Source organism: Zalophus californianus, chromosome 4, assembly GCF_009762305.2.
Source record: "Zalophus californianus isolate mZalCal1 chromosome 4, mZalCal1.pri.v2, whole genome shotgun sequence".
In the NCBI taxonomy this organism is placed as follows: domain Eukaryota; kingdom Metazoa; phylum Chordata; class Mammalia; order Carnivora; family Otariidae; genus Zalophus; species Zalophus californianus.
This window is the reverse complement of record NC_045598.1, coordinates 80392409-80464497: the sequence shown is the minus strand read 5'-3', so window position 1 is coordinate 80464497 and position 72089 is coordinate 80392409. Positions and strand designations below refer to the sequence as shown.

General features: G+C 41.2%; 1 long non-coding RNA gene across 1 annotated transcript; it reads right to left on the bottom strand.

The window, feature by feature from the left end:
- Window positions 1–17398: 17398 nt before the first annotated feature.
- LOC113916330 lies at window positions 17399–62786 on the bottom strand. The gene is made up of 5 exons (XR_003517910.1): window positions 62550–62786; window positions 52286–52507; window positions 51920–51994; window positions 45055–45420; window positions 17399–17594 (listed from the first exon to the last, which is right to left on the bottom strand). It is a non-coding gene; the product is annotated as an uncharacterized LOC113916330 (long non-coding RNA).
- Window positions 62787–72089: the final 9303 nt, after the last annotated feature.

The following is a 72089-nucleotide window of genomic DNA, read 5'->3' as shown; positions in this document are numbered from 1 at the left end:
GTGTCTTTCTGGCTCACTGTATGTCCTCAGCTTCTAGCATACCTTGTAAAAGTAGTAGTCATTTAATAAATACTGGTTGTATGAGTGAATGGCTTCTATGTGTAGGAAAGACTATGAATAACAATAAATCAGGATCGACCACAGTATGTAGTAAGAAAAGGTGAGATGAGAAGGCAGTCAGATGACCGGATGGGCAGGCAACGGGGAGAGATGGCCAGCAAGGAAAAAGTGAAGTAGATGTTGGGGATTCTTGAATGTCAAATAGAATATGGGGAATGTGGATCCGTCTGGGGGTGTGTGTGCAGGGGTGTTAAATGCAGACCTGGAAAAGGGCGGGAAACTAGGACATCAGGTCAGGCTCAGGAGGTGATGAGGCTTGGGCTGAGTAGTGGCGGAGAGAGTACTACACTTGATCTTAGCCAAAAGGCCAAGAAGCGATGTGGCAGAGAGAATAGAAAGGAATGACCAATAGGCTCAGTGGCTGATGGGATAGGAAGGCTGGCGGAAAGTCCAGCAAGACTTTAATGTGTGACCCTCTCACCCTGAGAGGGTGGTGGTGCCCTGGAAATGCAGGATATGAAAAGTTGTGTTGATGTGCGCGGAGGTATGATGTGTCCTTTTTTGCATGTTGCCTCTGAGCTGATACAGGAGCCTCTACAATATTTGTTGTCTTACTCACCCACTATTTTTCAAGTGTAAATATGTTTGGGGGTGTCATGGGGATACACCCTTAACATTCACAGGAAAAAAAATTATTTTTGATCACTGAAAATTAGTCTCTAAAGAGCAAAGGCAAAGAAAGAAAAAATAAAAATCTTATTTCCAACTTCATTATTCTAACTTTTCTGCCACAATTCTATGATCCCCACTTATAACCCCTTACTGCAAATATACGTCAAAATCCCAAATATTAAAAACAATCAGGAATGAAGTTTTCCCTACTATTGCTGGTTCCTCCTCTAGAATTGCCAGGTAGGCCCATAACATGACTACAATGTTGATATGATAAAATAAATGTCATTGTCCTGTAAAATGTAGACAAAGGGTCCAGTGAGAGTCAGGCAGTGCTTGTTCTAAAGGGGCAAGCTATCATGTAAACTCTCTGGCCTGCACCCTAGAAGTTTAGTCCTGCTTATCAAATAGAGCCAGCTCCCAACTAGTTTGGAAGGACCAGAGCTAATGCATTATATGTGTGCTGAGATCGCAGGAGTCCCCAGGGCGGGCAGGCAGGACTTAGAGTAGCTGAAGAGGGGGGCGGCAGCGGGGGGAGTGATGAAAAGGAAAAAAAAAAGTTTTTGTTAAGTGCCCATATCCATCAGGTACCTCTAAAGCTCTTAAACATCAAGACCTTCCTCAGATATCTTTAAATAAATTAACTATTTTTCACATAGTCTAACATCACCAGTATTTCAGGACCTACTGAAAAGGATGAGCCAAATGCCTTTTTTCCTCAGTAAAAACATAGTGATTGAAAAACTTCTCATTCAGACAGAAAAGATCAGGAAGAGAATACGACTCAGATATGAAATGCAGTTTAGTTAACATTTCCCTTATCCACATGTGTGTATTTAAGATAGCCTCTCTAATCTTATATAAATGATCTTTTAAGATTTAATTTCCTTTTTCTTGTTTAAATATGTATCAAACCCTACAATGGACTTACCATAAAAATAAATCAAGCTACATAATGTCAGAAAATAACACTTTATGCATATGAAGTTCTAGTGCCATGAAAATCGTAATATAAACCCTCAGTGTAATGCCTGTTTTATCAGCCCAGTGAGATTTAAAATCATGACCTTCTTTTACCTGAAGCACTCAGAATTATTTTGAATAAATACTGAGCCAGTGGGCTGGCATTGTTATCTGTCCTGACTCTGGGTAAACCACCAAAAATCTCTGAGCCCTAGTTTCTACATCAATATGAGATGGAGAAGTACACATTTGGGTGGCTCCTTGAGAGGGTGAAATGCAACAGTGTTAATAAATTTCTCGACACAAGGCCTGGAAGCATGATGGAAACACTCAAAAAGAGGAGCATTCACTAATTAATTTGAAAAGTCCTTTTCATCTATTAAAACCTGTTATACTTGAATAGAGGGGGCAGTCGAATTTTAATTTTAAAAAATTCCCCTCACATTTTAAAATTTAGCAAAACACATCAGTGTGAAAATTCCATCCTTCTTTGGCGTTCAGTGAATGAGAAACAAATTTGCCACCATGAAGTTGTCCATAAAACGACCTTTCAGTGATTACTAAAGCATCCACACATGTCACAACAAAGCATATTTCCACTGGGAAATAAACTGCCATCGGAGGTACTTGGACTTCGGCCTTCATAGGAACTGGGTTGTTTTGTTTTGTTTTGTTTGGATTTGTATAGACTTCTGTCTACAATAGTAGATGTGAGTTTGCTGCAAAAGAAGTCAAAATAGACCACGTTACAAGAACCCTAATGGGAAGCGTAAGTGTTGGTAACACTATGTGATCTATATCTCAGAAAACAAATTAACACCACACACTTTCAGGACATATAGACAGAGATCAATGAAAAGATGTTCTTGCAAATGGAATATTGAAAGGCAAGCAATTGTACACTTCTGCCTTCAGCATCTTTCCAGTGAAAAGCAAGTTTCAATAGACCAGAGGCTGCTTTTTCTTTCTTTTTTCCTCTTAACGTAGAGCTGGTTTGACTTGTAGGTACCACAAACCATCCTCTCTTGAAAAACTCACCCTTAGGAATTACACCTGTGAATACAGTGATTACAAATGGGAATTTGTCTACACTGTCCATTCCAAAATCGGAAGAGAACACTTACTTTCAATCTAAAAGACCCCCTTCCACTTCTCTTGTGTGCGTGTGTGCCGTGCGTGCATGCGCACGTGTGCTCACGTGCATCTCAAGTTCCCTACGTGAGGAAAACTGTTTCGACACCTGAGTGTATTTATATACTCATACATGTAGATACACCTACACACACATGCATCCCTACAGCACACACTGGGGGCTCGGGGGCGGCGGCTGCTCTTCCATCTGCCGACAAACGAGATGCGCTGTTGAGCTTAGGTGGATGGGGGTGGGGGAGCGAGCGCTGAGGGGAGGACACAGGCTTGTGCTTCACATACTTTTTTTTGAAGCACCATCATGCTACGAAGGGGGCTAATTTATGCCTCAAATCAGTTCATTATATGTATTTGTATCCTTTTCCTGTCATTTGAAGCAACATGATGAAATTTAGAAAATTCATAGAGATGTTATTTTTTCATCAGAACGCAGTGCTGCACCCCACGCCTGCTCTGTGGTTGGAAACAGGTCTCCTCACAGCAGTTTCTGGCGATGCTGCAGGTGCAGCAGCTGATAGTATTAGCGAATCTGGGAAGCGGCAAGAGTCAGGGGATGGATGGGTCCGGTGACGGGGATGGTCTCTCCCACACTGATATCAGGTCTGGCTTCTCGGGCTACTCTATTAGTAAAAATTTGTGTTCCTGTGAAATGAATTTTTTTAAACCACCATCCAATTAGCTGAAAAAGAAAAAAAAGAAAGAAAGAAAAACTCTATTGGATAAATTGATGTCGCGCTTTTCTAAAAATCCAATTGCCTTTTGACTGGTTTTCTGTTAATTGCTATTAGGTAATGGGAGGCTTCCAGCACATTTTTTTTCTCTCTTGTCAAACACAAAACAAAACTAGAGAATGAAAGCAGCCATTACAAGCAGCTTCAGGTTTTGTTTTTTGTTTTTAAGTCAATTATAACTGAAAGGTTTGTAGCTGCTATTATTTTGTTCGGGTCATTACCAACGTGATCAATTCTGTGGGTCCCCCAGATGTTTGCCCTGATCATCAGGATAAAAGTTCATTTGTGGTGCCTCTAAGTGATATGTCTTCAGAAGACAAAAAGTTTATGAATCAAATGAAACTCAATCTGTATTGTGCTCAGCATGAAAACTGACCCTTTTCTTATCACATTTCTCCTTGGACACATTGTCCTTGGGGCATTGTCCTGTTTTGTCTCGCTCTCCACATCAGCCAACATCAAAAGTATCTTTAATTACAGAAGATAATTATAGAAACTATTTATTTTCTGGTTCTAGACATCATTCACATTTTCTAACTTATGCGGCCTCTTATTTGAAAGTCCCCCGGTGACACTTTATTCTTTGAGTCAAGAGATGGTGCCTTTATATATTCCCTGACTACGGAAGAGTGACTCATCTTTCCATTTTACTGAGGCATGCACTTTTGACTCCATTGATATCAACCTAGACGGGGTCTGTAAATGTACTATTAGGGTTTTTTTTGTCCCCAGAAAAATAATAAGCATGAGCAGAGAAATTAGTTAATTGCTTCTATCCCCCAGCAGGATGTTAGACATGAGGCAATGGCGTTTCCAACTTCTGAGTTAAGTTCTGCACTTTCCAATGATGAGTTTGAAGTGATAATGGAAGATGAAAAGAGGATTTGTGATTACCGGGATAAAGTGCTAATCTTCACCACAGAACCTGCTGCAGCCATCCCTAACATTTACTCGGAAATGCTTTCAGCTTTTAAATCCACCCTCCAAAATTAGTAGGGGGTTAAAGCAGAACCCATTGGGAGGTTACATTTATTTAATATTCCGTTCCTTCTTGGATGAAATATTGCAGTCTATCCTCATAGGTATTTGTCAAACCATTAGAGTAATGGTTTATAGCTATTAAACGAAATTGCAGTTCTGTTTGTAAGTTCCATTTACACAGGATAAGCAAAGTGCCTTCATTTAGATTTAAAATACCTGAAATCTTAGCTGCAACATGTGAAGATTATGTAGACTGTTAACTAATTCATCACCGGGGTGTGGACACGGCCCGGATGAACCTGCTCGAGGTGCCCACACCCAGAGTCTCGCCGGCATAGACTGTGCCGTTCACTTCCTCCGGGTTGGGAGACCCGGCACGGGCTTGATTTTTTTTTTTTTTTTTTTTTTTTTTTTTTTTTTTTTTGGTAACAGCTTACATTCTTTTGTTTTTCAGAATCAAATGAAAAGGGTGCTTTTAATCATTGTTTCCAGCTCGAGAATATTTGATGTAGTTCCCTCTGATAATAAATGGAGAAAGTGCCTGGAGTTAAAACCAAGCTTACCTCAGAACCCTTCCACGGGCCTTTTCCCCCATGCCTTTCACTTTATAAGCAATTTGCACAGACACTGCTGAGTACAAAGGAGCTGCGATAAATGAAGTCTTTAGAACTTGACCCCTTTCGCTAGGTGATGAGTTTGATTGCTTTCAATAGCAGAGACACTCTTATATTCAAATGATTAATTACCAAAACTCACATTTTTGGTTGTAAGGGATCCTCCCCTTTCCTCCAGAGAGTAAGTTAATGCGATGCTAGCGGCTTCCTGGTTAACCGGGCCAGTTACCCACCGAGTCTCATCGCAGTGCCCCACTGCCGCTCGATACTCGACGCACACGTATGCACACATATATGCTAGTATCCTTAAACGGTCTCTGTCGCAAGGTGCATAAAGCGCCCAGCCCAGACCCTCCTGCCCAGATACGCCGGTGTGGGCATTCGATAAAGGTGCCCCTTCCGGGCGTATCTGTCCCACAGGTGCAGGTCCGCGGCTTAGCGACCGGAGCAGGGACTGGACTGCAGCTCTCTCTTCCCCACCCGTGACCCCTTCTTTCCTGCAGGGCCCAGTATGCGTGGTTGTTTGAGGCCGTTCTCACCTCTCCTAAATAACAACCAAAACAACTGTGGTGGCCATGAGAATATACTGTTCCGATCTCACCCTTCAGAAAACATAGTTGCTTGATAGCCTCAGGTACCACCCCTTTAGATCCACTATCACCTTTGTGCCAAGGCCACGCTCCCCCGGCCGCTTTCTTCAACAACTAAGCATGGCAGGGTACTAGTCTTGACCTCTTCCCCTATGAAGCAGCACCCCTCCAAAGAGTTAAGTGTGGTTTGAAGACTTGCCATTAGCCTGGCCCAAACTCCCTTGGAACTGTGCTGTAGTCTGAGATTCTCCTGCCCAGTCCTTCCTTCCCTGCCTTCCTCAGGGGTCAGATGAGCTCTCCCTGCCTTCGCTGGCTTCCTCCTCTGTATCCCTCACAGCTGTATCTCCCACTTAATCTCTCATTCATTTAATCCTATCTTGATATCTGCTTCTCAGAAGACCCAACGCAACAATTAAAACATGAGAGTCTCTCCATATACCAGACATCAATCTGCACGCTTTACTTTTGATTTCTCATATAACCCTCCGACGACAATGAAGGAGATGCCCTTCGCAATCTCTTCACTTTATAGAAGATGCAACGGAGGCTCACAGAGGGTGAACGGCTTTCCCACACCAAACGCGTTGCATGAGGCAGAGCTAGGATTTGATGATAGGTGTTTTCAACCCATTGTTCTGAATTACTCTACCAGCTTGTTATCTTTCTTAACTTTGATGGGACTGATAGAAACTAGACTCATTTTAAAGTTGGAGGCAATTTTTTTTCTCACACAGAAAAGCTGAATACTTTCTTTGTCAGGAGAAAATCACCTAAATGGCCCATTTAGTAACCCAAATGCAATGCAATTTATACTTCTTATTCTAGGAGGGAACTCTGTAATAATTAACTAGAATGCAGATGCTTTTAGACTGAGAAAGTAAGTGTTTTGTTTGGTAATACTTATTATTAGAAAATTAGCCAATTTGGGGATGGCCTGTCCCCAAAGTCTAGCAGGGGATTGTGTCTCTAACATTCACGGCTGCTGGGAAGGGCAAGAAGCTGCTCAGTTTCTATTTTCAGATACCTCACTGAGGCTGGCTTCCACTCAGTCTCTCTCTCTCTCTCTCTCTCTCTCTCTCTCTCTCACACACACACACACACACACACACACACACACACACACACACACACTAACTACAGAAGAAAATTGCATCAACTTCTGAATGAAGATCCTCATGGGTTCTGGAAAACTCTGAGACAGTTAGGGGACTTCTGGACCTCTTGGAGAGTGGCGGATCTGTGGCAAGCCTTCTTTCCTGGAGATAGAATTAGGACACCTGAGGTGCCTCCCAAGTGGCGCGGAGGATATCTCAGTTATAGTAAAGACTGCTGCCATCTATCGAAAGCTTATTCTGCATCAGGTACTGAATTCAGTGCTTTGCTCACATTAAATATACAGCAGAGCATTTAATCCTTTCAACCGTCCTTATAGGGTTAGTACTTTTATTGGCGACCCAGTGTCAACATTTATGGAACCGAGGCTTAAAAACTTTGAATAATTTACTCAAGGTCCTCCAACTAGAAGGAAGCAAATAATGGGACTTATCAAAACCAGGTCTTGCTGATGCCGGGCTCCCACTGAATCATTGGGAGATACTTCAGCTAGAATTCAGAGTTCCAGAGACTCCCCTCTGCTCAAGCAACATGTTTCAGAAATTCTGTACTCAAGGAGCCCATGGTATTTTAATAACCTCGTCCAAAATGAGAAAGGAGTCACATGCAGTAGTTTTCCCAAATGGTTTATACTGTGCCAAACAATATCCTGCAGTTTTTAAAAGTGTAAAAAAAAAAAAATTAGAAATACTGACATTATAATACAGGTTAATAAAATGAGGTTCTGTTGAGAATCTACGGCACTCAGACTTTAGTGTGTTAGGGGAACTACCTAATAGGCTTTTTAAACTACAGATTGCTGGGTCTCAGGCATGGCTTTTCTTATCCAGTCAATCACAGAATTTGCAGTCATGACAAGTTCCCAGGTAATGCTGATGCTGCCGGTCCAGGGAACTTACTTTAAAAACCACTGAAGGTCCCCTTTTCCTTCCCTCATACCTTGGGTTTAATGTTAGAAAAGGGACGAATTAGTTCAGGTTCCTGAACTAATGAGAAAGATAAAGCACCAGGTAATAGAACAAAAATTCAGAGCTGGGACAACAGGATGTGGTGGGAGGAGGACCCCAGATTATCATGCCCTCAACTCTGTCCAAGAAAATTCCACCCGAGAGAGATCAGATGGGTTTGCGGCAGAGTAACGCTAACCCTGGGGCAGGGCGGGGTTTGCGTCTGTAATAGTGCCGCTTTGAACAAGTAAGACATTGAGATAACAAGAAGGGTGCCCTCATAAAGCAACGTGTGGTCCTTTTATTCTCTTTGCCTCAAGGAAATTTCAGTCAGGTCCCAAAGATTCTCTGGACACTCTTGGCCATTAAGATGTCCTCTGGACGCGTGAATCTCCAGGATGTCTACTGATGAGTAAATTACCAAGTAGCATGTAATATTCCAAGCTCTGCCCTACATTTAGATTTCAAGCTTCTCCCCATTTCCCCAGCTTACATCTGTGTCAGGTTAGAAACCTATAGTGGAGAAAGGGATCACAAGTGACTTTGCTATTTCTCTGTCTAAAATTCTATTCTACTTGCCGCACTGGGTGGGTAGCCAGTGGCATCCTCAAGGGTAAAAGGGTCATGGAGGAAGGAGAAAAGATGCTGTGTAGGAAATCTCACTTTACCAGCACCAGTGTAATCTGTGTTGCTTTCCTCGGACCCTTGATTTAAAATCTAAGGGGCCTGGGTAGCTCAGCTGGTTGGGCGTCTGGCTCTTGGTTTCGGCTCACATCGTGATCTCAGGGTTGTGAGATGGAGCCCCACCGCCGGCTCCATGTTCAGTGGGGAGCCTGCTTGAGACTCTCCCCCTCCCCCTGATCATGCTCTCTCTCTCTCTCTCTCTCTCTCTCTCTCCCCTCCTCTAAAATAAATAAATAAATCTTAAAAAAAAAAAAAGGTCCTCTCTCCTGCAGGCTCGGGCGGCACATATGATGTGGGCAGCATCCCCCATTTGGCTTGCAGCCCATGGCTCCCCTCAGCTTCTGCACCCGAACAGAACGTGGCAGCCTGTGTTGGCTGAGGTTCCTTGAGTCCTTGCAGAAGCCCTCTCGGGCTTTGTTTTTAAATGACCCGAAACAGACATTTTTATTACAGATTGTTTATCTGGTCCCTGGGAAACAGAAACTCATGAACTGTTGTCAGGAGAAAGCGGTCCCTTCTCAAATGCAGCCCCCTGCTCTGCTGCCACAGGTCACTTCAGCTAGTCTCCAATCTATAGATTTTTTTTTTCAGGTTTGAATCAAATGTACCAGGCTCCCTGATTCCAAGAACCACTTATAAAGCTCTCTAAGTAATGTCTTTGAATTTTTTTTTCATCTGGACTTAGACAGAAAAAAAGGATATTTAAACGTAGTGTTACACAGCCATAGAAATCGAAGTCGTCTCATAGACTACTACAAAAGCCCTCCCTTTGCTAAACTGACAAAATTACCTTTAAGTCACGGCCAGTGAAGCTATCCTTGAAGTAGCTCACTAAGACGGCAGGTGTGGGAGGACATAGCAGTTTAGCAGATGGAATCTCTAAGACAAAGGGACAGTGATATTCTAGAGTTTACTCCTGAGGGATTAGTGCTTTCCTGAAATATCAAGTAAGTATAGAGAAAACAACAGATCCCTATTCTCCGGTACTTAAAGCAATTTTACTTTTCTTCAGTGGCTGGGGAGCAACCTTAATAAATAATATAGTTTCCTTGGGTTTTAAAGAATCAGGGATATGAGCTAGACAACAGGGAGAACAGATAGGTGTCTTCCTCACGGAAGCCAGCCAAACACCCAGTTTACCCCCCTCGCCCCGCCAAAACCTTGCAAAATTCCAGTGAAATCACAGAATAAGTGTGAAAATAAATCCAAAACAGCACTGGAAAGCTAAGAAATGAGTGGAGTGGAGCAAGTGAAGTTGTGAGAAAAACAGATAGTGAGGAATTCGTAGAAGACGTAAGAAATCAAGGAAGCGGGAACCGACAATAGAAGCGGCTTAGACAAAGAGAGGGTGTGAAGAGTCTGCCAGAGAACTGTGTGGATATTTCAAAGTGGAACTGGCAGAAGAGTGGCTACCTCGAAAGGGTACAAGAGTCCTGCCCCTAGCCCCACCGATTCTCAGAACATCAGAGCCTGTCCAGTTTTCTAAAGTAAGACCTCTGACACTGAGGACTGTCAGAGAACATTCATTCTGTGACTGGAAACCATTGTCTCCATTATGGCAATCACAAAGAATAAATAGGGTGCCCCTGCACCCAGAAAACAAATTCCCACCACACTCCACAGGAAAGCCCACCCAGGAGCATGGCAGCTCTTTTCCTAAACAAATTGTGGGTTAAGGAGGAAATCAAAACCAAAAATATCGATAATTTAGAAAGCAATGGCAATAATAGCACTACATGGTAACATCTATGGGATGCTGCTATACCTTATCCCAACATCAGTACATGAAATTTCTCCTGACCTTACGCTGGAGCCCAGTGTGTGTGTTTGTTTCTTTGACGTAGAACGGACTTACTCCCAGCTGCAGCCCTTCAGATGAGCCACCTTTACAGATCATGGCACTTCAAGATGCCTTCACCACCGTGGGGTTTGTTTTCACCCCTAGCACTAGAGATTTCCTTTCTTGTTACGGTGAGCAGAAAGGTACTTTTACAAACGCTCCTTTAATTTAGCTTGGACTGGGAACTTCCCACACAGCAGCTCATTCTGCCTCCTTGAAGAGAATCTCTGAATTTATTTCTACTCAAAAATGTGCCTAGATGAGATTTGATTATTTCCTTCTTTATGCCTTATTTATCACCGCAAGCTCTCTAACTCTACTAAGTTATCTGCTGTTTCCCAAAGCATGCTTTTATTTCTTTATTTTTTGTTATTTCTCTATTATTTTCATATGGGAAACATGTATTCACCTTTCACAATACTGTTGGAGCATCATCTTTCCTGTGAAGCCTCTCTGGGATCCCTCAGAAGAAGTTAGTCGCTCCCTCCCCTGTGCTTCCACGTCTTTGTTCATCACAAACGTATGGCAGCATTTTTGCTTTTGTATTCACTCATGTGCCTATGTTCTTTTTAGGCTATGGGCTCCTCTTTGAGACTGACAGACTCTAAATCAATATTTTGGTAATCCTAGCACCCAGGCTGGCATGGTACAAAAAGTAAGTAGCCACAAACTTGTGTAGAATGAATGAGTGACTCTCCAGGTAGAAGGGGTCAGTGGCTATGGAAAGGAAAGACATGCCCTGTCTACCTGACAGGAGTAGAAATTACTAGCAAGTAATAAAAATTGGTTGGAAAAAAACTCAGATGCCTAGGGTCAAATCCACAGTGTATTGGGAAGTCATTTCAATATTTTAGTCAAAGTAGAAGCTTGGTAATATGATTTCTTGTAGAAATACTTAAAATTAATTGGAAGAAAGAAAAGGCTAAACGTTAAAGGGGTCAGTGAAGAGTAAAAGATGAAATTCAGAGTCCTTAAGAAAGGTGGGTAGGACATCCCTCAGGATGGTTAATAAACTCCAATAATCTTTCCTACTTCTTCCCACAAGCTCCACAGGATACAATTACCTTTCTGCTGGTTTTACCTGGAATCTTTGAAATACCCAGTTTGCCCAGGGGTTGTCAGGTTTTGAAGTGTAGCAATGGCTAATAAAATAGTCCAAGAACACTTACTAAGTGTGAGTCTCCTCCTTGTTTTCAAGGTGTGTTTGCTTTCTACGTGATTTGTCCCAGACTGCTCTTGACTCACCATCGGAATGACATTTATTGGGAACTCCCAATAAATAGGGATGTTTCCCCCATCAACACAAATAATATTGCTTTACTTTTCTAGAAAGATAATTACCTACCTGCCGCTCAATTTGTAGCAATGAGTTCATTGTTCTTTACCTAAATTCTAGATGCTGACATTTGCAAAACACCTCTGGCTAACATAGTTATTAAAAAACTTGTAGGTGTTCAATAAATGTCTGTTGAATGAGTGATTCATTAATATGTTTTAATGGTGTTGGATTGTCTCAAATTTCAGTTTAAAGTATTCTGAATGACATACCCTATTTATTCTTTTTTTTTTAAACTTTTTTTTAAGATTTTATTTGCTTATGTATTTAATCGACAGAGAGAGACACAGCGAGAGAGGGAACACAAGCAGGGGGAGCAGCAGAGGAAGGAGAAGCAGGCCTCCCGCGGAGCGGGGAGCCCGATGCGGGACTCGATCCCAGGACCCCGGGACCATGACCTGAGCCGAAGGCAGACGCTTAACGACTGAGCCACCCAGGCGCCCCACCCTATTTATTCTTAATATAATTTATATACAATAAATACCCAATCTTGCTTCCAGCTATAATCAACCAGTTCAGTCAATGATTTTAAATTCTATTTTTTAAATACTCAAAAATCATTTATCTTACTCCACATTCAAGTGAATTAGCAAGATCAGAAGTATCAGATGCAGAGTCTCTGAGTGGCTAAAAATAGATTATAAAAACATATATTAAATGATTTTATGGGCAAAATAATTCAATAATCTTCATCATCACCAAAGATATAAATAATATGCCTTAACCTATAAAATACTACTACACTAAAAACTTGCATTTCTAGATACTTTGAAAACCAGAATTTATGAAATATGAGAATTTCTCATTCACTGGTTCACTAATTAGTGAAAAAATTATACTCACACCATAACCAATGGTAATAACCATAACCACAACCACACCAGATCACCAATTTCCAAAGAAAGAGAATAAAATACACTTATGCTTGGTTTAAAATAATTTGATTTGTGGATTCAGATTTTGCTTGAGGATATCGTGGTACCTCAAATCTGTCAACAAGAACTTTAGTTTTTGAAGAACTGTATTAAAGAAAAACCTTGTTGTCTTAGCTTTCAGGATGAATGATACTTTATCAACTATTTATTAGACCAAGTAAGACTTCCCAAATACAATCTGAGCAGCCAGTCTAAAATTTGAGAGCCAGAAGCACGCATATTTGGGAACTTAAAAGAAAATGAAGTGATTGGGGATTTTTTTTCACATAACAATCTAAAATGGCAGTGCATGTTCGCAAACAGAGTGATTTTAGAAGATGTACCCCATCTCCAACAACCTACACAATAAAGTGATTTAACATGTGCATTCGGCAGGCTTCCCAGGGTCACCATCTTGCTAAAGTCAACTCCACTTGAGTCTGGTATTTCTAATCTTATTTTCTTGGTATTTTTCTGCCTGGTTCTGTCTTTCTACTTCCCTGATTGGCTTTTATTTTCTTGACTCTTCTCCTACCAGGTGGTAAACAAATCCCTGCTGAGTGGTAAACAAACCTTGGGGCTAGGCAGGACCTCTGGGAGTTGCAGCTGCCACAGTTATAAAAAGAAGCCTAAACTCTTAAAGGGATGAAGAACCTTTAAAGGAAGTAGAGAGCAAAGCCTTGAAGTTTTTCTTCAAGGTTTTCACCGTTTGTACTAAAGGTGGCTGAAAAGAAGTCAATAAGAGAGAAAGATAGCTCCAGGCAATGGAACATGGAGAAGAGCCATTCAAAGCATGATCTTCAAAAATGTTTTCTTTGAAAGAAATAACAAAGCCCTAAGTCAAATATTATTTTACTGGCAACCACCACATTTTCTGCTATTGTAATAATACTTTTACATGTTTCTATGGCGCCTTGAAGTTTACAAAGCTCTTTCTCATATATTATCTCATTTGATGATCTCAACATGCCCCAAACGCCTTTGCAGTCTTCTCTCCATTTTCTCCTCTACCCAGCTCAGGGTCCCTACCAGACCCTACGTACTACTGGCTTTGAAATTTTTGCTATGCTACTTGTCTTCATACAGTTCAAATTTCCTCCTCAGGTTGGCATATCCAAATCCTATGCGACATCTAAGACCAAACTCAAAATATTGCTTCCCCTGAAAAGCTTTCCCTGGTGACCCATCTGCTGAAATCTTACCTTCCTTTGTACACTGTGACAATAATGTCCATGCACGTCACTCAGTAATAGCCATGTTCTTTGTCTCATTAGATCCATTCTATTATTGTAGTTGAAGTCCCCTATTATTTAATTTTTTTTCCCACTTGGTCTTGCCTCTTTAACATTTTATAAATGTCATGAAATCAGGTATGAGAACCTGAGCAATTAATTTTGAACAAACTGGGCCTGATGGGTTATGTTTAGTTGATTGTAGTTAGTCAGTCAAGATTTCTCCCCTAGTGCCTAAGGAACAGAAAATGGAGTGGACTCATGGACAGTTGGTCTCTACAGGGAGTAGGGATCAAAATGGAGAGTTTGTGCATTCCTCTGTCACATCTGGTGCTCTGCTTAATTATAAGTTTCTTAAAGGTAGAGACCTTGTCCTATTAATAGAATGCATTTCAATAAATTAAAACAGAAATAAGAGAACAAAGAAGGAAGGAGGTCAACCAGTAATTAAGAAACCAGAATGGTGGTGGAGAATGCCAACAGTAAATACTAGGAAGGTAGGACTAAGTGACCAAGGGTGAGAAATTTTGGAAACAAAAAATGTAGTCCTATGGCAGGACAACTCATGAATTCTTACATCAAATCTCCAAACAGATGGCTTCAGACCTAAGTGGGAAGAACTCCGAGATCTAAGAGCAAATTGAATGACAGAGGGTTAGGGTAGGAGGGACTGTAGGGCTTCCATCCAAGATTACTTGTGATAATCTTAAAGGTCATGGAACAGAATGGGCCAGGAATCAGGTTCTGTGTCTTCTTTTAATTGGAATTCACAGCAGAGAACTGCATACAGCAAGGGCTCAATAAATACACACTCAATTGGGATATTGAGACATACATGTTAGTTGTGTGTGTGTGTGTGCATGCATGTGCGTGTGTGCAAGCACGTGTACGTGTGTGTGTGTGTGTGTGTGTGTGTGTGTGTGTGTGTAGTGTCTTGTAGATTTTCTGTTTATTCTAAGATCGACATGTCAACTTCATCCAGTCAGGAAAATCTCTTGTCAATGTGAGGAGAGTTGAATTTGGAAGTAAACACTATTCAACACATCCTACCCTCCCTGTATCACAACTCTTGGGAGGCTATCATTGGTGGTTCCTCCTTCTCTTACTCACAAGTGAGGAGGAATTCACCACACAGTTCAACACTCATTTGTCTTTTTAATGACTGCTGGAGACCTCATCACACTCTGATGGTTGTTAAAATGTTGAGGCAAATATACTTGCATAAACTAAGTGGCAGGTACGTGTCAGCCGACCCATGAAGGATACTGATCCTGGCAATTAAGGCACTAAAAGCAGTGAATACATTTGCAAATTACCCCCAACAATTAGCAGTTTGGAACAACAGCATATATATGTGTATTTTTTTTCTCTCTCGAGGTTTCTATGGGACAGGAATCTGAGTGTGGCTCGGCTGAGGGGTCCTAGGTCCAGGTCTTCCAGGAGGTTATACTCATGTTATTGTCCAGGGTGGCAGTTACCAGAGGGTTTGCTGGAGCCGGAGGATCCGCTTCTAAGATGCCTCACTCTCATGGCTGGCACATTGGTGCTAGTTGCTGTAAGAGGCCTCACTAAGTTCGTAGTCACACCAACCTTTCCATCAAGATTCTGAGTGTCCTCAGGACATGGTAAGTGATCCAAGAGAACAAGGCAGAAGAGGTAATGTCTTACATGTTCTAGCCTCAGAAGACACACACTGCCACTTCTGCCACATCCTGTTCATCTCAAAGGCCAACTCTGATGCAGTACCAGGAGGGGAAGATCACTGGGGTCCATCTTGGAGGCTGGTTACCACAAATGTGATATAAACTGACAACCCAAACAACATCACCCTTTGGCATGGTACAATTTTCAGAAACACCGAACAAAAACTAGCACCACTTATATCCATAAATAACCAATATAGTACCATTATTATCTAAGATTCAGGAGTGAAGAACTTCAAACAAGTAAATTTTTTAAAAGATTTATTTATTTGAGAGAAAGCAAGTGAGCATGGGGGCAGTGTGGTGTGCAGAGGGAGAGGGAAAGGGAATCTTAAGCAGACTCTCTGCTGAGCACAGAGCCTGAGGCGGGGCTTGATCCCAGGACCCTGAGATCACCAGCTGAGAACTGAGCCCAAACCAAGAGTCAGACACTGAACTGACTTCACCACCCAGGCACCCCAAAACAAGTATTTTTTAAGTCATATACTTCCTTAAAAAATTGTTTGAGAACAAATGGAACTGGACAATGAGGTTTCACCATGAATTGTGGTGGGAAAATGCCAGCATTTTCATTTGCTGAATGAAATGAATGAATCCCATTCATTTCTGCATGGGAGCACCAAGACCTACAGAGACCATCACAAATGATGGTTAAAACCAACACCAGTCCATCACAAAGTAGAGCAAAACAGTATTCTGGGCTTCATGTGTCCTCATTGGAAGAAAAGCGAATCTTCCTCCTTTCCTTCCTTTCTAAAAATGGTAATTTGAGATTCTTTAAGATAAATCCATAACCATTCACAGAAAAAGATAACTCAAATTGACTAAACTTTCAACAAAATTCTCCTCCATTATATAAGCTATAATATTATAGCTGGGGTAGATTGAACCCAGAGTAAACCGGAATCTCAAGGGTTAAAAATATTTAGCATTCAATTGCTAGTTCACTTCTTGCCCTCTGATAACCAGGAACAAAATTGCTTTTCTGTTGCATAAAGTATCTTTCAAATTCAATTGCTTATCTCCTCATTCATTCAAGAAAGAGAGACCTCAGATTTACAGGAACCAGAGCCCATAATACAAATATAGTATATTCAACATACAGCAGACATCTTCTGAAAAATAACCAAAACACAGTCTATTGATTTTAACCTTCTATATCAAGGTATTCTCCAGTGGTCTCAACTGGATGCTGGCTATGAGAAATTCCAATTATTTGAATTTCTATATATAGGATAAGCATTTAGTTATCAACACACACCATAAAACATATTTTCATCTGTTATTAAAGCACTATTACTATGTGGAATTGAATGTATTTCTACTGTGAACTCAACTGGCAGTGAAGCGGGCCAGGCAGCATTTTTTGTAGGAGATTCTCTTTGCAGACCTGTTTTATGAGCACTGTCCTATAGCAACCTTTGGATTTGCTTTTGGATAAATAAAACCTCATGGGAAGATTTTTGATATTCCTTCCTCTTCCTTCAGTCCCTTTTCACCTCCTCTTAGATGCAATTATTCATCGCCTTGGTTTTAATGAACTGATTTGTTGTCGAAAATTGTTTTTTCTAGTAATCACCGTGCCCAGTGTCTGCAAGCTTGTACAGACGCTTCTAGCACAGGACGATCTCTTCCAGAATCCCGAGCTTACTTAATTTCAGCAAAATACCAAACAGTGGGCCTGAGATGTACATGACTTCTTATCGCACTGATTCCAATTTTGATTAAAACAAGTTTGCAGACTAGGAAATGGAGCCAAATTAAATGTATTTCCAGAATGGCATGGAAGTTGGTGATATCAGTGTTTGCTAGAATCTTCTAAAGAGCATCACTGCTCTTCATGGTTCAGAGACTAGCAGAATTGGAGCCGAATGGAGAGGAGAGATGAGGGAGAGAGCCAGAGGAGAGCCGGTTTCATCAGGAAGGTTTTAAAAAAATCTAATTCAGCATCCTCTTTATGCAAGAACTGAGCAGCTGGTTTCTGAGAAAGCGTGGTGGGTTTTCTGAGAAAGCGTGGTGGGTTTTCCCATGTGCTTCTATAGATGATTTACCCATTTCTGGATGCCTGCAGAAGAGCAAAGAAGAAGGGGAAGAAAAAATAAAAAGCTCTGGGCTTTATTAGGTTTTACTTTTGTTTTACTGTTTAAACTTTCTAATGCTTGTGATTCATTGCAGAATAGAAAAGGGTAAGTAGAAATGCAGATAATCAAGTTGAAAAAGAATAAAATAAAAGCCTTCCACAAGCCCAGAATAACCATTATTATTAATCTGGTGCATGTTCGTCTAGGAGTTTCCACTCATCTCTTATTTGTACGGATGAAATCATGCTACCTATTCAGTTCTATATTCTAGGTTGTTCCCTGTTAATTTACTATTACCTCCTCATTATATAACAGTTACAGGTGTCCCCCGCTGTCTGAAAGCAGAGCATTCCTGTGAAAACTTTTGTAAGCTGAAACGGTGAAAGCAAAAACAGTATATGGAAAAAAATTTTGAGAGTTTCCCAGACCCAAAAAATAACCTCTCTTAGGCTTTTCTAATACCTCAGGACTGTTAGCTCTGCTAACAGATGCAAAAAATAAATCCAGATAAAGCACAGATGCTCACAGACACAGTTCAAAGATACTGTGGCTTGATGCCCCGATGCTGAGTGTAGTTCAGGGAAGGAGGTTGGCGGGGCTGCTCTGCGGCTGGGGGTGCGCGCGGCCTCTGGGAGGGCTTGCTGCAGAACAAACGCCCAATGTCTTTTTTCTTTCTGCTTCTTTTTCTTCTTCTTCTTCTTCTTCTTTTTTTTTTTTTTTTGTAAGAGTAAAAAAATTCTCTTTGGATAGCTTTTGGTTAGCGGAAACAGATACCAATGTAGATCTTTGGTAAAAGTGAAATGGTGTAAGTGAACTTCTGAAAAATGGAGAATACCTGTATTTAATATTTTTAGCTATGAAATAATTCATCCTACAAATGTGCCATAATTTTTTGACCATTTTGGTTTCATTAAATACTTTATCTCTAAATATATTATCAAACATCTCAATAAACAACTTTACATTATACAGTTTGGTCCATACTTCTAATTGTATTCCCAGAAAGGATTTCTAGGTTAGGAATTTGTGACAGCAATTTATTTATGTAAAAACACTCTCCCTCATGATCATTCCCTCAACAAATAATTTAAAGGGAGAGAATATGAAACTTAATCAAGCCCAAAATAGCCTGTATCCAAAGTTTTGGTAAAATCCTAGCGTACTTGCTTTTATATTTTATCCCTTTCTTTTTTTCTTTTTTTTATTATTATTATGTTATGTTAATCACCATACATTACATCATTAGTTTTTGATGTAGTGTTCCATGATTCATTGTTTGCGCATAACGCCCAGTGCTCCATGCAGAACGTGCCCTCTTTAATACCCATCACCAGGCTAACCCCTCCTCCACCCCCGCCCCTCTAGAACATTTTCTTTTACACAAGTATATTTTATACACAGTGAAATACTCTGCTTTTAAGTGTTATCGTTTGATGAGTTTTGACAAATGAATATACCCGAACACCATACTCCTATCAATATATAAAATATTGACATCACCTTAGAAAGTTCCTAAGGGCCCCTTCTCAGTCAGTTTCTATGCCCAAGAGAAACTACTATTGTGATCTTTTCCACTATAGGTTCGTTTTGCATATTCTGGATGCTCATACACAATGTATTCTCATGCGTTTTGCTTCTTTCCTTCGGCATGTTTTTGAGACTCATTCATGCTACCGCATATGTTTGTATTTAGCTCCTTTTTACTGTTGAGTAGCATTGTATGAATAAACTAAAACTGGTCTATCCATTCTCCTGTTGGTAGAAACTTGGGTTTGACTTTTGTAAATAAAGCTGCTCTGAAATTCCAGTTAAGTCTTTTCTGACATACTATTTCCTTTTTCTTGGGTAAATACTTAGGAATATAATTTCTGTGTCATAGGGTAGGTTATGTTTAACTTTATAAGAAACTGCCAAACTCTATTCTAGGTCCTTGTACCACTTTATACTCCCTCTAGCAGTTTGTATGAGTTTCAGATTCTCTAGTTCCTCGCCAACATTTAGTGTTTATAGTCTTTTTAATTTTAGCCATTCTAGTGGGTGTGAAGTGGTAATTAATTCCGACCGTATTTACATTTCCCTTGTGACTAATAATGTCAAGCAGTTTTTCTGGTATTTATTGACCATATTTCCTTGTAAAATGTCTGAACTGTTCAAATCTTTTGCCAGTTGTTTTATTATTGAGTGGAAGGAATTTTTTGTGTATCTGTATTTGAGGACCTTATTAAAGATACTTATTTTATTAAATTAAGTGTTTAATATATAATACACATTTTAATGTGTAATATATATAATATTTTACTATAGTCTCTGGCTTGTCTAATATTTTTCTTGCTGATGTCTTTTTATGAGCAGAAGTTTTTCATTTTAATAAAGTATAACTTACTATTTTTAAAAATTATTATTCCTGTTTATCCTGCTTACAAAATCTTTGCCTACCATTATTCTTCTGTATTATCTTCTAGAAGCTTTGTAGTTTGGGATTTTACATTAAAGTCTAAGACTCATATTGGATTAATTTTTGTGTGTGTTATGAAATAGGACCAAAGTACGTGGTTATCCACCTGGAATCCAGGTGTTCCAGAAGCTGTTGTCATGACCACTTTTTTTTTTACTCGTCACTTTGGCATCTTTGTTGAAAATCTAATGACTTATAAATGTAGGTCTAGGGTGCCTGGGTGGCTCAGTTGGTTAAGCGACTGCCTTCGGCTCAGGTCATGATCCTGGAGTCCCGGGATCGAGTCCCGCATCGGGCTCCCTGCTCAGCGGGGAGTCTGCTTCTCCCTTGACCCTCTTCCCTCTCATGCTCTCTATCTCTCATTCTCTCTCTCTCTCTCTCTCTCAAATAAATAAATAAATAAAATCTTTAAAAAAAAATGTAGGTCTATTTCTGGAGTCTGTGTTCTGTTCCATTCACTAAATCAGGAACAATTCAAAGCAACAGCTATGGGACTCTGCAGTCTGCAGTGACCACTTCCCCTGCACCTCTCAAATCTCTGAGATATCACACCTGCCAAGGCATTCTCTGCCACTGGTGTCCCGTCACAGTTCATTACCACTTACACCAACTGCACCACAATAGCAAGTCAAGGGCAATCAGTAACCCCCTTCCTCTCTGTGATGGAGTCCTCATTGTCTGTTGGCCAGTGGCTGCTCCAGCTCAACATCCCATTTTAGAGTCTACATCCCAGGACCACTCCTGGCACCAAGTAGACCCTGAAAGAGCGATTTGCAAGCAGGAGGTTGACTGGAAAGTGCTCTTGGGAATGACAGCTAAGGGAAAGAAAGAAAAGCAGGAATGGATGGAATGAGAAGTTGAGTTGTAATGCAGTTGTAAGAGGCCCTAGTCATCCCAGCTGTATGGGTGGCTGGGAGGGTAAGAATCCCCTTCAGAGATGTATCAAATTGAGGAGAGCAACCTTGGGTGAAGCAGCTTTCTTCCACTGAGGTAACAACCCTACCCATATAAAAACACCAGCTTCCATTAGCTGCAGAATTAAAGAGAAGATACTTAAAAAATTAATTACTGATTTATCAACATAAGTGTAGATGTCTGCCATGGTCCTTCTGGCCCACGAACAGACAGGATAAATAAAAGGAGGAAAGATGGGTTAATTCACTGCCTGAGTGGGTTACCCATAAAAAAAGCACATTCTGAGAAAAAGACTTGAGTTCAGGCAGTTTTTTTGGGGATTGTAATCCATAGAAGTGCAAGTGAGGGAGGAGGGCAGCGAGACAGGAAAGGGAAAAAGAAAACCCGGTAAATGGTATGCCAGTGAACAGGTTACCATTTTTGGAAACTGGGGCTCAATTCTGCTGGAATCTAGTAAAATATTACTCAAAACGTCTCATAGAGGAACAGGAACACTCGAGAACTCCTTAGCCCAACTGCCGTCTCTCGTGGCTTAAAGATTGCCCCAGAGGCACTTCTTGGCTACCCTGCTAACCAAGCTGCCATGGCAGCAGAGAAAGCTCTCAGGCTGAGAAGTCGAGATATACAAGTGTCTGAGATAGAAAGCTTTCAGTGTGTATGCAACTCAGACATGGGCCTAGGGAATGTCAGCTGGGCCTCAACGGTGCCTACTTCAGTCCTCAATACATTCTTAATCTGCTCTGCAGGTCGTAGACACAGGCACAAGTGCTAAGGTATTTTGTAGAATGAAGAGACCCACTACCCATCAAGGGGCTCATGTTGCCCATTATCTAAGCAAGGATTCAGGGAGTTGATGAGTTCAGCTCTCTCATAGTGTTTGCTTGGACTCCTTTATTGGCAGGTGTTACTCTGTTATATCAAGGTGATATAAGCATAGTAACATATATTTACTGATGTACTTACTTGGGGGTGAGCATAGTTCACTAAATAACGTATAATAGTGGAGGTACTTCTACAATGTGACAATGTTCTAAACATGTTACATATATATCATCTCAATGAATCTTCAAACATTAAAGAATTAAATATAGTATGAATATTATTCCACATTATAGATCAGGAATTTGAGACAGAGAAATTGTGTTAGTCAGCTATTACTATGATAATGCTGCATAACAAACAACCCAAAATGTCCATGACTTACAAAAACAAACATTTAGTTTTCTTATCAGTAAGTTTATGGGTTGGCTAGGATGGCTCTGTGGGCTAAACTGGGATTAGCAAACTAGGCCCCGGCTACAGGCAGCAGTTTGGGTTTAAATCTGCTCAAGACTTCTTTCTTCTGGGACCAACAGCTACTCAGAGCATGCTCTTTTCATGGCTGATGGCAGAAGTAAAAGAGAGCAAACCAAATCATTAAGTACATTTATGATACTCTATGTTGGTTACATTCAATCAAAGCTTCTTCTTGATGACATGGCTGAACAAAGTAAATGACACAGCCAAAAGTTATATCATTCTTGTGGAAGAACACAGATCCCATGGAAGAAGTGGAAGAAAGTGAAGCTTTGCAGAGCACCAATGCAATCTACCATAATATTAAATAACTTGCTCTGGTTACGAATAAATGGTAACCAAAACCCAGTTCTTTTTTTACTCCTGCTCTAAATCTTTACAATATTCTGATTCATCAGGAAGTGCTAAAGGGAGCTGGTGAAAATTCGGTGAAACTTAAAAGCTAACCTTTTAGAAATACTTTCCAAAATTCATGTATATTTGAAGACTGACTGATGGGCAAGTAGGAGAATGGGGAAAATAAGGTTCTACTCTTAGTACTGGGGAGGGCATGGTTTGCCAAATAAACTAGAAAGTGGTTAGGAAATTAAAGACGAACAATCCAAGAATGTCCAATAAAAATAAGTCGAGAGCTGGTTTTAAGTCCTCATATTGCTACCGTTCATACTGTTTCAAAGTGGTTTCTGGACCATTCCATGCCTCAGCTTCCTCCACTGAATATGAAGGATAGTACTTAGTGCACTTGAACACTATGCTTTAAATATACCCTTTAAGCTGATCTGAGAGAACTTATGAAAGAGGCCTACACACACTATGCCTCCATAGCATATAGGTAGCCAGAAATGCAAAATTGGGGTGAGCATCATGTAATCCAAATCAATAATAATTTAAAAATCAGTTTGGATGTTCACGATCCATAAAGAATTCATACAACTCAATAACAAAAAACCAAAACATGAAAAACAAAACCAAAAAAACTAATCCAATTTAAAAATGAAAAAGGACCTGAACAGACATTTTTCCAAAGAAGATATTCAAATGATTAACAGGTGCATGAAAAGGTGTACAACATCACTAATCAATAGGGAAATGCAAATCAAAACTACAATGAGATATCACCTCAGGCCTGTTAGAATGTCTAGCATCAAAAAGATAAAAGATAAATACTGCTAAAAATGTGAAGAAAAGGGAACCCTTGTACACTAGTGGTAGGAGTGTAAATCAGTACAACCATCAATAGAAAACAGAATGGAGGTTCCCCAAAAAATTAAAAATAGAACTACTATATGATCCAACAATTCCGTTGCTGAGTATATATTTGAAAGAAACAAAATCACTCTTTCAAAGACATATCTGTAGTCTCATGTTCACTGCCGCATGACCAAGACATGGAAACAACCTAAGTAGTCACTGATGAATGTATAAAGAAAATGAAGATAATATATATATGTATGTGTGTGTATATATATATATATATACACACACACACACACACATATATATGGAATACTATTTAGCCATGAAAAAGAAGGATATCTTGACATTTGCAACAACATAGATGGATCTTGAGGGTATTACGCTAAGCAAAATAAGTCAGACAGAAAAAGACAAATACTATATGATATCACTTATATGTGGAATCAATCAAACAAAAAAACTCATAGAAAAAAATATCAGGGCGCCTGGGTGGCTCAGTCGTTAAGTGTCTGCCTTCGGCTCAGGTCATGATCCCAGGGTCCTGGGATCGAGTCCCTCATCGGGCTTCCTGCTCAGCGGGAAGCCTGCTTCTCCCTCTCCTACTCCCCCTGCTTGTGTTCCCTCTCTCGCTGTGTCTCTCTCTCTGACAAATAAATAAATAAAGTCTTTAAAAATAAAAAAGTTTATAAAAAAAAAGAAAGAAAAAAATATCAGATTTGTGATTGCCAGAAGCAGGGGGTGAGAGGTGGGGAAATTGGGTGGTCAAAACATACAAATTTCCAGTTATAAGACAAATAAGGATTGGAGATGTAATGTACAATAAGATGACTAGTTAACAGTGTTGTAAGGCATATTTGAAAGTTGCTAAGAGAGTAAAATGTTAAAAGTTCTCATCACAAGGGAAAAAAATTTATAACTATATGAGGTGATAGATGTTAGCTAAACTTACTATGACAATCATTTCACAATATAGATGTACGTTTTCATTATGCTGCACACTTTAAACTTATACAGTGTTGCATGCTAATTATATCTTAATAAAACGACAAAAATCAGTTTGGGGGATACATTTAATAAAACAAAGCTCCCACTAGCTTGTTGACCCTAATGAATTTTCTTTAATTCTTTCTTAATTTGTTAGAATTCTCTACAAATGCTCAAATTCCTTCCTGATATTGGGTGTTTAACTTGACAGAAAGTTAGCTGAGTCAAAAATTTCAAACACACTCTTTCAGGGAAGTCTGTAGTTTACACAAAGTATTATTTGGCTTTTGTAAGCTATTCCACCAAAGGGCAATGAAATACCATTCCAAGAATATCTCAAATATCAAAGAAGGGAAAGGCCCAGTTGACTTTTTTTTCCCTCTCAAGCTGATTAAGAAAAGAACTATTTAGATTGTTCCACATACACTGCAGAGCCCAGTGTGAAGGGAAAAACACTCTCCCGTTGTTGTACAAGGCCTAATATCTCACAGCCAGTAAGCTAGACTGTCAGGTCCTTAAGGCCTTGGAACGTGTATTCTTCTCATGTGTATTTATCAGAGCACCTAGTCATGCTTTGTATATACAAAGTTTCAAATAAAGTTTTGTTGAATGAATGAATGAAAAATCAATAAATGAATCTCAATGATTGTTGTTCTCTTTGCATCCACATCAGTCACCCTGTGCAAATACAGAATGGATGTAATGTACCGAAGTTATTTTAAGATTTATTTATTTATTTTAAAGAGCAAGCTAGTGTGTGTTGGGGGTGGTATGGAGGGGGGCAGAGAGAGAGGGAGAGAGAGAGAGAAGCAGACTTCCCACTGAGTGCAGAGCCTAACTTGGGGCTCGATCCCACAGCCCTGAGATGACGACCCAAGCCAAAATCAAGAGTCAGATGTTCAACCAACTGAGTCCCGCAGGCACCCCAAGTACCAAAAGATTTTTAACAAGAAGATATGGCTCATGCTTCTTAAGCATGGGAGTCAGATATTCATAAGGTCAAGGAGGATAAAAGGATGGTTGGATACTTGTGGGGCACCATCAGGCCACTGGATACAAAATAGTAGCCGTTCCCCCAAGCAGAGCCAAGGTGGACCAACAGATGGAGACCCAGGCAATGCAAGACGACCCAACGTCAATTACGCAATAGATCCTCCCAATACCAGCACATCTAATACGACATTCCACAATTTAAAGAGAACTTGGATGATGTTTATATTATAAATACATTAAATGAAACTTAGGTTGCTTGAAGAAGGAATAAAATAACTCAGGCTAGTTAATCTTGTTTGCAGACAGTCCAATTTTGACTTCTCAGGTCAAACCAGAACTCAGGGTTTTATTCTTTACTTACCTCAGAGTAAAACAAAGTTTTTTAAGGGCAAAGCATCCTAAAACTTGCCATTATTATGACAAGCTACCTATTTCCTATCCGTGAATGGTAGGCTCGCTCTCTCTCTCTCTCATATATATATATATATATATATATATATATATATATATATATATACACATATATAATTATCTCCATTTTATAGATGAGAAAAGTCACACTCAGATCAATATCTTGCCCGTGTATACAAGCAGCAAATAACAGAGCAGCATTCAGACCAAGGTCTAACTGATTCGGAAGTCCATGTTCTTTGTAACTGTGCAAATCATCAGGCGGTCAAAACACACTTCTGTGCATCAAAGCTTTTCGATGTCCTTACCTGGAAAAAGACCTGGCTTGTGTCAGATTATCTGACGTCTCTCAGTCAGAGGGGATTTCTCAGGGGGAGAGAGAGAGAGAGAGAGAAGCCGACTTCCCACTGAGCACAGAGCCCAACTTGGAGCTTTGTCCTTACTCAGATGAGTATGAGTTGTCCTGCACTTTGCTTCCATTTCTTGATTACCACTCTCCTTCCTCAGCAGCTCCCCGAACTCCAATCACTTACTCATAGTACTTCTACCCGTTAAGCATTGAAATTTTCTTGCTCTTAGCGGCCCCCTTCCGTTCAGCCTCTCCAGTTTCACGTATCTGCAGCCAGCTTGCAGTAGGCCTGCCATCAAAACACACCCTTCTACCTCCCTCAGCGTTGACCAAGCTGTGCCTGCCAGTTCATCCTCGAGGATTAGAGTCTACCACAGAGCCAAGCCCATGGCACTCTCCCTGTGAGAAAGTACCATGACTTGGTCATTTAAAATGTCCACTGTTTCTACTTTTGTGTTGTCATCAGGCAAGAGAGTGCTTCCTGAAATAACCCCTAACTTGAATCACCAGCTCCAACTACAATTTGGCTTTTCCATTACTTGGCAAGTCTATTTCCACCTGTCACTGAGTCCTGGTTCATAACCTGAAGTGGTATTCCAAACCCTCTCCTCTAACAGCTCACAGCTAAACTAATCACACTCTCTCCCCACCCCCCAGATTTTCCCACCTCTCCCTTCATCAACACTGCCTACCGATTCAAGTTGATTTGTAGTTGTGTTTAATATCCCAAAGGAGAGATTTTCATGTGTTCTTCCCTTTTCATTTCTGCATCTATCTGCTGTACATCAACTATTCTCTTCAAAAGGGTGAGGCTTTGGAACAAAGGGACATGAATTCAAATCTCAGCTTTACAATTTTATTTGTAGCTATACACCCTTAGGCAAATTTCTTAGCTTTTCCAGGATCTGGTCTCCACATCTTTAAAATGGAAAGAACAAAGCCTCTTGGAGAAAGCTTATGAGATTCCAACACAACAGCTTGTAGTGGGCACATTTGGGGGGGTTTCTTCTGGTCCTTTTTCCATCTTCAGTAATAAAACCACACTCTCCTTTTGGCTTGAATGAGGCTGACTGTGCCCGTGGGATGGGACAAAAGGCTCTGGCCTGGCCAAGAAGAGAACAAACACCTTTAACCACAGGAGTTGGCTCATGGACATGACCCAAGTGAAGCTGATCAGAGTCCACCTGGCAGCTCATCTGATAATGACTGGGACAGAAACTTCTCATAATTTCTGGGATTGCTAACTACCAGGAACATGCAAATCTAGAGTTGTTAGTGGTTATTTTTGCCATAGAAAGAGGAGAGCCAGCCTAAGAATGTCGTTAAAACAGAGGAAAGTAGAGCTGAAAGATTTAAATAGGCAGAATTCTCACACTGCTTAAGCACCCAATTCCTGGACTTTCTAATATTGTGAGGATATATGGTCCATTTTTCTTCTGTTAGCTTGAATAGTTTTTCTGTCACATGCAACCAAAACCTCTAAGAAACATCAGCAGTGTCCAGCACTGGGCTTGACTCACACAGTGTTACGTGTGCATGGCGTGCTGTTTTAATTTCTCTGCCACCTTCTTTGAAGAACCCCTCCCTCTCTACCCACAGTGCCCTCAAGGATATTATTCCCACACTTATCACTTTTCTCTCCAACATCTTGAGTTTCCCTGCTCATTTGATTACTGCTTTCAGTATGCCCGATAGCAAAGATTCGTTACTTAAGTTTTTTAACACTTATTAGTTTACAAAGCATTTTCATATATAATTAATCCTATGGGATCGGTCACCATAACCGGACTCTTCTTCCATCAAAGTGTACACCCCCCTTTTCTTTCCTAGCGCTTACCTAAGTTTACCTCACCTGAATAACTATGCTCATTAAACTATATTCCATCTATGAATCCTGTGACTAAATTACGCTTCCTAAAATGCCACTTTGAGCATGCCTGTTTTCTACTGAGGAGTCAAAAATATCCCAGATAGCTTTTCAAATAAAACCTATCTTCTTCTCCCAATTAATCCAATATTTTTCCCCAATTGGCACCACTTCACTTATCCAATCTTATAATGGAGCCAGATAGTTCTACCTCTTACCAAGATCTACCTCTTATCAGCCATGTGACTTTGGTCAATTTATTTCCCTGCTCTGAGACTCTGAGCCCCCTACTGCAACCATGGCAATTTCTTTACTGTTCCTTACTCATACTACACTCATTTCTTCCAGCTATATTAAAAACAACAACAACAACACTTTTAGGGTGCCTTGGGTGGCTCAGTTGGTTAAGCAACTGCCTTCGGCTCAGGTCATGATCCCAGAGTCCCAGGATCAAGTCCCACATCGGGCTCCCTGCTCAGCGGGGAGTCTGCTTCTCCCTCTGACCCTTCTCCCTCTCATGCTCTCTGTCTCTCATTCTCTCTCTCACAAATAAATAAAAAAATCTTAAAAAAATTTAAAAAAAAAACACTTTTAGGGCATAATTTACATAATATAAAATTCACCTACTTTAAGCTCATAATTCATTGATTTTTAGTAAGTTTACCAAGTCATACAACCATCACTATAATCTAGTCTTAGATATTTCTATCACCCCAAGAAGATCCTTTGTGCTCATTTATAGTTAATCCCATTGTTATCTGCAGCCCCCTCTTCTGTCTCCATAGATTTGCCTTCTCCAGACATTTAATCTAAGTGGAATCATAAGATACTTGATGTTTTGTGTTTGGTTTCTTTCACTTAACATAATGTACCAGACTTGTTTCTGCCTTCATCCTTTGTAGGTTCTCCATCACACCTTTCCCCTTCATCTCTACCCACCCAAATCCCTCACTACTGTTGTTGATGCTGTTGTTTTGAGGTACAATTGGAGACATAGCACTTTTATAACATTTTCTTAGTTTCATTTCAACCCACAATTTCTATTATCTTTATTCTGAATCTCCAAGGGGGCTCCAGGCTTCAGTTCTTCCTTAGTTGCTTCATACAGTTATCTTATTTTTCTTGCCGAGAAAAATGAAAACTCTTTATGGAAAGTGTCAGACACATTTGGGAAATAAATAAATGTTCCTTGAAAAAAGTAATGAATTGGGTATGACTACTTATACTTTTCTTTACCAAGAACAGTTTCCCAGAACCATACTCAAGCAGGGCTCACTTTAACAGATTTGATTCAACTGTAGGAGGGAAAGATCTGGAGGCATGGTCTGCTAATTTCTATGCTTCTTATGCCAAAACCACTTGCCGATGGACCGGGCACGGCCCACAGCTGTTAGAGACCCTATTTTCCTTCTAGCATCAATTCCCTCCACAAACTCCCCAATTTGGGGAACTGTCAATTCCTTGAGGATAGACCCAATGCCTGTCGATCAGCTTTTGTTCCCATCATGGTACAGAGCTACTATCTTGCATATGGTGGGTGCTGAATTAATATGTGTCTACCAAATGAATTCACGAGTGCATAGACAAGTGACACCTTCAAGTAAGCAAGGAGGACCTGGCTGCAGCACTCTTGGGAGACCTAAATAGTCCGAAGTTAGTATGAGCCTCAGTTAAGAACGCCAGTTGGGATATTACAAACGCCAAATAAAACCCCATACTCATTGCACATCAATTTGTCCGAAACACAAATAAATATGAAAGAATTTAGCCATGGAGACATCATGGAAAAAGTACAGACCCCAGATAAAAAGCAAGTGAAAAGCAGTTCTCTCATACTCAACGAAATCAAATCTTCCTACCCTTCCAGGCTAACTTGCCTATGCTTTACGGTTTTGTTATGTATCACTTCCTCTGGTTACCATTCCTTTATATCCCAGGTTTGGTCACCTTTCTATTTTTCTCTTATTGTATTTAACCGTACAACAAATATTTATCGAGTACCGACTGTGTGCAGGCATTGTTCTAAGGGCTTGTGATCCAGTTGTGAGCAAGAACAGAAAACAGTGCCACCGGGCATTCACGGAGCCTCCATTCCAGGATCACGGGTCGTCCTATTTTCCCACTTCAGTGTCTGTGTGTGAGATCCCCAGAGGCCAGAAATCAATCCTGCTATATGCACAACATCAACACAATGCCTGCACCGTAGTGGAACATTAATGCATATTAGTTGAACAGAGAGAACAAATAAACCACCATTTATTGAGCATATCAATATCTCATTTAATCCTCACACTTGCCATAAGAGGAACATACATACCCCACTCTCATATCAGTAATATTTTGCTGCTCTTGTTCAGAGAGGTCAGTTAATTTGGCTAAGGCCTCAAGTCAACAAGTGAAAGATCCAGAATTCAAATGCAATTGTTTAACCCCAAAGCGATATTCTGCTCTATCAGAGCAAAAGGATAATATGAGAATAGCCATTAGGATGAAGATTCGGCTTAACTGGATTTGCATGGACCAGATGAGGACACATCTGACTTCCAGCATTTGGAATTTAATTTCTGAAGCAACCACCTATACTGAGAAAGGATAAGATACCAATTATGTAATCAGTGACAAGGGAACAGAACTGTTGTTTAGCCTTGAAAATTAATCAGCACCTCATTTACCATTATATCTACCTAAGCCAGTACATTCTCCACAAATGTTTTGGTTTCTCCAGTCCTAAGAATAAAATTGATGGGAATTTTTTTAAAATAAATAACAGCTGTGTTGTTTGCCCCCAAACCTAAAAATGTTGAAGTTATCCCACATGAAAAATTTATTGTCATTATTTACAGTGTTATATTGTTTTCTAATTATTACATGTGTCTAAATCTCATTCCCCCCCAAGCCTGCAGAAAACGCAAGGTCCCCGTGGACATAAATCTCTTTTATGCTCCACAGCATCTAACATGATGCTGAGTATAGACTTAGCTCAGGGTCTAAAAAATGGAGATAAATTTAGAAAATCTGGTCCAGGGCTGACTGTCTTTTCTGTCAAATTTTGCCTCCCAGATTTTATCCTGTTTCTCCATGTCATTGAGGACAACGCCGGTCTTTTGTTATATTTTCACATTATTTGAAAAGGCCACATCAGTAGCTATTCGTCTCATCACATAATAGAGAGAAAAGCAGATTTTATTTTAACATGAGCTTTGTTCCATTTAGTGAATCTGTTAGAAAATGTGCCTCCAGTCACATACATGGTGGGCTGAATCTGTGCCTGTGAGAAAGAAAGAAGGCTAGTGTGTGTGCACACTTGTGGGTGGGTGAACATCTTCATAAACCCCTCAGCCACTCTGGAGGGAGCTTACAGAATGTGCCATGGAAACAGCGGTTACCATGGAAAGAACGTGCCATGGTGACGAGCTGAAGAAATGCCTATGTAAAACCACCTTACCATGTAACCTTATACCTTCCAGCATTTTAAAAAATATGACAGGATTAGAGCCCAGGACTCTGGGGAGTCTCAGCCCCCTCAATGATCTTCCAAAACAATCTAGAAAGCGAGATGATAAACTGCAGGGCGTTGTGTACCTCACCAAAGGCCTGACTAGCAGTTAGGTGGAGAAATTGCCAACATCGTTTATCTATGGACTGCACTGCACACTATTAAATATTTCCTGTTAAAACCCACAAAGTATTACAAATGAAGAGAAAACATGGATAAAATTAACTTAAAGGGAATGGTTTCCCGACTTACTGAGATCAGAATTGATGTGTTTCATCTAACTTATCTGTTAATAGGCTTTCTTGATGCCCTCGTGTTACCATAATCTCCAAAGCACTGGACAAACCAGTACATTTGTTTATCTTTATCACTCTTTGCTTACTAAAGAACTTGCTTTTATTAAAGAGATCAATCACCTGCACACAGTTTAATAGCCTGCGCAGTACATCCAAGGTAAAAAAAAAAAAAAGGCAAAAAAGGGTAAAGGGTGAGAGCCTTGTTTTAACAAAGCCCTAAAAGCATTAAAGAGGCAATAAAATGAGCTTTTGATAATCTATATATGTATATATGAAATCTTAAAGGTAGAAAACTCGCTATCAAACTTGGTAATCTAAAACATTTCTGAATGGGAAAGTGAAGGCTTAAAAGCAATCAGTGCCTCCACTCTGCACTCAATTTTGTCTGGTTACTTTAATACGCAGCCAAATGATGCTAAGTGGAGAGACACAGAGTACATTACATGTCTCATCCCTGGCTCCTCTCACCCTTTTTCACAGTGAAGTCAGACATCTGTGTCTCACAGCCAGCCCCGAAACCAGGAATCCACCCTGGTCCCGTGAGGAGGGGGCATCCGAGGGCCACCGTCTTAGACCTCGGACATGGGGCATTGCTGAAACGCCAGCCGGCAGCTCACTGTCCACATCGCAGTGGGAAGGGATACTCCTCCAACTGCTCTCCTCCCGACGCTGAAAAACAAGCCTCTCCACAATCTCTTAGTGCCCGGAACATAATATCATATTTTATCTAGTCTTCTGGGATTGAAAATATTGATTGAAATTTTCATTGGAAGCTTTTCTTAAAAGACACTTTCTTCCAAACCTCTCTTTCTACTCCATTGCAAGTCAGCTATTTTTCTTGCCAAAATGCAGGAAAGCAATTAAGCTCGAGGGTTTTATAAGCTGCACCAGTTCAGGGCAAATCTATTGAACTTTGCTGAGAAATTCTTGTTCATTCACTGTGAAAATTTTGATGGTTTTATCCTCTTTCTTGATAGCCACTTAGTTTTAGAAACCTGGGTAATGTGTGTAGTGCAGGATTTTAAGAGAGGCCATCCTAATTAAAGTGTTGTGTGTTAAACCGGAAGGTGCTAGACATATTCCTTTGATAACTGCAATTTCAAGCTCAAATATATGTTGGAAAGAACTGAAGCTAAAATACAAAGGAAATTTAGCAGAAGCAGTGAAGGCAAAGAGAAAATATTAAGCTGATCTGCAAAGTGCCTCACAGGTTTTGAGAATAAAGCAGGAGCAAGTGCAGAGCCGAGGCTTCCTCTTCCATCAGCTGTTGCGGGTGATTACAGCCATGTTTCACCGAGAACATATGGCTGTGGTTATAGCCATCAGGCAGCATTTCACAGAGTGATGACACCATGTGTCCACCAACTAGCCTTCCTGATTACAGCTAATTAGAGAGGAGGTGGGAGGCATCTTTTAAATGATATTCAGACACAAGAATGCCCAAAGTTCGCAGGCCTATTTGCAAGACCAGGTGACAAGAGAGAGACTGATATGAAAAGTAGGAGAAGCCAAGAGAAGTGGATATTTTGCACAAGTCTGTCCCTAAGAAATGAGCCACACAGGACAACAACACAAAGAAAAGAAAGCATATGAACGCAGAGACAGGAGAGCCCCACGATGTGCTGTTGCGAGGTGTTACTCGGGAAACCTGCTAAAGCCAGAAACTAGCTGAACGTCCCTAAAGCACCTTTTCAGGGGAAAAATTCCAAATGAAAACTACCTTAACAGCATCTCTAAGAGTCATTCTGTAGTTAGCACATCGAAGCCGGAGGGTACTCAATATAAAATTACGCAGGGGCCTATTATATGCCATTGAATATGTGTTTTCACCCAATTTCGTGGTTCAGCAATGCTGTTTGTTCTCTCTTCTTTTTAACCCCAAAGTAAAATACAAAACAACATATGTCACCAGGTAAGTACCTAGCATGACTTAAGGGTCTCAGCTTTTCAAAACTCCCCTTTTTGAATTTGCAACATTTCCTCCATAAGCCCCTGGGAAACAGACTCGGCTGGAGAGGTTTCCAGAGGGACTGCCCTGGGCTTACATGCAGGTGAAGCCTTAGTTTAGTAATTCTTTTCCTCCTATGGGTTACAGACTTCCCCTCCAAAGGGGCGGCTCTGTGTGTGTGTGTGTGTGTGCATGCACGCGCACGTGTGTGGGTGTGGGGAGGTACCATTCCATCTATTACAGACACTTCTTCCTTCAGGCTCATTCAAAAGTCTGAGAACACGTCCATTGGTAATTGTGTCATTTTTTTTTTCCCTCTATTTCTCTGCTTTGCTGGAACTGGACCATAATGACATTAGATAGGCCGCATGATGGCAATTTAATGGCCTGAACTCAATCCACAGGTACATTGTTGTGGTCGCCTTGGGATCTGTTCTCATCGCCGCGACGTGACAGAAAATACCAGCAGAGCCAGAATGGATGGACACCTGCAGTGGTGCAGACAGTGCGTCGGTAAGTGCAGGAGACCCAGACGAGATGCGGCTCTGGAGGCCTCGGGGCAGCCCAGCACTGTGACGTCACCCTCACGGCCCCATCACCGCCCTGTCCCTGCTGTTCACAGGACACACTTCCCTCAACAGCATTCATTGACCGTGCTCTCTGCTCAGCACTGAGGACACAGGGACAAAGAGAACACACGCAGGCCTGGCCCTCAAGGGGCTTACTGTTTCTCAGGGGAACACACAAAAGCATTTAAATAAGCAAATGCTTATTTAACCCAACATCAGAGACACAGCGGTGATGGGCCGTGGCACATAGTAGAACTGTAGCACCGAATACCAGTGGAGCTGAGCTGCCTTTAAATGTCCACTATGGTTGGAAGGGGAGATGGGGGAGGGATTTATGGTCTAGAAATTTAAGAGCCTGATAGTAAATCCAAAGGACGTGCAATATTTTCAAAGGCCCATATGAATAAATGGATGGGTCCTGGACTCCCTCAAAGAATAAATTTGAAGATTAAATTGAAGAAATTCTCTGGGCATACTGAGGGGGAAAAAAAGGATAAATTCAAAACAGTGTGGTGGTTATACAATTAACTCAATATGACAGCAAGAGCCCTGGTGAATGCTTCCATGTTTTAGGGAAATGGACACCATGACCCTCTAATTTTTTTCAGGAAACCACACAATGGTGATAATATTTTTCACAGGTTTGTTAGAATCAGAGAGATTATGTGTGTGTATATTGTGTAAATGTGTGTGTATACATATACATATCTCATGTTATATATATTTGTATATAACAAATATATTTATATTAAATATAAAAATACAACAGAAATATAAATTTATATTACAATCTTTTGTAGAATCTAGGGCACCATTATAGTATTAGTAGATGCTGTTGTCTGTATGGCTTTTAATCTTGATTTGTTGTAGTTAACTCTAAAACAGAGGTCAACAAATTATGGCCCATCGGCAAAATCCAGCCCACAGAGGGCCAAATCCATTTATGCACTGTCCAAGGCTTTTATACTCTAACGGCAGGTTATGTCGTTGGGCAGGGAAGATACGGCTCGCAAAGCCAAAAATACTTACTATCTGGCCCTTTACAGAAAAGTTTGATGACCCCTGTTTTAAAATAATCACATGATATCAATCTACCTTTTCCTCTTTTTTTGTCTTTTGATAGTTGGTCGAGGGAGGGGGGCGTGGTTGGCAGAAAACCAATTCCTAGGAAAAGTTTTGTGATTAGGTAAGTGGAAAACACTACAGACTGTATTCCCCTCTGGGAGATTTAAAATGCACCTAGGCATATGAAAGGCTTTAAGAAGTCCTGTATAAAAGAAACCTATTTAATTTCCCAAACTGAATTGGTTATTTATTTTCCCTCTGTGAACATGTATTAACAAATATGGCAAATGTGGTGGATTGGCCACCCAAGACAACTCAGAGCCCACTTCCTCTGCAGTCCAGAGGTTACAACATTAAATACTTTCTAGTTCAGCCTGCCTTGTGTCTAACCTTGGCCATGTACCATAGTTATGGCCAATAAGATGTGGAACTCCTAGAGGCAGGTGCCCTTCCAGAACAAACAAGTGAGGCCTCACCTTTATTCTTTCCTACCTGCCTTTGCCCTCCCCTTTTCCTCTTGACCAGAGGTTAGTGGGGGGAGCAGCCACCTTGTGCTTCCAGGGTCAATGAATGAAGGCAAAGCCTAATATGTTGAGGAGAGTAGAGCCCAAAGATGGCAAAAGCCTGGGTCACCGACTGTATCCCTGATACACCTCTCTAAGCCAGAGCTGCCTACTCCTGGACTTTCTTACCGAATCAAAGAAACACTTTCTGTTTATGGCAGTGTAGGATATAGGGAAGTACTTCCCAGACTTTAATTTGGATACAGATCACCTGGCAATTTGTTACAATGCAAATTCTGATTCTGGGTTGGGGCCCCTACCCACCTACCAGGTGATGCAGATGCTTGTCCATGTGGAGTAGTAAGGTCATAGGGTTTTCTGTCCTTTGCAGAAGAACACCATCATAACAGTTAGGTCCTCTGGAATTCATCATCCAGGGAGAACACTTCGGAAAATTCTGAGGATTCTCATCATCAAGCTCCCTGTTTCCATGAGCCATTTAGAAGGTAGGCTCCACCTAGCGTACCCTTCAAGGGATTTGGACTTCCTTCCTGCATCATTTCTCATACAGTATATTTCTTATTATGGCCCAGGACACAGTACAAATCTACAGTGAACCAATGTGGGCAGAGGTAATGAAGAGATGAAGAGATGATTCTTTGAACACCATAGAATTATAGATTCTTCAAAGATTTACCCAGTCCTTTAGTGATAAGTAAGGGATCTAATGGTAAGAGAAGCCAATGGATTCCCCCAGGACACCCGGGAAATGGAGGGATACCCGGGAAATGGAGTGGGGAGGAAGGGAGGGCAGAGCTCAGTGGGAGTGCACCTGCAAATCAGGGTCTCCATGCAACATTATTGCCATTATGTGTCCAACATTATCTCCCACTTCGCACAGAAAAAACTTTCAGAAGAAAATGTGGGCTCCTCTGTACAAGTGTGCCCCTTCTATCACAGATACATGACATATCAAGAGGAAAATATCAAGTTCACACTTTCCAAACTCTTCCTGCTGCCTGTGTATTAAGTGACAGCAAAGCTAGCCATTTCCCTTCTCATCATGATTAACCCAGAGCGTTAGCAAATCCCCAATCTATTTAGAGATACAGATCCGCGAGGGAGGCTTTCCTCATTCTTTCTCTAAAATGTAGTTCCACTTGACCTGTTTGGGGCTTGGGGAGATTCCAAATCTCATTTTTTTTTTCATTTTTCCAAGTTAAACCATGGATTTGACGATGGGGCATGTGAAGTATTTCCTACCATCTTTATTAATTAAAGGAAAAGTTTTCATCTTAAGAGTCTTGAGAGTTTTAAGAGCAAATGAAAAGTAGACGAAATTCAGGAAGGGCTAAAATAGCTAAAATGTTCTATTTTTTCTTTTTAATAATTGGTGCTAAAGAAGGAATATGGGCTTTAGATTTTAAATCCCATCATTGAAGGGAGGAAGGTAGCTTCTAAGTGTTTTGACATGCAGAGGAAGGGTTCAGGGGCCAGTCAGCAATAACCGTCCTGCTCCTGTGTTTGATCTCACACCCATGCCTGGGCTCTGCCAGTAGGCTTTTAACATAAAGTACTGCTCCTCCCTTCTGTGGCTCTCCCTGCTCATTGGGTTTATTAGGATTTTTAATTAGTCACCATTCAATTTCATTTTAAATTTGTATGATAATCCTGTTTCAAAGCTCAGGTAACTAAGGTCATATTTATTTATTTGTTTTTTTTTTTTAAAGATGTTATTTATTTATTTATTTATTTGACAGAGAGAGAGACACAGTGAGAGAGGGAACACAAGCAGGGGGAGTGGGAGAGGGAGAAGCAGGCTTCCCACTGAGCAGGTAGCCCGATGCGGGGCTCGATCCCAGGACCCTGGGATCATGACCTGAGCCGAAGGCAGAGGCTTAACGACTGAGCTACCCAGGTGCCAGATTTTATGACAGGAGGATCAGAGTCATAAAAGGAAGGAGACACATGACAAGGGAAGCAGAGGGCCAGAGTAAAAAAGAGATTTGTCAGAGATTTGAAGATTATATGCTACCAGCTTTAAGGATGGAGAGAGAGGCCATAAGCCAAGGAATGCAGCAGACCCCTTGAAGCTGGAAAAGTCAAAGAAACAGATTCCCATCTAGAGCCAATGAAGGTTTCGTGGCCTGGCTAGCCTCTTGGCTTTGGCCCAGTAAAACTCATTTTGGACACTCATCTCCAGAACTGTAAGATAATAAGTTTTTGCTGTTTTAAGCCATTAAGTTTATGGTAACTTGTTATAGCATCAACAGGCAACTAATACAAGATAAAGTTTTCCCTGGTTAACCCCTAGGCTTGTGGTACTAAAGACAAAGCTAAAAAAAAAAAAAAAAAAAAAAAAAAAAGTTTAAAAACCAAACATTTATTTTAGTATTGTCATGATTCTAATTAATTTTAAAGATATGCCAGGTACTCAATACCACTTTTCAATGAATGGATAAATAAATGAATCAAAAAAGTTTGAATTATACAAAGACATGCCGACCAAACTGTGTTTAACAGTAATTATTTAAGGGCAAAATTCCTGTAATAACAGTTTCTCCAGTACATAGCACAGTGGCTTCCCCAAAACAAGCCTTCTCTAAATGTTCTTTTACTTGATTAATCAAAAACAAAGAAGGTCCTAGGAATACCACGTAGCCACTGAGATGGAAAGAAGACAACAAAAGGGGCTGAGTAATTTCTTCCTTAGAGTATGCCAATATCCCTACAATCCTCACCCACTGAGATGATCAGAGTTTACAGACTATGGCCAGTTTCGTTTGGGGTAACTTTACTTCTTCGGATCACTCCTGATACCTAATTAGCAGCCAGACACTTCCTTATAAATAGCCATGTTTTCGGCACATTAGGGCATTTCCCCTCTCAGGACTGGAGACAGATGTTCAAAGGATGATCCTAGCTGACAAAGCAACATCTGGCATTTAGCGTCTTGCTGTGACTGATTGTCTGATATATCACCCCAAAGTGAGAAGCAGCAGAGCCCTAGAATGTGAAATGGATCATGCATTGCCAATGCTCCACTGAATGTGGACACTTTGTGTGTTAGAGCAGAGGGGAGAAAGAAAAAAAAGTTGTAGTAAAACATGATCAGTTTCATGACTCCAGAAACCAAACCTAAATAAGCATCAACAAGATTACACGGGAGCCATTTGAGAGATACAGAAAATGTAGAAGACTTGTATAAAAATATGCTACTATTTGGGGGTTGTTTTTCCTAAAGCCAGCAACAGTAGTCTGGCTATTTGGCTATGGTCAAAACCATACATTTTGCGATCAAGAGGCAAAAGGTCTGTGTCCCAGTAGAGCCCCCCATATGTAATGTTAAAAAGAGATGTAATCTTGGGCAAAGTACTTCATCTGTAATTTAGTGTCCAAATATACAGAAGTGGATTCATGGCTACCTTATTAGGTGGTCATGAGAATTTTTTGAAATTATATATAAAGTGCTAACATAGCATCTGGCACAGTTATGTTCTTAAGTGATGAGCATTTATTGATCAGTTACCATGTGGTGGGCTGTGCTAAGGGCTCAGGTTACATTCCTGAAAGTAACAGTGTGGTGGTTCCAAGTACAGCCTGCCTAGGTTCATATCCCAGCTCTACCATTGACTTTTTACGTAACCTTGGGAAAGTTACTTAACTTCTATGTACCTCAGTGTCCCCATCTCTGAAAGCAGAGAATACTATATCAACTTCACAATTTGTGGTCAGAAATAAATAAGCAGAGGGGCGCCTGAGTGGCTCAGTTGGTTGAGTGGTTGAGTATTTGACTCTTAGTTTGGGCTCAGGTCATGATCTCATGAGTCAGAGGATCAAACCCTGCATTGGACTCCATCTGAAGATTCTCTCCCTCTGCCTCTGCCCCCACATATGTTCACACATGCGTGAGCACTCGCTTTCTCTCTAAAATAAATAAATCTTTAAAAGAAAGAAAGAAAGAAAGAAAGAAAGAAAGAAAGAAAGAAAGAAAGAAAGAGAGAAAGAAAGAAAGGAAGGAAGGAAGGAAGGAAGGAAGGAAGGAAGGAAGGAAGGAAGGAAGGAAGAAAGAAAGAAAGAAAGAAAAAGAAAGAAAGAAAGAAAGAAAGAAAAAGAAAGAGAGAGAGAGAAAGAAAGAGAAAGAAAGAGAAAGAAAGAGAAAGAAAGAAAGAAAGAAAGAAAGAAAGAAAGAAAGAAAGAAAGAAAGAAAGAAAGAAAGAAAGAAAGGGAGGGAGGGAGGGAGGGAGGGAGAGAGAAAGAGAGAAAGAGAGAAAGAGAGAAAGAGAGAAAGAGAGAAAGAGAGAAAGAAAGAAAGAAAGAAAGAAAGAAAGAAAGAAAGAAAGAAAGAAAGAAAGAAAGAAAGAAAGAAAGAAAGAAAGAAAGATAGATAGATATGGGGCACCTCGTTTGGTTAAGCAGCTGCCTTCGGCTCAGGTCATGATCCCAGGGTCCTGGGATGGAGTCCCACATCGGGCTCCCTGCTCAGCGGAGAGCCTGCTTCTCCCTCTCCCTCTGCCTGACGCTCCCCCTGCTTGTGTTCTCTTTCCCTCTCTCTCTCTCTGTCAAATAAATAAATAAAATCTTAAAAAAAAAAAAAAAAAAAACCAGATATGCTCAACGAACTTAGAAACTGTGCCTGGCACATGATAAGCATTCATAAATGTTAATTAATGTTATTATTGTCCCCTTAATCTTTGCACCCCTTTACTGTAGATGCTATTATTAGATCTATTTGGTCAACAAAGAAGCTGAGTCAAAATAGTCTAAGTGAGCTGGGGATCCAGGATTCAAGTAGAGGTAGTCTTGCACTTGGTACAAAATTGGATTGAATTAGGTGATGCTGGAAGCCAGAGCCCACCACATCTTTTTTAACCTTTCGCCCACCCTTTCCAAAATGAACTGGCTTTATGACTTTGGCAAATTTCTTCAGCACTCTAAGTCACATTTCTATAACAGGGGAAATATTATTAATGCCTAATCAGGTGATAAGGATTTAATACAATGACCCAAAAATTTCTGTATCATAGAGCCTGACACATAGAAAGCCCTCAAAATATGCTAGCTACTGTAAGAAATATCAGTTGTAAAAGCCCTGAAGACTAGCAGTCATTTAGTGCCAAACTGCCTTTAGGGAAAAAAGTGCAACCAAGTTTAATTCTCAGTGCTTATCCAGAACATTTTTCTTATCCCGCGACATTGTCCAAGGACTTTTCTGTAGTAGCAGTCTGATAAGGGCCCTGGAAAGACACCTGGCCATGGGAAACAGTCTTTGTATCTTGCAATGCTGGACAATACCTGGGCTTTTTCTAAGGCTTACTTTTGCCTGGGTTTGATGATGAGCCAAGTGCCAGCTGGTCAAACAAGTGACTTTACCGGCCCTGGGGTATTCACTAGTGTAGACCTGGTGGCTGACATCATGGCACTGGGACACTGGTTGGAAAAGGAAAATCATTCAAGGTTAAACACAGGGTGAGAATGGCCAGTGATAAAGCAGCACAACTTCCATGGGGGCAAATTGTATTCTCTGAATCATTAGAACTCTTGTACTTTTCACACAGTGTCTAAAATGATGGTGGGATAATTGATTTTGCATTAGCGATTTTGAGCATAGTATGTAAGAAATATTACAAGCCTACTCCCTAGTTGCTTGCCAAAGCAACCTTAAGAAACTGATAAGAAAATCTATTTTTTTAATTTTTTTTAAGATTTTATTTATTTATTTGACGGAGAGACACAGAGAGCGAGAGAGCACAAGCAGGGGGAGTGGGAGAAAGAGAAGCAAGCTCCCTGCTGAGCAAGAAGCCCAATATAGGGCTCGATCCCAGGACCCAGGGACCATGACCTGAGCCGAAGGCAGCTGCTTAAAGACTGAGCCACCCAGGCGCCCCAGGAAAACCTATTTTTTTTAAAGCACCGTGAAGGCCCGTTATATCCCAGAAGCTGCAGAATAGGACTAGCCCCTCCTCATGGGTTGGAGGTGCTTGTCAACTCTGAGTTGTTGGCCATGTGACCCATCACGTACTCACTGGATTTGTGAGGTCTGGGGCCAGAATACCCAAAACCTGGCTGGTGGGGGCGGATCTAAGTAAACACAAATTTGGCTAAAATAGAGTTCTGCTGTCTCTGTGTGACAAACAGTTCCCCCAGTGAGACCTTTGCAAGTTGTGAGAAATGGACACCCTGAGAGCCACTGTCTAGAATGATGGGAGCAGATGCAAGTCTCTGTCACCATGACTGAGGTTCCTCTCCTCTCTCAGAGTCACTTTGGCATTTGGGAGGCTTATGGAGTGGAAGCCACTACTGTCTAGCTTGTCACGTTTGCCCCTAAGATCCCAAATTTCCAAGCCACAAGTAGTCTCTGCAAGATGGGTGCTCGGAAGTGCCCTATATGAACGCTGTGCTAGAAGCACCTTGCTTGGGGTCCAGCCTTCCTTGGAGCATCTTCCCCTGTGGAGCCCAAAGCCCTTGTGACCCAAAGAAGGCCCCCATCATCCCTGGCCTGATCTCTCACTTGACAGTCTCTTTTGCATTTTTTACAATAGGGCTAGGGGTGGGGGGTAGAGCCATCACAAGAATTGGAAAGTTGAAATTTTTCCTAAAGCCAGCCTCTGAAAACTTCTCATCTTAGGAGACTTGCCACCTCTAGGAGCAACCTATTCCATCATTGACCACCTGTGACAGTTTTTAAAGTTGAATCCCCGTCTTTTAGCCATTAGTCTCTGTTGAACCCTCAGCAGCACACTGACAACATCCAGCTTCAGAATGATGAAGAAAGTTCATCCAGAGTCCCACAGAGTAATGACTGCTAACAGCACCACATTCGTGGGGTCCTGAGGCTGCACCTGGAGCTTGGCTAATCATTGACATTTGACAAGAAACACAGTGGCCCTGAGGAGTTGTCAAAGCTGGACGAATCCATCTTTTAAACAAGAATCCTTCAAAAAATGTGGAGCCCTTTGAGTTGTCATTTCTTTAGGCCAAACAACACCAGCTCCTTCAGGCATTTACTTTATGACCCAACTTTTAAGTTCTTTCACAACATTGTTTTCTTTCTTCTGAGCATGGTCACCATTCCCATCTCTCTCTTAAAATATAGGGCCCAGAACTGATCACAGAAATATGAAGATGACTATGTGGGAAATGTTGGACAGTGAGTCTTCATCTCCAAAGATAATTCAACAAAGGGAAATGGGCTGTAGGAAGATAGCAGACATTAGATTTGGATATAATGAAGGAGTTGTGAATTTATTTTTAATTCATTAAGCTTTAGGCCTGTATGCCTTCAAAATGCCAAGCTCTCTCTTCCTCCTACTACCTCTGTCTTTACTACACTAATGCCAACTAACTTTTCAATTTTAAAGTGGCATCTCTTCCAGGCAGACTTCCCTACCCCTTTAGTCAGGGTTGGGTGATCCTTCCAGACTCCCACCGCACCCTGTGGATATCCCTATCAAAGCACTTTCTACCTGCTTTAGAATTGTCTGCTGAGCTGCCTTCTCTTCAACCTGATTGCTGGTGCCCAAGACACTGAATTATCAGACTGTAGCTTGCCTTTGTAACATTGCTTGGCACCAAGGAAGGGTGCAAAATTAGGTATTGATGGAAATGGATAAATCGAGTGATAAAACACTGGAAAGAAAACCTGTGGGACAACCAGGGAAGGCCTCCTGGCATTCATCGAAGGCGCGAGAGCTGATAGGTACATGTCCCTTGGAATTCTCCTTCCATTCATTTACTCATCATTCACAACGCAGGAGGAGAGCTCTGCCCCAGGCATTCCATGCAGAGGGTGGAGTCACATCTCTGGTAGCAGAGTCAGGAGACCAAACAGGAGTGAGAAACAAAACCTCCACCGACTTCTAGTCATCTGATAGAGACCTTCAGCAGCGGAAGCCCCTCTAGACTGGAATTTCTATGGTGGCCAAGGGATTTACAATGATGTGACTATAATAGAAACTGAAGAGGCAAGCGTGGAGGAGGTTTTCAGAGTATGGCTTTCAGGTTGTAGGAACAGGGGCCAGGAGGACAGTGTGGGGGATGGGGCTGGGCTTGCTCCTGAGCGCCCTGGGCTCCCCTTCTGTGCTGTCTACACATGGCAGGGCAGAGACCACGCCCTGACGCTCAGGCAGATAGAGCCACAGGGCACCACCACAACCCCAGAAGCACTTTGACAGACACAGGGAATGAGGAGAGCGGTGATAAAGGAAACCAGAATTCTAGAGACGAGGAAAAGTTAACCCACTGAAGGAACCATCTCAACTCATCTGCGAGACTCTGTTTTCAGAGGTGACATCATTGACAGTGCTTCAAAGCAGAATGAGGCCAGATTTGCCAAGGGACATGTGTGGGCTTCCAAGCCTTCCAATCTCTCCTCAGCCACACCCAAAAATAAACTTCAGGAGGAAAATTTTACTTGGCAGAATTGGATATTTTTGTCTTGCTTACCTAAACCATCACAAGTGGTTTTGTTAAAATAACAAAAAAATGCATGTTGTTTCATGAGCAAGAACAGATATTGTTTAGAAATTCCAGTTAGGTAAATATCGTGTTTTTTTTTTTTTTTTTTTTTTTCCAGTTTCCTAAGGTCTTTTTTGTAAAAAGCAAGTAAACCTATTTGAGATAGGGCCCGAATATTATTCAGTTCTGCTGGGGGCCTTTACTCTTGGCTGTGGCTGCAAAAGCAGATTCCCCGTAAAGGGGCCTGCGGGGGTGGCTGCCATTTACCCCCATGTTTTCATAAATGGAAGCAGCCAGGCAAAGAGCACAGCTGTCATCATTTCCCACACAGGCACCGGCGGCTTGGGAGCTAGCTACTTGAGCAAGGGCCAGTATGACAGGCAGGTTTCCTCGCATAGCAAATCTAAAATTTTATTAGCAACTATTTGGACTGTTCAGGCAGGTTCAATGCCTTGTGTATGTATAAAAATAGGTCTGTTCACTCTTCCTGCATTTGCCCTGGCTATTTCTCCTTTCTAAAACTAACCTATCATGGGCGCCCACTGTTCCCTAATATTTGCAATGGTCAGTGATCAAAAGAAGAGTGGAGCTGACCAGATGTAAAATGAAAGATTCACCAGATAGACCAGAATGAAAGACTCACCTGGAGTGGAAATCTGACAGGTTTGTTTATTTAGTCTTTCTCCCACGTGCATCTTTGTGTTGCAGGTTCCAGTTGGAGTGGAAATGCCAGGTTGCTCGGAGAGAAGGTTGTCCTTGTAATGTGTCTTGGCCAATTGGAAATTGGCAGCACTTGTGCTCTCTTGAGAACATTTTCTTGCCAAGCTTCTAGGATATTTCCCAAGACCAAGTAGATTGGCCAATTGGACAACATTTCACTGAGCACACAAACTTTTCATAGTGCAATCCAGACTTTACAGAACTCTGAGTTGTTAGCAAAGTAGACAAAAATAATCAAGCGTCACTCCTCCCTACTCAGGTTCTTCCAAATGTCACCATCGTAGTCTCCCTAAAAGTGAGAAATAACACAAATTCGCTCTAAAGTAAGGCTAATTAAGAGAGACGCCTACACTTAGAGGAAAAACAAAAATGCAGATGAAACCACTTTTAACAGATTAGCCAAAAATTCAATTGTGGTTCTTATAAGAACTTAACCTTTTGTTCAGGATCAGTTATAACATCATTAACTTTATCCAAAGAAATATATTTATCCTGGGTACAGAATAGAAAAGGTCAGGCACGAGATTCCAAAACTTTAAAAGAGAAAGATATATCTCTAAATTACTAAGTGAATTCAACCTTTTGGAAAAACATTTTATATTCATTAAGAACCTTTTCACTATGGGGGGAAAATTACAAAATCCACCAATGGTGAGAATTATGTGAGGGTTTGGTTCACTTGAATTCCTCTAAAATTATGGTGTCGATTCATGTGTAATTAAAACACCCTTGAAAAATATCCTCCAGCCTGTGTTGGGGGTGGGTCATTAAATAAATTAGATTAATTATGATTTTACAAACGCAAAGGTAAATTAAATAAGGTATCAAAACCAAATCCAATCACAGCTGTTTGGAAGGATTTTTGGCTTAAAAACTTCACTTATCACCAAATAATATAATCAGGCAATTACCAAGTGACAACTGAGTGATGATGATAGCATCAAAGCAAAAGGGCAAGAGTCTTAAACTCCCAGAAAAGTCCCTCACGGTCAGATCACAATGTACCAAAGAGGATATTTTTTTTGCCTGATTTTGTCTGACTTTCTGGTCAGCAATAGGTAAGCAATAGCTTTTCAGCAAATGGTGTTTCGACCCACAATCAAAATCCGCGGGAGGCACAGTGCGCACAGGACCCAGGGCCTGTGATGATACTTTTAAGGGCCCAGGACAATGTTTTTATTTATTTCAGAAGCATAGGGGGAAAGAATAAACTTTTAGGTCAAAGAAAATGTTTTAATATATAATATGATTCATTCATCTAGAAACCATGGCAGTCATAAAATATAAGTTTTACTTTTAATTTTAATGAAGCCCACCAAGGCAGAGGCAGCTAGATCCCATGACTTGATTATGTGGCCCTGCATAGACCCCTCCCACAGGGCCACAAGGTGAGTAGCTGCCTGGTGAGGGGCAGGAGCTAGCTGGGTGTCAGAGGGAAGATGGAAGAAAGGGGAAGGGGGGTGGATTGGGGTGTGTTCATCGGGCCAAGGGGGTGTATGGTTGAGGTGGTAGGCCCCATAAAGAGCTCTGTTTCCCACAGGGTAGCAAAGCTGAGGTTATATGAATAATCTCAGCAGCTCTGCTTTCTTCACCACTGTATCCCGAGTTCAGAAATGACACCTGATGCATAATTGGTATTAATATTTGAGAACATTTAAATGATTCCAGGGTGTGGTATGGAAACTACTGGCAGAAACAAGACAGAGCTATGTCCCCGTCATATAGTTCTTTACCCCATTTCTGTAACTACTAGCACCAGCCTGTACTGATTCCTCAGTGATATACTTACTTCTTTGATGTTCATCTATATCCATCCTTCCTCTCACTAAGAATAAATTCCCATCGAGACAGCATGGATCTCAGTTTAAGGCTTGGCTTCTTCACTAAACAGCACTATAACTTTGAGAGAGTTCTCTACCCTCTCTAAACCTCAGCTGCCTCCTGAATAACATGGATATCTCTTCCTACATCAGGTGGTCATGAGATAACAACGTGTGTCATGTGCTAAGCCCAATAAGTGTTACATGGTTAGGTTCTAAAGATATGACTTCCTTTTGTGTCAACTCTATGTCGCGTAGCATAGAACCACACTCAGTAATAGTTTTTACTAATGCTCCTGAAATCTAACCCTAAATATTTGCAGTGAGCTCATTTTCCACACAACTCTTAACAAAAGGCATTGTTAAGTTCAAGAGTCAGGATCAACGGAAACCAGACAGCTGCTTGGTAACACAACTGAGAGTGGACCCCAAACATCACTGGAGGGATGATGAGATGGATGGAATATGTGGTTGGCAGATGTTCTGATAAGCTACTTGGTAGGAGAGGTATGGAGACATAGGGAGGAGGTAAGAAGACCAAGAGGCCTCAGTAAGCTGCCTCCAGAGGTGGGTGGGTCCTCAGAGCCCATGTTTTATGGGGATGCAAGTCTGGGGCCAGAGCTGGGCAGCAGAGGACAACTGAAAGCTGCCACCAAGGACACACCTTTTTCTCGGTCCTTCCACCATGAGTCCTCAGCCTGGCTGCCAAATAGATACAAAACACACACTTTAAAAAATTGATTTGGGGACGCCTGGGTGTCACAGTCGGTTAAGCAGCTGCCTTCAGCTCAGGTCATGATCCCGGGGTCCTAGGATGGAGCCCCATGTCAGGGTCCCTGCTCTGCAGGAAGCCCGCTTTTCCCTCTCCCTCTGCTTGTGCTCTCTGTCTCTCTCTCTCTGACAAATAAATAAAATCTTTAAAAAAATTGATTTGAAGGTGTGACAAATATTTGCTACCTGGGACCATCTCAGCCTAGACTCAGCTGAGGAGCAATGCATTACAACCCCTGCCACTTGCTCCTCTCATCACTTTTCCCCCAGCCATGTTTCCCTCAGTTTCACACAGATACTTATTTTCCTTTCTTCTGGTATCCCTCCTGAGCACCTTTTCTTCCTTCTTTAATTTTTTTCACCTTCAATAAATTCATTCAAGCACATTAATATGTTTGAGCATCTATTATTTAATAGTATATAATACTATGAGATACTTTGCTAGGCAGAAAAAAAGGGATGCTGTGTATTTTTTGTTAAATTTTACTTTATTCTTTTAATTTAACATTTAAAAATTGAGACATAAATGACATAGAGCATTATATTAGTTTCAGGTGTACAATATGATGATTCAATTTATTTATATATTGTGAAATAATCACCACAATAAGTCTAGTTAACATCCATTGTCATCAAGGACAGATGCTCTGTATATTTGAAACAAGGTTTTAATCTTTTCCCTGACAAGATATTTAAGACCCTAACCTAAAAGCATGGAAGCCATCAATCCACTCTGTCTAATTCATTCACTCATTCATTTATATATATAAAAGAAATTATTGAACACTTCCTAAGTGCCAGGCAATGCTTTAGGCCATCCACATAGGGCACTGAATGAGACAAGTCTTGTGGAGGAGGAGATGGATACATATATAATGGCCAGTGGAGGTAAGTGCCAGGAAGAGAAGGGGAGCCAGGTCTAGGGACAAGAGTCACAAAGAGCTACTGTACACGGTGTGGAAAGGGCTGGGACAGGACAGGAATTTCCCTAACTACCACACTTTTCATTCTTTCTCACCAGTCTTCGCCTTTCTCCTCTGATATTCTTCCAGGACTCAAGTTGACTCAGTCTTTCATACCTTCCAAGGTGGTTTCCTCAGTGGTTGGAAGAAGCACTGGCTCGATAACCTCCAGCTTTGGATAGCAGCGGCACAACAAGGCAAGGACTTAAGGGGACCTGTGGGCTATGGACATGGCCAGAGTTGTCTTGGAAATACTGGGGAGGATAAAAATGTTTGACTCTCATGGGGTTTCCAGTGAGTATCATTGAGCTCGCAGCCCTTCGGAGCAAGAAGTAACAATTGAAGGGAAAAAACTGCTTAGAAGAGAAGCCGGTAATTACTGGCATTACTTTTTTTAAAGATTTTATTTATTTATTTGACAGAGAGAGTGAGAGACAGCGAGGGAGGGAACACGAGCAGGGGGAGTGGGAGAGGGAGAAGCAGGCTTCCCGCCGAGCAGGGAGCCCGATGCGGGGCTCGATCCCAGGACCCCGGGATCATGACCTGAGCCGAAGGCAGACGCTTAATGACTGAGCCGCCCAGGCGCCCCGGCATTAATTTTTTGAATAAATATTTATTCACCTAAAAATTAATAATGTTGAAAATTTCAAATGTTTTATAGCGATATAGTCATTAAGCTTCTCTGTCTGTTGTATTCTGAAGTATCAAGTGAGTGTTTCCTCCCATCTCTCCACATATCAGTGTAAATAGCATCCAGACATTAAATATTCATCAGCTTAAGTGTAAAACTTTCATTTAAAATTTTTAGTATTAAATTCTATCTCTTTAATCCAAAACATTGGTAGAAATATTCCTAAAATGGAGAGGGAAGAAAAAATTCTACCCAATGCTGAGGGTTTTGCAGATATAATAAGGACTTGTTTTAATACATTGTAAATACAGGGGGGTCTTATGTTTTCAAATGGACATGATGCAGTTAAAATGCCACCTATCAGCTCCATAGGCTTTATATCTTCTAGCCCCATTCTCTGTTTAGACAAGGAATATTTCTACCAATTATAATAAGCAAATGGATTAATGTGATTTGGGGGCCTTATAGTCACATCTTCGTTAGTTTTAAATTCCTCCACTTGATGTATGAAATTGTGGTGAATTTATTCATTTCAGAAAGTGTTCCACAATTATGCTGTATCCATCTGAACCCTTTAAATTAAGTCAATTAAGTCCCACTTGCATTATTATTTCTGTTATAGACTGATGATTTAATTTTATCAATTTCTCTCCTAATGGCCAAATCATGCATGTACCAGTTACACTTAAAAATCACACGTTTCTCTTCCCTTGTTCTATCTTGAGCCTCTTCTTGGCCTTTCCCAGATGCTATTAACAATTACTTTTGAAAATACAGGAAATCTTCATCTCCATTCCAATAATATTGAATCTTTGGCAAGTTTATAAGTAATCTTTTTCTCCCTTGTATATATTCCAGATATTTAAGCCATAAATTAATTGGGTTTATTTTCACATTCTAGTCATTTTCATAAGAATCCTCCTCTTAATTTTTTTAAGATTTATTTATTTATTTATTTTAGAGACAGAGAGAGTGCATGAGTGGAGAGAGGGGCAGAGAGAGAGAATCCTCAAACAGGCTCCCCTCTGAGCGCAGAGCCCATTGTGGGGCTTGATTTCACAACCCTGAGATCACGACCTGAGCTGAATCCAAGAGTTGGACGCTTAACCGACTGAGCCACCCAGGCGCCTCCATCTTCTTAATCTTTGTGATATAGAATTTGTACCTTAGAAGACAACCTTAATGCTCCCTGGCCCAGGCACTCCACTTACAGTAAAGACTTCTGAGTTATTTTGACTTAATAACTAAGCAAAATGGTGTGAAAAATTAAGTCAACATGTTATGTTATATGATCCCTTCTCTGAATAGCAGAAAATTCTAGAAAATATAGACATGATGCATCAAGCAGTAGCTGTTCCATTAGGACATGTCAGCTATTTTCCCAAGTCATTTAATTCTGTTTCACCTTCTCCTCCAGGTGTAAGTCTCTTTAATTCCTCCCCAGTGCCCCCCTCCTCCTTATTTTCCTTCCTCCATTGTTACACCTGACCTTCCTCTGTCATTTTGACTTCCAAACAGCAACTTCCGTTGGGTTCCTGAGGCCTGTACTCTGTGCCTTACTTTGGGCTGCCTCCCGACGTTTAGAATAATCTCCTACCCTGACACCCTCCATCTTCATCTTCAACTAGTTTCTGGAAGCTCATTTCTGCTGGGAGCTGTATCCTGACGATTTTTCCTATCCAGCTGCATTCTCCAGACCTCTCCTGTGAATGCTGTCCTGGCCCAATCCAAGTGCCACCATTTTAGGAGAAAGACACTACGTGTTTCCATTTCTTCTAAAGTAGCATGTTTGATTCTAAAAATAATATCTCCCTTCAATATAAGAATCCTGAACTCAGTGTCAGAGCCTTTCACCCAAACCATGGCCAGATTTGCCAAGTCAACTTCCATTGTTCCTTCAGGTATTTCTTTCCAGTTTTCTAGAAGTTCTAGGGCCAAAAGCCCCCAGAAGTTGAAAAGCAAGGATAGATATTTCTTATAATAAAAGGATAAGAAAATCCATTGCACACATTGTATGGGTCATTTTGTGCTAGCAGCGAAAGAGCTGACTCTTCTTAAGATATAAAAATGAAAAGATGGGTGATTTAATAAAAGTTCTGAGGCTTCACTGGTCTTATCTCCCATCCCTTTTATTTTCAGAGATATTTTGAAGGGAGTTCACACAATAGCAATAATCCATCATCAGTTTGGTGCTCTAAAGCTCAAGCTATCCAAAAGTTTTCCATTGGCATTTCATCTTTAAGAGGAGTAATTACTCCAGTTATTCTCCAAATTTCTGATCACTCTATAGTATGTGCACAAAGCCAAAAGTGGTATTTGGTATATGTGTGTGTATGTATATGTGTGTGTGTGTATGTGTGTGTGTGTGTGTGTATATATATATATAGAGAGAGAGAGAGTGTGTTCCCAACATAATTTTCATTCCATTTACACTCAGGAAGAAAAAGGTCTCTATGTTTTCAGGGGTTGTCTATAGTATTTTGTTTTTATGGGAACATTAGAAAGAGGGAGCCAATTATGCAAGACTCCATTTAGTTTTGATTGCCTTACAATACAAGCTGCTGAGGTTTTATAGACTCCCACTAAAGAAAGAAAAAGACTTACCACCTAATTCCAGATATCTTGTGACTTATGAACCTTCAGACATAAAAGCATTGAGTCTCCAGGGCAAGAAAGAGCCTATAGTGGAAACAAGAAAATCAAGCCAATCAGTAATGAAGATCAAAACTAAAAATGTTCATTCCTGAATAAACTTTTTTTTTAAGTTTTACATTTGTCCTTTTTTATTTATTTGTTTTGAGTCTACTTACATCTGGTCAGAAGCTCCTTGTTGTTCATTTCCAGTGGTTTTTCTAGCCCAGCTAACAATGAAGATACATTATTTACCAGGCAATAGTAGGACTCAATTTAAAAAAAAAAAAAAATTAAATAATTTTATGTTATTTATTAACTTAAACAAAGGTCACTTACTCAAATGCCTTCAGGAGCCAAACTGACAGCCTTTTGCATCACACAAGGGCAAGGCATCGTTCATTCACGCGGCACTCCACGTTAGTGCTAGGCTGGGATTCATAACCATGTGGAGCTGGGAAAAGCAGCCGTGCTACAGCAGGTAAGGTCAATGTGCAAAGCAGCCCTGGATGAAATGGTATGAAGCAGAGGCGCCTGCCATCACCTGGAGGGCACAGAACCCTGCAAACAAAGCAAATGCATGTCTGCAACTTGAATTTTGGCTCCCAGGTCACCAGTTTATGATATCATTCCAGAATTATTTTAAGGAAGTTTTATTGATGGAAAACTGAATTGTATCTCCTGTTATATTAGAATTATTACGTTTCAGTGTTATGTCTGCTTTGGGGGGACTTTTAAAATTCCTCTTTGATCACCTGATATAAGGAGAATTTTTAAATCCAAAGGCAGTACAGTAGTAAGGTCCATCCTATACCAAAAGCAGATGAGTCGCTACTTAGATTTTCTATTATTATGGAAGCATAATCTCTTTGTTCCCACAGCAACACATAACAACAATGAAGATATTATTTAGCATAAAATCTCCAATGCTTCTTTGCATCTTCCTCCTGTCCGTCCCTACCCAGTGATTGTACAATGAAATGCAATCTTGCTCAATCTTTCTCAGTCTCAGGGAAGGCATGGCGCTTACCTACAAAAAGGTGATAGTTTGGAAAAGTAACATACATGTACGCAAAGGACTGTAATAAGAGGAATACGGAATTGCTACACGAGTTGTTTTTAAAATGTGGTAATGGGTACTATAGATAAAAGGGAGACATTCAGTGATATAAGAAAGGCATTTAAAATGGTCCTCGAAGACGGTCCAGGACAAAGTCATGTCAGGAAAGAGCTGACTGGCATTGGACTACACACAGCAACCATGTTAATGAGGCATGGAGGCTGGAACCTCTGTGAGCAGTTTGCAGCATGTAGCCAGATCACAGGGAACCTGTGGGCAAGTAGATGGGACAATGAAATTCTAAGAAAGATGGATTGAGCTCTTTCCTCACTGGCTGCTCCATCTCACACTCCATAGCTCTTTTTTCCTCTTCATCTCCTGCCCCCATTTAGATAATGGAGCCCAGGGCTCAGTCCTTGGACATCTTCCACTGTCCACTCATATCTTTTATGAGCTTACCCACTCTCGTGGCTTTAAGCATCACTCTTATTCCAATGACTCCCTGGTTTGTGTCTTCAGTGCATGTCCTGGACTCCACACTTGCATATCCAATTGCCCATAGACCATCTGTACCAAGAAGTCTAACAGGCATCACAATACTGAGTCCTAAAACTGCCTGGTGTTCTTTCTCAGGTCTACTCCTCCAACCTTCCCCTTCTACTTGATTTCCTTCCAGATGCTCAGGTCAAAAATCTTGGGGTCATCCTCGACTCCTCTTTTTCTCACACCCACGGACAATTAATAGAAAATCCTGTTGACTTTACTCTCAGAATACAACCAGAGTTTGACCACTCCTCATCACCTTCTCTGCTACACTCTAGACTGAGCCACATCATCTCTCACCTGGGTTCCAACATCCTCCTAACAGACATCCCAGCCTCTACCTTCCCCTCCTAAACATATGGGATTCTTAGTGCAGGAGCCACAGTGATTCTGTTAAAAGGCAAGGCAGATCATGTCTTTCTTTGATTTGCAATAGTGAAAAAGCCCTCCTCTGGCTCACAGGAGAGCCCCAAATTCCTCTAATGGCTGGGCAAGCTTTCGTTCCTTCAACTTCAGCCAATGTGGTCTCCTTGTTACTCTTGGTGTACCCCCTCACAGCCTTCGTGTCATCATTCAGTCCTCCTTGGAGGCTCTTCCTCTGGACATCCACAGCTCCTCGCTTTCTCATGACTTTTGCTTACAGGTCACCTGCCCACTGAAGCCTACCCTGCCCATCCTGTCAAGAATGGCATCCTCTTTGATTTCTTTTTCTTTTTTGCAAGTATCATATATATTTCATATATTTATCATGTTTATCCTCAGCCTCCCTCTTTGATGTAAGCTCCAAGAGGGCAGAGATGTTTGTGGGTTTTGTTCACCATTGTATCTCCAGCATCCAGGACAGTGCCTCTTATGCAATAGGAACTCAATAACTCTTTGGTGACTGAACCTTAAGTAGTTTTGGGCAATGAGAAACCACTGAAGATGTTTGAGTTGAGTCTGAAGAAAGGGAAATGAGCAACAAGTCTTTGCCGAAAACTTGCATTTTATCTGTGGGGTAGAAATGGCATTTCAGAGGCAAACTGTTCAAACACAAAATGTCAGAAAAAAGCCATGATTTCTTCCCCTACCCCATGGTAATTATATCTGTTTTCTCTGACTTGATAAGTTTATCAAGACAGTTTGTCATTATTTAAAAAGTAAGGACATCGGAGTAAAAAAAAAAAACAAAGTTAAATTTCTTTTTTTTAATATTTTATTTGTTAATTTGTCAGAGAGGGAGAGAGAGAGCACAAGCAGGGGGAGCGGCAGGCTTCCTGCTCAGCAGGGAGACTGATGTAGGACTCAATTCCAGGACCCTGGGACCATGACCTGAGCCGAAGGCAGATGCTTAACCAACTGAGCCACCCAGACATCCCCCAAAGTTAAATTTCCGATTCTAATAGTGTTGATTTCATCTATAAAATGGAGGTTATAATCAAACTTCTTTTTTATGGGTTATAAGGATTAATAATAATTATTAATGTGTATAAAAGATCTAGCAGATAGTAGGTATTTATAAAATCTTAGTTCCTTTGATTTAATAATTAATTAGAGCACAGCCAGCCTCTTTAACTTACTTGCCAATTTTTTCATACTCTATTCACTAAAATTCTTGCTAATGTTATGGGTAGAAATTATCAACCAACATTTGACTAACATGCTCAGCAATAAAATGTGCCTGCTATACGATTCCTTCTGCTATGTTTCATTAATTTTTCTATGATCCAAGCTTTCACATTGTGCACCCATCTCTGACTATCCCATCAACTCCCAACCTTTTTCAGTCCCCTGGAAAAAAAAACTATTTTATCAAGTACTTTATTGAATTAAAAGTGCATTCATTTTTTAGTCTGTATTTCCTTCATAAAGAAAATTGATTTGAAAATTAAATTTAAGAACAAAAAAGATAGGGATTACCACATCCCACTCCAAATTGCCCATATAATTTTTGTATTAGGCAAAGTAGACCAACCCAGTGGTTCTCGAACTTTTTGGTCTCACGACCCCTTTACATTCTTAAAGATCATTAAGGACTCCCAAAGAGATTTTGTTTATGTGGGTAATATCTACTAATATTTGCCCTATGAGAAATTAAAACAGAGACATTTTTTAACGCAAGAATATGCAAAGACCCACTTTATTAGACATCAGAGCAATGACATCATCACACATAGCATGTAGAAAGCTCTGCTCTACGATCACGAAAGAATGAAAGTGAAAAAGACAAACAGTATCTTAATATTATTATGAAAATTGTTTTAACCTGTCAAACCCTCTGAAAGGGCCTTAGGGAATACCTAGGGGCTCCTGAACCACACTTTGAGAACCACTTGCCTAATCTTTGGTTGGTAACACATCAACCCCAAATTCTCAATGACTTAACATAATGAATATTTATTTTTATTCACATAAAGCCCACTGTGGCCTGGACAGGTCATGTGCATCTTATAGCTATATGATCTGAAGATGTGGCTTCATCTCAGCAAGGGAAGGGGCCCCTAGCTGGCTCCTAACTATGCTGATCCAAAAGCACATATGTCACTTTTACACACAATTCATGTGCCAGAAGTAGTCACATAAATATTTGGTGACTGAATGTACAAAGAAGAACCTTAAGTGGGTTCAGGCAGTTAGAAACCCCTGAAGATATTTGAATTGAATCTGAAGAAAGGGTAATGAGCAACAAGTCTCTACTGAAACCTTGCATTGTATCTCTAAGATAGAAATGACCGCAACCCACTGCAAGGGAGGCTGACAAACTAGAAGTCCACTGTACTGATCTACTTTAAAACTTCTGCGTGAAATACCCTTCTCCAAATATAGCGTTTGGAATTAGCACATCTAAGTTCCATTCAGTCTGTTGAGCAGACCCTAGATTTAAGGCATTCAGCCAGATGGTGACCAGAGAAGTGAAAGACACATTCAGCGCAGGGATAAAGCTCACTAAGAAAATAAAGAAGGGAATGGATCCAGTTACAAAATCATCGCAATCTAGGATTTGTCTGATTTAGTGAGCCCTTACTATGTACAGGCTGGTGGTTGTATTTTTTTGTCTCATTTAACCCTCACAAAAACCTGATGTGTTATGCCATTATTTATGTCCATTTTTAAAAATATTTTATTTATTTATTTGAGAGAGAGAGAGAGAGAGAGCACATGAGCAGAGGGAGAAGCAGGCTCCCCGCTGAGAAGGGAGCCCGATGCAGGACTTGATCCCAGGTGAGATTATGACCTGAGCCAAAGGCAGATGTTCAACTGACTGAGCCACCCAGGTGCCCATTTATGTCCATTTTTAAGATGGAAAAATTGAGACACAGAGAGATTTGAATAATTTGTCCAGGGTCCTCTGGCTAACACAGGGTGAAGCTAGGACTTGAGTCCAGATCTGCTGGACATGAGACAGCACTTTAACCATGAGGGCTCACAGTACTGTCTCCCTCAGATATCTTTTCCTTGAGAAAATCCTGCATCATCATTAATGATGTTTCATCAGGTTAACTTTATCTCCCAAACAGGGTAAAGGACTTGTGACCCAACTGCTACAATCCAACAGCATCGATGTCACTTGGAAAATCAAAATACCAGTAATGGCTGTGCCTTTGCTAAATCTCATTCACTACATTTTCACTGTTTCCCTTGAGAGGTCAAAGCATGGAATGTAAAGTGCATGGGGTACTGGGTTCTAGAACAATCTCTGCACGGGACAAGCCATGCCGCCTCTCCACGCACTGTTTTCCTCATTTTTAGAGATGAGGAAGAGTAGGAAGTGCAGAAATGTGAGAATCAGACAGACCTATGCTAGATCCCAGCAGTGCCACTCTTTCTGGGAGCTTGGCAAGGCATTTAAATTGCCAAGTTACCATTTCTTTATCTGTACAATGGAATCAATAATGAGGTCATTTAAACACTAATGTGAGATAATACATGGGAAGAAGCCTTGAAGGTACATGCACCAGGCTCATGTCTCCCAACCCTACCCATTTCACCCATTCCCTACTTGTGTGCTTCAAATAGCGTGCCAGCGTCTGATCCCATACAAAAACTGGGAGATTCCATTCTAGTTTTTTGTTCAAATTAATGCACCTGCAACCCCTCACCAGGGCATCCACCTTGGTAAATATAAGAAAGACCCATTCATAGACAACCATTATATAATATTAATGCTTCATTTCATAGAAAGTTTTTTTATACTTTTCAAACAAGTTGAAACACACATCAAGGCAGGTTTTTTCTAAGAAGAAAATGCACAAAATTTAGAATGTAGAGTTTCATTCTGATTTGCTTAGATTGTCCAGTTCCTTTATTGTGAAGCAAGTATAGAGTCCATATAATATGGTGTTTTACAAGAGGTAAAATGTTGAGCATTGGTGCAAACTTTTTGTAAAGCTTTTTGTTAATATGTGTCAAGAGCCTGAAGTTACTCCAGGAAGTTCTATCCTGAGTAAAGAAAGTAATCATAAATATGGAAAAGACTTTATATACAAAGATGTTCAACATGGGATTATTTAAAGTAGTTAAAGTGGTATAATCTAAATTCTCCAAAATTGGGAACTAGATATGCAAATGAGGATAAATTCCAAGTATGGTATTTTATGATGTATATGAAGATTTATGATGATACGGTATATAATTTAGGAACACACTTAGCTGCCAATAACAGAAAAACCCAACCAACAGTAGCTTTAACAAAAAGAGGTTTGTTCTTACATAATGAGAAGCCAGGGGGCCAGTGGCCGCTATTTTTAGCATAGCCGCTCAGTGATAACATCAGAACTCAGGCTCTTTCGGGTGGTTCAGTGTGTCACTGACAAGCCTTAGCTTTTTATCCTTGCTGCTCATAGTAGTAAGATGACTTCTGAGGCTTCGAGTATCACATCTGTTTTCAAGGCAGGGACCTGGGGAAAATGGTGGTATCAGAAATGTCTCCTCTTGTGCTTGTCTCTTTCACCAGGAAGTGAAACATCTTTCCCAGAAGACCCCATTTGTGGCTCACGGTCCAGCACTGTTTCTCATGGCCACCACTAGCTTTCAGGGAGATTGAGCCAGTGGTTGTTGACCTTCCCTCCTCTCTAGCAGAGGCAGGAATGGCAGAAGGAAGTAGTCATCAGCACTATGCAGGGGAGGGACTGAAGGCGGGTGGGAGGGAGAACGCAGAATGGGAAGGAAGTTGAAGCAGCCATACTGAAACATGGCGGTGGGTTGGGGAGGATAACTTTACAATCTTGTCCCAGCCTCAGGGTCAATGTTCGATTTCTCCCAAGGTGGGGGACTAGAAAGTAGACTGCCTCGAGGGAACCTTTAAATGGAAGCTGGACAGTGAAGCTGATGGAGGGCTATTTCTGTACCAAAAAGTTCTTTATTTTTACAGAACTTTCAGCTAGCTATCTCACTGTTTTGAATCTCTCCAATCTGTAAGGTATCCTGGAAGTGTGATGTGGTATAATACGATGGTTAGGACCAGGCATTGGAATCTGGCAGACAGGAACAAAACCTATGTCAGCCACTTACTCGCTGTGTGACCATGGGCAAGTTACATATCTTCTCTGATCTTCAGTTTCCTCATCTTTAAAATGTAAAAATAACAACAATAACATAATCATTATTGTTGTTATTATTAGTTATTATAGTAATAACTACCTTCCTCTTTTATTCTGAGGATAAATATGACCAGGAATGTAAAGCACATAGCTACATGCTGCAAGTCAGCTGATCTTATTTGAGATAGATATTAATTTATCTAGTAAGACAGGAGACTAAGTAAGAGAGCAGACTAAGCAGAAGAAGAAATATTAGCAAAGGATGAAAACAAGTAAGAGAGCAGACTAAGCAGAAGAAGAGTATTAGCAAAGGATGATAATAATACATAACACTGCTGAGACTATGTCGGAAAGTGTTTTACTTGCATTACCTCGCTGAATTCCCACCACAAGTGGCGTGGTGGTACATTAGTCAGGTTAATAGAGGTTATGCTGTGGTAGAAATCACTCCCAAATCTCAGTGGCTTCGTAACTACAGAAGTTTATTTCTCACTCACGCAAAATCACGCGATGGGCATAGTCGCTAGTAGCAGCACTCCAAGCTGCTTTGATTGTTTGGGATCGTGCAGCCATGGTCACTGAGGCAGGGCATACTGACCATGTTTCTAGCTTCTGTGAACTTGATGTTTTAACAACTGCCTTACATGCATATGCTGGACATGCCTTGCTCTGGGCAACCCAGTGATATGACTGAGTCACCTTGCTTCCTCCTGTCTCTATTGTCACCTTCTCCCCAGGAAGGGTCCTTCTCCCAAGGGCATACTCTCAATTAAAAACCAACCAAACAACACCACAACCACCTCTTCCGTTGGGCTCTCATACCCAGGACCACTGTCCACCTGCCCTAATCACTCCAGGGCCAGGAACCAGACAACTAGGGACAGCTCCTATGTGCTAGGATCTGCTGAAACAATTCAGACTAGCCAACCCTAGGCCTGCCTGCCCTGTATCTTCATTCCTTCCTGTAGAAACTACAAAAAAAGCCCTTGTCCATAGTTCCTTCCTTTCCCTCTGCCCTGTGATGCACCCTGGGACTTCCTGTGTGACCCCTGCAAGGCACAGTGTTTGCCTCTTTCTCCTGGAAACCGGGAATAGTAAATTGTCTTTGCAATGGTGATCATTTCCTTATTGGTTGGCCTCAGTATACCTCAAATTTTCTGTTAATACACTATATTTTAAAACCCAGGGGAAGAAAGAACATGGAAAAAACACACTTTAGCCCTGGAATGCTTCCATCCAGACAAGTTCATGCCCATCTGCACAAGGATGAGGAGGTGCAGTCCTTCTGTGTGTGCAAAGAACACACGCTGTTCATACTGGTGAGCAGGGCTTACATCAATCACAGATGGATTTGTAGTCAACTTCAGAGTAACAAACGGTGAGCTTTTACCCAGCGGGGGACGGGGATGGAAACAGATAAACATCTGACCCCCGGTCCTTAGAGACCCACATGTGAGCCAATGGGCAAGTTAGCTGGGCACTTATCATTTAGCCCTTTTGTTCGTTTTACCAAGAGTTTACCTTTGGTACCAAGGAAGCCCACCAAATCCACAGATTCTCCGTGACTTACTTTAATGAATTTTCATCACCATGTCAAAATAAAAATTTGGTATCTTCCCCTTTTCAAATTCCTAGGAACCTAATAGTCTTCCACGAGGTTTCAAAAATAATTGCCAGCTGGCTTGCCCTCCCTCCATTCTCTCCTATTGTGCTCTGCAGTGATTTTCCTACCCTGGGCATTCTGAGACGCATTGCTCCTCTGTGCTCTTTCCTCATTGACTATTATTACCTTAAGTATTCTTCTTGCTATTACCTTTGTCACCAAGCCTGCTCCTAAGACCGGCCAGGACTTCTGTCCTTTTTCTATAATTTCCTATTTGCTCTTTTTCCCTGTTAAGAAACCAGTCCACATTTTCTTTTTGTCATCTTTTTTTCCCCCTTTCTTGAATATCTTCAACATGCTATTTTTCTCTTCTGTGACTTTTCCCCCTTTACTAACAGCGTCTATTCTATGGGCCTGCCCCCACCCACTTGGTCCACACCTGTCTTGCTTCCTTCTCTGCCACCGTAATTTCTCATGCATGCCTTTTCCATGGTCCACTTCCCATTCTGATGTCTTTTAAAACATCACCCTTGTCTCTACTTATGTTTCTGTTAGAAATTATTATAGCATTAAGTCATTAAAATCTGTATCACTTAGCTGTGTCATTTTACTGCCACCCTGTCAGAGACCTTTGGCTATAACAATATAATGGAATATTATTCTCATGCATACAGTGAAAAAGAGAGGGGCAAAGTGACAGGAAGAGAAAACAGAGACTGAACGTAAAAGTAAATTACAAAGGGTCTGCACAAAGTGAATGGAAGAATGAAACCATCAATCAATGAATTTTTTTCAACATAGATGGTCATTTCAAATTATTCTGGTAGGAAAAAATATTCTGCAGGCCAGCTGGCTGGCAGAAAAACAAAAACTATCCAACCCCTTGTCCCTCCTAATGTCATTTTCTTCCTAAATTATTTCTCAGTTTATCCTGGGTTTATTCATTTATGTAATATATATTTACTGTGTGCCGGGTGGAAATGAGACACATTCTCCATTTGCACATACCCCAGAAACTCTGGGGTTTGGTGCAGACCCCAGCTCTTTTGGTATCTGCACAAGGAGGTTCAGAATTTTATTCAAATTAATTTCCAAAAATGATTTGTCATGAGATCTGCTGGGCTGCAGGAACTGTATTTCTCAGTGGGCTCCAGGTACTTTCATCACAAATCAGAAGGTCTAAGTTGGTGGGGGCTTCTGGTCCTTCAGCCCCTCTGCAGCCTGGCCAAGCCAGCCACTGTACACGACCTCACCGTGCTCCCTTCAGCAGTAGAAGGGGAATGGTTCAGCCCACACATGTGGAGTTTGTGGAAGACTTTCAGAGAGAGTGATAGGAGGAAAACAGAGAGGCCTGGAGAGTAACAGCTATAGTTTAGGTGAAATGTGCTAAGGAAGGAAGCAGTGGAGAGAAAAGATGACTTTAACTGTTATTAAGAATACACGTTCAGGGCCCCTGGGTGGTGCAGCTGGTTGAGCATCCGACTCTTGGTTTCAGTTCAGTTCATGATCTCGGGGTTGTGAGATCAAGCCCCGCATTGGCTCCGTGCTCAGCAAGAAGTCTGCTTGGGATTCTCTCTTCCTTTCCCTCTGCCCCTCCCCCCTGTGAGCTTGCATGTGCGTGCTCTCTCGCTCTCTCTCTCTCAAATAAATAAATAAGTCTTAAAAAAAAATACACTTTCTTCTTTGTAATATCCGGGAAGGACTGAAAAGATTTGAAATATGCATAATTACTTCTGGTTTCTAGGTTGTGTTTCTTTGCATGAGACAACATAGACAGATTGGACCACATGGGGTTTCCGAATTTATTTGGATTACATTTGGATTACCTATGACCTTAAGCAAGTCACTCACCTCCCTTAGAAAAAAAAACTTTCTAACCTGGAGGAATTGATGATGAGATGACACATGAAAACTCTGAAAAGTGATCATTTAATCCACAGACGGTAAAGAGGAACTGGAGGCTGATACTACAGCTCACACAGGTAGCTCTTCGGCAGGGCCGATGTGTTCTCTGGCCAGCCTCCATTTGGATTGCCTGGTGTCCATGCTGTGTAGGGTATTAAACATGTTTAATACCACCCTGGCCTCAGATGATTCTTACATATAGTTACCTGTTCAGGTAACTATCTAACCCTAGAGTCAAGGATTGTGGCGGAAAAACCATCTAAACAGAACCTTTTACATAATCATCACAATGAGACTGATTCCTGCTGGGAATTCTACATCTAACACAATGGGAATATTGACTAGTATGGTTATCATCTCTGGGAGTCACTGGAACTTCTGGTGTAGGGCAAGAAAGCCCACAGAACAGGCATTTGTTTGGAATAATTAGAGGAAGTTACATCTGGATCCAGGGACGTGGTCTCCAGGGAGTAGTCTCCTAAACCATTTACTCTGACACCCCCGTGGTAGAGAACTGAGTCTCAGTACTGAAGTGAGACCCCCCGCTGCATGACACCTGGATAAGTCTGATAGACCAACACACAAGGCTGAACTGAAGGCTATCGCGTGCCCTTAGCAATCAAAATGTCCTGAGAAAGGGTCAGCAACAAGCTAAGCAGCGCTGTGAATTTTAGCCTTTCTCACAAGAGAGCAGTATGATTTTTCATTCCTGTTTCATTCTGTTCTCGTTGAGAGCAGAAAATTTACCTGCCAGCACCCTTCCCCAACCTGCCTCTGTGTCTGTGCTCTTGATGTTTGCTTTGTGAAGAAACTGCTTAGGTGGCTCATGAGCCACGCTACCCAGGCTGAACAGCCACTGGAGAGAAAAGAGATGGATTCTACCCCCAACTGAGGACAGCATCTTGCTTTCAAGTTGACATTAAACTTCAAATTGTCCAGAGAGGCTTGAAGGCAAGTGCTTCCAGATCCCCATCGGCACCTTAAGTGGCCAGATGAGAACTCCTCAAAGGCACTCCTTCTAGCCAAGAGTGATCTTGGCTGCTTGAAGCAGGCATACACAGCCCTTACCATGGAACCAAGTCTTTCATATATCCCACCATTGTGATTCCCAACCCAGTAAAGGGGTTTCAGAGATCAAGGAACAAATCTCTCTCAGAATGTCCAAGTCAGGCTGGGGTTACTGCCACCTGCTTACAGGAACACAACAATCTGCCAGAATAAAAATCCCTGGGGAATGGTATCTTAGAAATAGGGATGGGGGCACTATCTCCAACTGTCAAAAATCAGAGCAAACAAATTGGCTCAATAAATGGCCCGAAAGTATCTGCCAGATTCAATGACTCATCTATCCAATTCATTCATTTATTCAACAAATATTTATAAAGCCTGATATTCGCTAAGTGCTTGGGATGCACCAATGAACATAATAAACAACAAGCATACTAATAGTAAGCAGCATAGTATGGTAAAAGGCTTAAGTACTATTCGAGGGAAAAAAAGCAGAGTAATACAAGATATGTGATTAGGAGGGCAGGCTGCAATATTAAATCGGAATAAATCAGGAGGGTTAAATCGGGAATAGGAAAAATGGTGAGATTGCTCTCTAAGCAACATCTCTCTTCCAAACATCTGTGGACAGGGGCTGTTTCCCCAGCATCTATCCATTCTCCTCTCAGTAACTTCCCTAGGTTTTACACTGATATCCATACCTCTGCCATATAGCCCTTCTGGCCCATGAAGGGAAAGTGCCTCAGGCCCAAGGACAATCAACGTAACCCTCTGTCCTGCCCAGTTATTGACTCAAGGGCGTGCCCTTGACCCAATCAGAACTATAGATCTAAAGAAGCTATTTCATAGCGGGTCCTAAAAAAGATATCTTCATTTCCTGGCTCTTGTATGGCAGCCCGATGTAATCTCAGTAACTGCCTCGGGCATTTTGCAGTGAAGCAGTGGAGCTAAGGACTGTATCAGCACACAGAGGTCAGAGTTAAGAAAATCTCCGAGGGCCAGACCTGGATCAAATCATGCCTCTGGATGCTTTGTTAGAATAAGCCGATGAATGATGAATGCACTTTCCTATACAGACCAAAGTTAAGTTTTTTGTTACTTGCAACCCAAAGCATCTCAGCCCATAAACCAGACCAAGGGCTACTATGCACAGGAGACCCGCCTCATGAACACATGTGAAATGTCTTTCCTATCCTAAATTTAACCTTTCTGTATTAGAGCCACAATTTATAGACAAAAATCAACATTTTTTTTGTGAGTCACAGAGAAACGACTGCTTAAATCAGTAAAAGAGATACTTCCAAAAAACTAAAAATAGTAGAATATATTGCATTAGAAATGAAAGGTGCAGATGTTAAGGCAGGCTTAGGAGGATCAATTCTAAGGTAATTTAGGGGAAGGAAATGACAGACGCTCTCGACCTCCAGCATTGTAAATTGTTTCTTGATTCCCTCTTAATGAAAATATCGCATTTTCTCATTTCTTTTCAGCAATATAGTCGATGGATTGTTTTTTTTTTTTTTTGCCCTTTTTTTGCTTTTACTTTTTGCATAGATTTGGTATTTTTGTTTTTAATAAAAGTGGAGGTGTTTCTGAGAATTTCTATTGCAACAGCAGGGCTTGAACTTCAGGACAGCTGAAAGGAAGAGTGTGTGCTGTTTCCATGGAAACCATAGCAGTATAATGTCAGGTACTAAGAGACATCAAGAATGAAGGGATAAAATCCCTGCATCATTTTAATAAACACGTCCTACTTACTGCTATTTAACCACAGTCTACATACATACGCTGTCTCTTTTAATAGCCACTCTTCATAAATTTCTTTTGACCACATCTAACCTTTCTAAGTTGGTCCTGATTATGCTGCTAAGTAAATAAAGATGAAAAGAATGCCCTTCATTAGACTATTACAAATGCTTTATTATTCTGGAAACTCATTAGCCATATATATGTTTTAATTAGAAAATAGTACTACGGGGACTCAATAATAAGGGTTAACGGAAACCCACAAAGACAAACAGGTAAATTAAACAGGGCTGACATTTTGTCCTTAGTTCCTCATCTCATATTACACGCCCCATTCTGGGTTATTTGCAGTAGAAAAAAATAATTAAATGAAACAGTTCTTACCCCAACCCCCTCTCTTACTGATGCCTCTCCCCTCAAGTTTATGTTCCAAAAGTATCCTGTCTGGCAGCAAGAAAACTACCTCCAAGCCTCCAGTCTCCCAGGCAGCAAGGGATGTAGCCAAATGCTTACGAGCCCCGCCCTGGGCCCTCTCCTGAGGCAACCTGGCGAAGTAAATGCCTGTCAACAGTTCTTTGCAGCTTCCTGGTCTTTGCTCTCCCCACCTCCCTCCAAACAAGGGGTCAGTTCTCAACTCTTCCCTCAAGGCCTGGCCTCCACACATCCATTAGCAATCAAGAAGGAAGGTTGAGAGAAGGGGGGAAGGAAGCAAGGAAGGAAAGTGGAGGGGCCAGGAGGGTGAGGAAGCTGGACAGCACCCTAAATCAACTCAAGGGAAGAAAGACTGAGGGTTTCTTCACTCTATCAAGGATGCTTCTAAGGGACACTGGTTGGGAGGAATGATTCGTATGTAGTCCTATACGGAATCCCTTCATTTGTTTCCCAAACTCAGGTAAGGGAAATCGTGCCAAATTTCAAATAAAATGAAGTGCTACTCCATTAGGGCCAGTGAACAGAACTCAGCGAACAAGCTCTGTCTACACCGTGTGGCCTAAGAAATGATAAACACTGCAGGGAAAAGGAGCCTTTTCTCCTTTTAGGAGGTAATAATTAGAATAGAAAGTAGTAAGCCCCTGGTAGTCAGGGACTTCACAAAGCCACTTGGGATTCACAGCCAAAGCCAGAGGGCTAAGGGCCTTCTGATAACTGCTGAGCTACAGAGTGAGGGGCTGGTGTGCCAGAGGGAAGTCGTGAAGACAGGAAGCAGCAAACATGACAATCCTTACAAGAGCTCCCCAGGGTCGCCTGATCCAGGGAAGGGATGCACGGAGCTGAGGCCCAGCAAGTGCCTGATTAAGGAATATGATTCAGAGTTTAAGATCTGGAACCCCTTTTCCTAACTGTATTCCTCCTGTTGGGTTCTGTTATAATCCAGAAAAAAACAGGAGGGTTATCACTAAATTATCACCAGGTCCAAGGGAACCAAAAGACTGAGAAGCACAATCCTGCCCCCAGGAGGTCACAGTCGGGATGCCAACAGGAAAATTCCTTGTTGGACCCAGTCACCACCATCACCCCACACAGGCGCACCCCCACCCACACACACACCCCACTCATTGGAAACTAAACTGCTCCAGGTTTTAGGTTTATATGTGGCATAAAAATACCCAAACAACAGACTTAACTACAGATAAAATCCCAAAAGATGACCTGAAATCTTGTGGAATAATCTGTCACAACCTTTTAAAAAGACGATGAGCCTACATTTCATGTAATCATCTGATTCTGCATAAAAGTTTCATGTGCAATATTAAATACCTTTTTGTGTTTATCAGTTTAGTGGCTCTGGAATCATGATGCCAGTAAAGCCAGTCTATTTGGACAGCAATAATCTGGTCCTTTGATCTTCAATAATGTCTGTTAGTTTAGAATATACGAATGACCTTCAGATGGGTTTCCCTCTCTACCCCCACATGAAGATTCTCCTACAAAGCAAAAAAGTGACAAAAGCAGAATGTGATCACCATTCCTCGATCCGAGAATCAGAGAAAATAGTATTCCAGAAGACATAGATCCAGCCAGTTAACTGTAATAACGTATTTTTAAAATGCCAAGACTTTATTAGAGTTGAATAATTTATTCGGTGCTCTTGACTTATTGTATTCCCAAATCTCATCTGCCTCAGCATAGTCTTACTATCTCAAGGAAGTTTCTATGGGAGAAAGGGATCCAATCTCATTGACCACAACCACAGAGAATCTTAAATAAATATTTTAAGTGAAGCAGGATGGGACAAGCGTCCTGATCCTTAGGAAATGGGAGTCTTAGGGAATGGGAAGAGTAGGAGAAAATGCACTTGGTGTCTACAGCTAAGTCATCTAGTTCAATCTTGAAGATAATTTAGAGAGCATCGAGTCCAGTTGTGGCCAGTTCTTGCCTAGCACATTAGATTTGGCCTCTGACATTTCAAACGAACTGATGCCTCTTGAACAGCTTACCTGGGACGTGAGTGAGCGGGTTTGCCACAAGCCTTTATGGTCTAGCTCTGCCCACGTATTATTTTCTGCCTGGCCTTTGACATTATTCACTCAGCCCGGAGAACACCTGAAAACTGAGTCCCGGGCCCATTTAATAATTTGTTCAAGATCACAGTGTGATGGAATTAAGAAAGCATGTGTTTGTGGGAAGAGGAGCGGAGACGGGGGAACAGGGGACTCTCCCAAACTCTTTCTCGTCCACAGATGATGTGAGTCAACTAGAGCTGAGGCAGGGAAGTCACGGCCAAAGGAAGTAGTCTTCTTTCCTTGCCTTTTCTCTCCTGGTATGGACAGAGTAAGCACCACCCCCCGCGCCGCCCCGCTGCCCCAAATCCATATGTTGAAGTCTTAACCCCTAATTTGATATATTTGGAGACGGGCTTTTGAAAGGTAATGGGGTTTTGATGAGATCGAGCTAGCTCTGCTACTGAGAAGCGGAGTGCTGGTGTAACAGACACCAAGGAAGCAGCTTCAGAACTGGGTAATGGGTCAAGGCCAGACAAGTTTCGAGATGCATGCTAGGACAATTAAGGGCAATTTTGGTGAGGTAGAGTTACTGGAAACTGGAGGAAAGGTAGTCTTTGTTATAAAGTGCAGCCCACCGTTTTGTGGAAGGTGGAACTTGCAAACAACGAAATTGGGTATTTAGCTTTGGAGATTTCTAAGCAAAGTGTAGAAGAAGCAAATTGGAGCCTCTTGACTGCTTAAAGTAAAATGTGAGAAGAGAGAAATGAAGAGGAAGTGAAGAAGGAAGTGTTAAGCAAAAAGGAATCTAAAGGTTTGGGAAATTCTCAGCCTGTCTCTATTGCAAAAAAAAAAAAAAAAAAGGAGAGAAAGAAAGAAAAGAAAAGCAAGCAAGGAAGCATGTTCAGAACAACACCAACAGCCTGGCTCAATAAAAAGAAAATAGGATTATACCAGCAAAGACACTGCCAGCTTGAACTAAGGGAGTCCGAAAATGCAGGACAGAATGAAGGAAGGCTGTCAGACTTCTTGGATTTTCTAAGATGCGACCATAAGGCTGTTCAGCTATGAATGTGCACCATTCCTTAAGGAAGGGAAGAATGACCCTGAAAGAGATTCAGAGGTCATAACATTGCTTCTCCCACCAAGGTCCAGGGGGCAGGGCTGGTTCCTCCTAGGTTTCAAAAGATAGGGGGCTTCTTCTGTTCCTGGGGCCAGGGTTGACCTCCATCCAGTGCCTCAGGGGTGACCCCTCACCAAACGGGATGGCAGGGCTGCCCCTTAGAGCCATGGGAGTGAAGCTGCCTCGGGCCCAGAAAATGAGACATCGATCTGAAGAGGATTATTCTCAAGCCATAAGATCCAATGGAATTTGCCTTGCTGGATTTTAGACTTGCTTGGGAACCCATCACCCCTTTTTCCTTTCCAATTTCTCCCTTTGGAATGGCAATATCCATTTTATGCCTGTCCCACCATTGTCTTTTGAAAGCACAGAACTTGTCTGGTTCCCCAGGCTCACGGCTAGAGATGAATCATACCGCACGTCTCACCCAAATCTGTTTTAGATGTTATTTAGATGAGACTTTGGACTTTAGACTTTAGAGTGGAGGTTGGAATGAGTTGCAATACTGGGGGCTGTTGGGATGGAATGAACATATTTTGTATGTGAGAAGGCCATGAATTTTGGGGGGCCCGGGGCAGAAGGCTATGGACTGAATTGTTATAAACTAACAAAGCTACCATTCCACATCCAGGATTTCCTGAGCCAATTCACACCCACATCCCAACAATTTTTTTTAAGATTTTATTTATTTATTTGAGAAAGAATGAGAGAGAAAGAGAGAGAGAGAGCATGAGAGGGGGGAGGGTCAGAGGGAGAAGCAGACTCTCCGCTGAGCAGGGAACCCCATGCAGGACTTGATCCTGGGACTCCAGGATCATGACCTGAGCTGAAGGCAGTAGCTTAACCAACTGAGCCCCCCAGGCGCCCCTCACACCCACATCCCAGAGTCCGTGCAAAATCAAACCAATCTATCACATCGAGAGTCTGGCAGAAATTCTGTTGGGGACATTAGGGTCTTAATTTTTTCCAAAGGAGTATTTTCAATGGCAGATTTGTCCATTCACCTCTGAACCCTTGTCTCACATTGAGATCAATGAAGGTTCAGTGTAATAAGATCTTATTTTTAACCATAATCATTATATTTATTTTTACAACTCAGCTTTTTCTCCCAGTACAGGAAATATTCTGGATCATAGATCATCTTCTCAATTTTCAAACTAAAGATAAAAAAAATGGTTTATAGGAAATTTTATCGTAAGTACAACCTTAATGGAATTTGCACTTCTGACCTTTGTAATATGAATCCAAAATTTGACCTATCAGACTACACTATTATTTCTTATTCTCCATAGTCCTGTCTACACACTGAAATCAGTTCTCAGATTGCTCTTTCAGAGAGTTCTCCAAGGTCAACAAAACCTGAGATTACAAATAAAAAATTAATTTAAGAAATCAAATAACAAGTATCACTAGGGTCAGTAGAGTCTTCCTTCAGTGGTCAGGTCTATACCCAGGGCAAATGGCAGGCAAAGCAGCCTTTCTATACTATTAATACAGTTGTGTGTGTGTGTGTGTGTGTGTGTGTGTGTGTGTGTATGTGTGTGTGTTTGAGAGGGTGAGAAGGAGAGAGAGAAAGAAACAGAAGGAAAGAGAGGGAGAGAGAGAGAAGATTAAAAGGGAGAGGGAAGATTTCAATTTACTGGAAAATTGCTCTATCGATAAGGCACTCTTTGGAATAAGATGGCATTTGCAAGGTTGCAAGAGTAGAAAGGATGGACATGTAATCCTAGAGAGCAGAAAACCAGGATGCTACAGATTTTTATTGACAGTTGAATGTACAATCCTGCAGTTTGGGGCTGTGGCTGGCCTCCCTCACTTCAGTAATCAGCCTTCCTTCCACAAGAACAACTTAACCTTATTTTTATTGTTCTATATGTTGTTTCTATCAGAAAAAAACATTTCAAAATTAAAACTGAAGTGAAGACTAGGTCCAGCAAAAAGAAAGTCTTTAAAAAGAAAAAGAAAGATAACTGCTAACTGCATGACCGCCTTCGCTAACAATGGCTCCCACCACTGAATATTTGCTGGAGCCTCCTGCTCCTAAACCATCATTCATCGCACCAGTGCTCATTTTCAGTTAAGGGTATGTCCTTATTCTTATTACATATCATTATTAGAAAACTAAAATGGTAAGGAATCTTAGGCTTCTCAAATCAGTTTAGGGCTTTGCTTATAAACATGTTTTTAAATTGGTAAAGTAGGGGCGCCTGGGTGGCTCAGTCAGTTCAGCGTCTGCCTTCGGCTCAGGTCATGATCTCAGGGTCCTGGGATTGAGCCCCACATCGGGCTCCCTGCTGAGCAGGGAGCCTGCTTCTCCCTCTTCCTCTGCCTGCCACCTCCCCTGCTTGTGCTCTCAATCTCGCTCTGTCTCTCTCAAATAACTAAATAAAATCTTAAAAAATAAATATATATAGGTAAAGTAATCCATAAAAGCCAGGTTTTTGGGGTTTTTTTTTTTAGTGAATACATTGCTTAAAGATCTTCATTCAGTATATAGTTGAAACCCAAATGTAAAATTATTTTTATAAGGATTTTCTGTAATGATGAGTCACAACTTAAAAAACAAAAAAGCCTACAGGGGAGGTATAGGTGCTGGGAGCAACAACGAACAGGGTCTCCTCGGGCCTCCTCCAGGGCCACTGCCGGAGCAGCAGGTCGCTAACGTTGGTCAGAATCTCCAGCTGACCTCAGTCGTTGAATGGAGTTGAGCGTCAGCCTCCGGTGTGAGAAACCTCAGAAAGAAGGCACGTTTGTTATCAGGGTTTACAGTTTGGTATTGAAGATTTATAGTATCTTGAATCCTATGCCAATTTTATTTGTAATACTTTGACTCGGCATCATATTCTTACCAACCTTGTCTTTGAAAGGTTCAACATTAAATTATTGGTTCTAGTATCGCTCAGTTCTTTATTCATATTTTCCTTGTAATTCCAAAGTGGTGGTTTTTTTTGGTGGTTTTTTGAGGATTGAGCACAGTAGACTTGAGATCAATCGCTCAGGCTCTGGGTCCTAGCTCTGCTGCATGCTAGTTACATGATCTTGTATTTCCCTCTCTACGTTTCAGCTTACTTATCTGGAAAGATGATTGGTATTAAAAAGCCATTGTTGTGAGGTTTCAATCCCTAACAAAGTAGAGAGTGTTGTTCCCCAGCAATTTCTCCTCCAAAGATGGCTCTTCTTCAGCCGACTCTTTAA